This window comes from Pipra filicauda, unplaced genomic scaffold, assembly GCF_003945595.2.
Source record: "Pipra filicauda isolate LSUMZ 115617 unplaced genomic scaffold, ASM394559v2 scaffold330_size805480_pilon, whole genome shotgun sequence".
Lineage (NCBI taxonomy): Eukaryota > Metazoa > Chordata > Aves > Passeriformes > Pipridae > Pipra > Pipra filicauda.
The window spans coordinates 743,509-805,419 of record NW_024104455.1 but is presented as its reverse complement, the minus strand read 5'-3'; the positions used below and the strand labels follow the sequence as shown (position 1 = coordinate 805,419).

At 47.1% G+C, this 61,911-nt stretch overlaps 2 protein-coding genes and 1 long non-coding RNA gene across 7 annotated transcripts; 1 reads left to right on the top strand and 2 right to left on the bottom strand.

Moving 5' to 3' along the window:
* Positions 1-151: 151 nt before the first annotated feature.
* IGSF5 (immunoglobulin superfamily member 5) lies at positions 152-18,042 on the bottom strand (the record flags this gene model as incomplete). Its single annotated transcript, XM_027727771.2, has 7 exons — positions 17,889-18,042; positions 15,367-15,554; positions 8,911-9,231; positions 7,900-8,208; positions 3,759-3,887; positions 3,203-3,227; positions 152-264 (listed from the first exon to the last, which is right to left on the bottom strand). Coding segments are annotated over exons 2-7 (955 nt in total), but the record flags the coding sequence as incomplete, so codon positions are not given.
* Positions 18,043-28,712: 10,670 nt separating this feature from the next.
* B3GALT5 (beta-1,3-galactosyltransferase 5) lies at positions 28,713-41,687 on the bottom strand. Of its 5 annotated transcripts, none has more exons than XM_027727779.2 (3): positions 41,670-41,687; positions 33,224-33,401; positions 28,713-32,792 (listed from the first exon to the last, which is right to left on the bottom strand). In XM_027727779.2, exons 2-3 carry the CDS (start codon positions 33,302-33,304, stop codon positions 31,839-31,841), a joined length of 1,035 nt encoding a protein of 344 aa, XP_027583580.2. In that variant the 5' UTR covers positions 33,305-33,401; positions 41,670-41,687; the 3' UTR covers positions 28,713-31,838. The 5 variants fall into 5 exon arrangements, with proteins under 5 accessions (XP_027583580.2, XP_027583576.2, XP_039239875.1 ...); XM_027727775.2 differs by lacking the exon at positions 41,670-41,687 and adding an exon at positions 41,104-41,543; XM_039383941.1 differs by lacking the exon at positions 41,670-41,687 and adding an exon at positions 41,386-41,543 and having other exon boundaries at positions 33,224-33,617.
* On the top strand, positions 41,283-49,751 carry LOC113991439. The gene is made up of 2 exons (XR_003541909.2): positions 41,283-41,565; positions 48,566-49,751. It is a non-coding gene; the product is annotated as an uncharacterized LOC113991439 (long non-coding RNA).
* The last annotated feature ends 12,160 nt before the right edge of the window (positions 49,752-61,911 follow it).

Below are 61,911 nucleotides of genomic sequence, written 5' to 3'. Positions count from 1 at the left end.
TGTTCTGAAGAGGCCCAGGGCAAAGACAGATCCCTCACTGAGTATTGTGAAATACGTGTGAAGTCTCATAATGTAATTCCTTGATATGTTGTCCAAAAGGCCCATGTTGAGAAGCACTTTGACAACATGTGATTCACCAGCTTAGACTCACCTGGGCTCTGTTCTGTGTTCCACAGTTCCTCTGGAAGGTATCCTGGGTTTTCACTACCATTCCTTTGCCTGTTTTCCAAATCTCCATCTTTTTTCTTCTCAGCTGAAACTTTTCTAGAAACAAAAAAGGTGTGTAATTAGAAAATCACTATGATAGGAGAACTGTTGGGTAGCAGAGTACGGAGGAAAAAGTCTTTTGCTTCCCAAAAAATAGGTGCAAAACACGTCTGGGACTTCCAAGCCACGAGTACAAATCTCGTCCCATGTAAGTATTACCCATGGAATTCTGTTTGGAAAGTTCCCATGAGCTGCAATATCCCAGAAAGCAGGAAAATAACTGAGCAACTTTCAGAGAGTGAAGACTCTGCACCAGTTCATAGGTTTTGTAGGCAATGAATTTTGATCTCTAACTGTGAATTGCAGGATATTCAGCGGCCCAGTAATGGTCACTCAGGACAGCTCATTATTTCGGTGACCTGAGCCTGTCCCCAGCTGCAAAAACAAAGAGTGTTATCTCACACCCCCACAGAGAGCTCCCAAGTGATTCATCTCTACACTCCAAAGTTAATCTTTCACTTTGAAATTTACTTTACAAGTGAAAGGAACTCCCTTGGTTAAATTTACACATCTCTGAATGTACAGAGCTGCACAGAGAGACAATAGTGCTTTTTTACCCCAAACTCTTACTCTAGAAGAAACTACTGATCTGTTCCTGCCACGGACCCCTCTCCTGGATAGACCCAGGTCCACCTTTGCCAAGGTTTCAGATCCACCATGAAAACCCAGGAATTTTTAGGGGGAAGGGGTGACATGCTGTGAGTTTGTGGAAAATGCCACATGAACTTGTCCAAAGAAAGGGGGAGTCAAGGGGGGGATCAACCTTTTCTCCCAAGGAACAAGGGACAGGACAAGAGGAAACGGTCTCAAGCCGTGCCAGGGGAGGGTCAGGTTGGATATCAGGAGACATTTCTTGCTGGAAAGGGTGGTCAGGCCTTGGCAGGGGCTGCCCAGGGAGGTGGTGGAGTCCCCATCCCTGGAGGTGTCCCAGGAAGGCCTGGCCGTGGCACTCAGTGCTCTGGGCTGGGGGACAAGGTGGGGATGGGGCACAGAGGGGACCCCATGATCTTGGAGCTCTTCTCCAACCTAAAGGATCCTGTGATTCTACTTTTTATGTTTAGCAGGAATGGCTTTACTGGCCCACAGATTTTCAGGTGGGTGTTACTGATGCACACAAACCTGATGAACCAGCCACTGACTATTCTAGGGGATAAACATGTCAGATACCACCAAGAAACCTGTCCTGGTTGCTGGAAGACAAAAGCAATTGTTCAGGGCTACCACCCCCACATGTTACATGACACTGTACTGTGTATTTTATCTGATCCTTAGTTCCCAACAAACTCAGTGTCGTAGCCAAATAAAAAAGGAGCTACCAAAAAAAAGAAAAAAGAAAAAAAAAAGTGTGGGAGGTATGGGAAGATATCCAGGCAAGTTAAAAATAAATGTGGGAAATAAAGCAATATATGTTTGGTCTCTCCACTTCTTTGCTACTATAATGGAGCTTCCCAAATCTGGACAATCATCACTCCTTTTTACTGCAGGTAAAAAAAAACAACCACTGGACCTACAAAATCTGTAAGTGATTGTTAATAATCCTGATTTCAGTGTCAACGTTTACACACTTTGTAAAACTTTGTAGAGCTTTTAATTCAGAGTCTCCAAGCCTGAGCTGAGCCTCAGAAAGCCCGAATTCATCCCAGTTTTCTCAACTTCCAAAGTGCAAGCTGCACTTGGCAAAATGATCAAGTCAGCCCCACAAATTAAGAAATCCCATGGAAGTTTACGTGGCATAATAAGCATCATTTCCTTGGGAGAAAACAGTGGGTATCTCATTTCCTTATTTTGTTCCATATCAATAAAGTGCTCTATAAATGGAAATCTGTCAACAGACCTTCACAAAATTTCCCCCCCAAGAGGCTGTTAATGAAACTGGGTATTACTGACGTGCCAGGCAACAGGGGGTGAGGCTTTGGAAACTCATGAAGGGACAGGGAGTTAAAAGCCCCCACAAGTGTAGGCAGGGTATGAATTTACAGCGCTGCCTGGATATAAATAATAATATAAATAACATAAATAACCCCACTGCCACTGCTGTCACAGCCACACTGTGCCAATAAAAAGGATCTTAATGCTGATAGCCATCAGCTATTGATGGCTAAAATTGTCCTGCTCAGTGCAATAATGTACCAGCAGCTTTGTACCCAAGCATGTCTGGCAACAACCTGGTGACGGGTTGATGTTTTTCATTGGGGCACCTTTATTAATTTTTTATAGAATCATAGAATGGTTTGGGTCAGAAGGGACCTTAAAGATTATCCAGTTGCACCCTCTGCCATAGGCAGGGACACATTCCACCACCCCAGGTTGCTCCAAGCCCCTTCCAACCTGGCCTTGGATGAGGGATGAGGGGTCCACAACCTCTCACCATAACCCGTGCAGGGGTCTCACCGCGCTCCCAGCAAAGAATTGTTTCCTAATATCTAACCTAAACCTACCCTCTAAACCCCTCTTTCGCCAGTTTATCCACCCTCAAAAGAGCCGGGCAGACGGTGCGATTTCCCTGCCCATCCATCCATCCCAAGGAGCTCCTCCTCTCCCGTCCCCGGGCTGGCAGTGACATCCTGTGGCGGCGGCGGCAATCGCCCGCCGGGCTGTGCTGGCCAGCCCGGGGCACCCGGCGACCCTCCCCTGCCTTCCCTGGGGGCACAGCCGGCTCTTAGGAATTCGCTTTGCCCATCAGCTTTAGCGGGAGTGCCTCCTCAGCTTGTCGTCTCTGCGCTCGCCGAGTCAGAGATGCGGCGCCGGCGGGATTTTGGTGCTTTTTTTTTCACTTAGGATTCGCAACCTGCTGCTGGTTTTTCGCCCCTAAAGCTGGTCCCCTTTCCTCTGGGATGCTGGGTGGCAGGGCATGGAAACTCCCACATCCCTCTTGCCACCCTGAAAGAGTCCAGTTAACAGGAAAAGTTCCCCCCCCCCCCTTCATCTGACTCACCTGATTTCACTTTGATATGTAGATGCTGAGAAAGAAGAAAAAAAAAGAAGGAATGTTTTTAAAATGCAAGAAATTAAAATATAAACTGTAAGTTCTCTTAGAGCATTCCCTCTGTTCCAGCTACCACGGGAGCATCTCTCCCCCCTGCTTACAAAATTTACAGCCCTGTAGAGCAGCTTACACAGAAACTGGAATCAGGCACACAGCACTGAAGATATTCTTCAACAAAGAACCTCAGCACAGGGACTGAAAGTCTTTGAAAGCTAATGTGCTCCCAAAAAACATGGTCCTCTTGTAGTTAATGTGAAGGGCTGACACTGATTGCTGTGGAGTCAATTTATGAGAGGAACAGGAAGGTGAAATTAAGGAGCATCTAAGGCCAATTTAAGGAGAATTTAAGGAGCATTTTAACCAGGCCAAGGTTAAGAGCAGGATCTGTCCGCTCTCACTTCTGCTTACAGGACTTTGCACAGCACCAGAGCTGACACAACTTGGGGGTTTATATCTGGTCAAAGATACTTTTTAATATAGAGACCAACTGTAAAGTTCCACTCACCTCTCCTCTTCAGGCAGCAGCGAACAACCACCACAATAATAGTGGTCAGAAGAACAATACCAAGGAATGAAAGCACAACTGCAAGTACAATAACCCAGGAGCTTCTGTTGTCTTCACGGTAATAATTTTCTGTTAAATTAAATGGAGAAACATTGTCTTATCAGAGCCTCAAAACACCCTTTGCAGAATATTTACCTTTTCTCTGAGGTGCTTGTTGATTATTAACAAGGAGCCTGTGTTTTCCAAATGACAGACAAATGACAAATTTGTGGGTGCTGCCCAAGAATTTAAAATATTTCCAAATTCAAATTCTTTAGTGCAGTTGTAACTTTTCCCACCAAAATAGGTATTTTGGGTTGTAATTTATTTGAGTAAATTTTGATATGCTGAAACTGCTCTGAAAGCATCCACTTCTCCCCACAGACCACAGCAAGAGTTTTAGGTGACTACTACAGTTGGTGATTTCTAGTCTGGAGATATGATTTTCTAATCAATTCTGCCTTGGGGTTTCTCTCAATGATTTCAACAAGTTTTTGATTTCAAGACATGCTTGGTAGGGCATCTGTCACCCACTTAAAGAGCAGCAAAGAGCAAAACCTGAAGAGGTTTTTTTCTCTACCAGCATTATCCCAATTAACTTGTTCCTTTATCTTTGCTGGAATCTCCAGGGTTAAATGAGGTGATTTAAGGATAACTCAGTGTCTTGCTGGAATCTGTTGCTGTGACCAACCAGGGCTCCTGCATGTTTTAATAATACCTTGGAAAAATAGAATCAGAGAATCACGGGATGGTTTGGGTTGGAAGGGAACTTAAAGATCAAATTCCAGCTCCCTGCCATGGGCAGGGACACCTCCCACTGTCCCAGGTTGCTCAGAGCCCCATCCAGCCTGGCCTTGGACACTCCCTAATTTCTCAGATAGACTGATGAAGAAGGAAGATATGTCAGTTCTGATTGTCACATCATCCTGCCCTTTGGTTTGACCACATATTCCAGAAGCACCTCTATCTGATTCATTTACCCTTTGGAAAGCAGCCCCAAAATAACTTTGACAGTTCTTTAGCTTCCAATCCAAATTCCGGGTGTGAGGCACATCCAAACCTGGCACAGTCCAGTCCATTGCATGTGTTTATGGATGTGTTTTCCTCATTAGAGGTCCCAGGTAATGATTCCATGGCCACCCTTAGCTGACAGCCTCTGGAAAAGGCACCACAGCAAGGAAGGTGACTGGGAGCTCCACAGAGTCAGGGCAATTCCATGTGGGAACAAGGTTTACCTATGGCAGGGAATAAACTAAATCCTTTCTATCTACTTATTTGCCTGGGTGTGTGTTTGGGGTCTGGAGGTTTCAGACTTCAAAAATACAGGACCAGAGCCTCCTACAAAGCTTTAATCTCTGCTAGGAGTCTGCATTCTCCAAAGCTCAGGTCATTATCATTAAGAAATTTGTTCCAGTCTTCTCTAATCCTAATGTTCAATCAGCATGTTTTGGATTTCTTCTGTCAAAAAAAAAGCACTCAGGAACCCTGAAACCAGTAGTAAATCCTGTAGGCTGCCATCAGTTGTGATTAAAAATGGTGATAAACTTGTTAATAATATTTTTATCTAGAAGTACTGAAACAAATACCTGCATTGTGTTATATTTTGCTCCATCGAGCATGCCATGAGGATATCAAGATGATTAAAATACTAAAGACAGCCATTTATCTATAGGGAAAGCTACTCCTTGGTGTGAAGAGAGGAGCTAAACACACCTGCACTGCCCACACCTCCAGGTCTGCCAGCTCAAGGTTTTTCACTCCCTGGCACGTTCAGGTTTTGTGCCAGAGGATTTTTTAGAGCTGAAGGTAGGACAGGGTACAACACAAACGCTCCCAGCACTCCAGCATTTTAGTGTTTCCTCAGTTTGGGAGCATCCAGAAAGAAACTGGAGCTGAGACCAAGCAGGTGGAGGTGGGAGCTGCCAGCTCAGCACAGAAGCAGGGGTGCAAGGGAGGGGCACTGAGGGATCAAACCCCTTTGAGCCCATCAGTAAATCCACACGAGGTTACATGGGGTGTTTAGTGTGGACAAAGCCACTGCCTCATTCCATAGGACCCATCCAGACCTCTGGCTCCTCCCAGAGCTGTCCAAATTTTTAGTTGGACAAAGTATCTGCAGAAAAGGGGATTTTCCCTCTCGCATGTGACCAAGGAGAAACGAGAGACTGGAAAAACCCACACGTGGCTTCCTGGACACTTTGGAGCTTCCTGGATAGCTTAAAAAATCAAAGGAATTCCAGGCTCGTGGAAGATTCTCCATCCTCACCTTCTGCAGGTTAAAGGCCACCTGAATTCAACACTGAGGCCAAGGAGAGCTTGGGCTCAGCCAAGGGACTGCCCTGGATCCCATTTCCCAGTAACAGCTCTGTGAATGCATCACCTGGGATAACTCTGTAGGAGTTCTCAAATTTGGGGCTCAGCCAAACGCCCCTGTGAGCAAAGTAACTCTGGAGGAGGTGTGACTGACACAAAAATGCATCACCTTGTAGGGCAAGACTGACCTAGAGGTGCAGGAAGGTGGGACATTCCCGTCCCAGGAGCTGTCTGGCTATAGAGGGCTCAGATTTTTGGTATTTCTTGTATTGCTTGGGAGGAACATGGAGGAATTCAATTCCTCAGGCTTTTAAGGGAAGGGGGAAATTGTTATTACAGTAGTTTTTGGAAGGATTTCTTAGATGTCTGAAGTTTTCCCAGCAACAGGTAGCTTAGGCTGAGCCTGTATACGAAAAGCTCTGAGATTTTAAGTGTGATATATATATACACATTATATATATTTCTCTGTCAGAAATGCCACGCTTATATTTCATTCTAATCATTTAAAGGCTTCATATTCTCCTACCCTCACAAATTTTGAGTGGCTGCTGCAGCACAGTGATATTTCCAAAGAGAAATGAATGATGGTCCTACGGAGTCACTAATAATACACTAATAGAGCTCCATGACATCTGTTTTTCTGCTCTTCTGATTTACAGTGAGTAGCTATGGAAACTGAGGGTGGATCCCTCACTACTTCACAAATCAGTAGGCAGGGGAATTTATTAATTTCCTCAGGATGGCCCTGTTTTGCTCAGTCAGTAATTAAGATCAATGCGACTACAAAAATCCATATTAAGAGTGGTAAAATGACCTTTTCCGACTGCGTTTCCGAGCAAGTTCTCCTGAAAAAAGGTAATGCTGATAATGACTCACACTGAAAACGAAAGGCACAGTTACTCAATCTCCTCAGGTGTTTATGTGTCAAAATGTCTCCACCAGACCCCTCGTGGATCCACTCTAAGGATGTCTCTGCATGTGCCACGTTCACCCATTGCAGAAGAAGCAGCAGTTCACCAAAAGAAGCTGTCAGCATGATTATAACCTACCTCAGCAAAAATCTTTAGAGTTATCAAAGGTCTTGCTAAGAGTTCTTGAGAGATTTGCATGACATCCAGCCTTAAACCTCCTTCAGTAAAAGCCAATATAAAGCAACTTAATGCACCGTCCAAAAAATTCCACATGTGTTGCTGCAGGACATTTTTTACCTTTCTCTAACATTTGGAAGAGGGCATGCCAGGAAGAGGAAAACAGGTCTAATGGCTCTTTGATCTAAGTAGTCTTTGGGATAATGTCCATAGATATTCCCCATCCCTGGAAGTGTTCAAGGCCAGGTTGGATGGGGCTCTGAGCAACCTGGGATAGTGGAAGGTGTCCCTGCCCATGGCAGGGGCTTGGAATAAGAAAATCTATGGACACTGCTCCTGTGTTTTCCATTTGCACCTGAAGTGCAAGTACTGAATTATTTAAGATCTAAATTCATTAGATGTTTTCTTGGTCAAGGAGCAAAGTCTGGTTTTCCAGTGAATCCATAGGAATCAGTGGCAAATGTACAGCTTTGTTTGCCTTGCTCAGTCCTACACTGGGCTTTGTGGTTCATTAGACTTGTACCAGTGCATTTTATCCTACCCATATATCAGATTTTGGTTACTGGGTCTTAATTCTGTCACCTCTGCACATCCCCTTTGCAAATAAAAGATCTTTTCAAAATGAAGCAAAGTAGAATAAAACACCCAGCTCTGAGTACAGGCAGTGCAGCACAGGCAAAGTACAACAAACACTCGCTTACCTGCAGTGGAGTTGTCAAAAATAAGGGTTACAGTTGCATTCTGAGGTTCAGGGAGTGCTTCTATGTCAGCTAAACAAGTCAGAACCTCAGTGGCTGTTGGAGTCACAGTCAGGATGCTCAGGACATTGTGGAGGCCATCAGATCCTTGACTTTGCTGGTTAACATAACTTGACTTATCAATGAGAGAGTCATTTGTCATCCAGGCAATGTCTGGAGCTGGAGCCCATCCTAAGGCTTCACAAACAATTTCAACTGTTGTGTTCTCTTTTACTGTCAAGGTGCTATTTTTGATGAATAAAGATCCATTAACTGTGGGAGGGAAAAGATGTTTTGTTCCTTCAGAATGTTTTGCTGCATTGCTTTCCTGCTGGTAGCTTTAAATCTTATCTTGCTACCCAGAAATAGCTATGCCTTGAGATATGAAGTGAAAAACGATAATTATTACCACAGATATACCACATTCATGGTAGAAACATGCAGATATTGCAACTGCATGGACATATTGTTCATTATATCTAAAGAACGAGCCTCAGCTTTCAGTACCTTTCCAATAAAAAGCAGGAAATTGCACTTTTTAGCAACTTAACTTAACTTAACTTCCAGCTGACAGACAACATAATGAAATAACAGTGTTTCTCTCTTAAGTTTTAAATATGCTCAGGTCCTATCAGGAAAGGTTTATGGGTGGGTGATGAGATGCTATCACCTCACCAAGCACCTCTTTGACAAACAGGTAGTGCCTGGTGGTTAAATCCTGCTTTCCTGGCTTATTCTGATAAAGAATAAGAGATGTAACAGGAAAAAACAGGGGCAGTTATCACCTTTGTTACTGGTGGTCTGAATGTGACTCTCAAACCTGCTTTGGCAGTAAAATTAAGACGAGGGGGACAGGAGGCCAAGGGTGGGAAATGAGAACATGGACTCCTTCCCAGGGATAGTCTGAGCAATTCCTCAGAGGATTCCCTGGAGTGCAGTGTAACAAAATACCTCTCTGTTGGTGGCCATACACACCTTGGACAGAGAGGAAGGCAAAGTTGTTCTCGCTGGGTTGCTGGATGCTGCACTCGATTTTCCCGGCGTCGCTCAGCTGGGTGTTGTGGATGATGAGCTCTGAGGTAAACTCATCACCACTGGTGTAATTTTGGGAGGTGAAGCGGTCTGTGGTTTCCACGGATCCCTGGGAACTGAGGACAGTGAGGACAGGATTCCCATTGGACAGCCAGATGAGGATTTTCCATCCTGCAGACACGGTGCAGTTAAACCTGGCCTGGGAGCCAGCAAGGACTGTGGCATTAGCAGGGCCTTTTGTGATAGAGTAACAACAGCCAAGACCTGAAAGGAATTAAAAACCAGCCTGTAAACACACGTAAAACACCACCAAAGGTGCTTAGATAGTTTAAAAAAATCTTAACCAGCTCAGAGATGGAGATGTGCAATCTAATCTTTCAGCTCCAGTTTAGATTTTTTTTAAAGATGTATTTAATCTTTTGTCTCTCCTTCTCCCTCTCCAAAATCACCTTTCTCTCTTCAGTAACTCACTGACCACCATTTTATGGAAAGAAGAGGTTGCACTTTTGAATAGGCAGATAAATGAGTTCTCTAAACCTTAAATAATGAAAGGGGTATGTAAGTGGTCCCCATGCCATATCTTGGATTGTCACTGATTTTTTGGGGTTCCACATATATCCTTCTGTGCTCTTTCCTCTATTCCTCATGCAGGTATCACATGCATACTTACCCACCTTCTCAGGCTTCCTGTTAACCAGAGTTGCTGTAACTCACCAGTTTTAATCCCCTAAAAGGCAGTATGAGTTTTGGCCACTGCTTTTCAGAGCTGAAAGCTCCTTTCTAACGAAGGCATTTTGTTTTCCTTTCCTCCTCAGCGGGCCCAGGGCTTCCCACTGCCCTCAGAGGAGTGGAGGTGCAGCTGTTTCCCGGGCAGATGGAGGATTCCCTGGGTGGGGGAAGGCAGGAGCACCTGATCCTGCTGAGCAGAAAGGGAGGGAAGGACGAAGGATGAAGGCTGACACCTTCTTTTTCAAAGCAGCAGCTGGGACTTCAGTCCCTGAAGTCCAACTTTGAGTCTCTCCAAGGATGGACCTTTCACAAGCTCCCTGCAGTCCTGTCAGGGAGCTCTATCTTTTCATCACTTCCTGGGAAACATTCCTGCTGAGGACACACCAGGGCTGCCAGTGGTGCCCTAATGATTCCATCTGTACTCAGCATAACAAAAGCAATTAGATATTATTGTCCATAGCAGTCTAATTAGAACCTCGTGCCTGCAAATTTGGCCTGAGAATAACTGCTCAATTATTTTCCAGGAGAAAGGAAGTCTGGGATGGTCATTCCTCCCCTTCCTAAAAGTATTCAGGACAATGAAGTGATTTTTAAAGGTTTTGCTCACCCCAGGTTTTGCACGCTTTGGGTAGTTTATTCAGTAATGGATTAACTATAAATTATTGAAAAAAACCCATTTTTCATTCAGTAAATTAGTAGGGGGAGAACATGATGTATTGTTTCACACAACAGAGATGTTTGATAGTTGTATAAATGGAACCAGAGCCCAGCCTCAGGTATGACATTGCAACCAGCACCCTGGGCATGGGATCTGTGATCTCATTGCTCCAGTGTCCAGATAATTTTATAATTCCCAGCCCACATTTAACCCAGTCAAAGTACATCTCTATCTAACCAGTGTGTAACTAATCAGATTTGTGCCCAGAATTGTTCTTTAATATAAATAGCTCCTCTCTTTCCTCCCACCCACTGCATGTATTTACAGACCTCTTTTGTTTCGCAAGATTGTACAAACCCAGCTCTCCCTGGTTCTTTGTATGGTTGACTCTGAGTTCTCTCATGTTTACAAAAACCTTTCCAACGTTTTTTCACCTTCCTGGCTTATGTCACCTCTGCCTTGCACCTCAGTCTCCAAAGGATTTCTGTGGGTGAGCGACAAAACATTAAATGAAAAGCAAACTTTACCTAAAGTGATAATTAATAAAGGCAGATAAGATACAGTAAAACGTATTTCTGACCAACTTAAATGGTTCATTTTTTCCAGCAGCATTTATTCAAAGCTTCCTTCAGACTTGTAAAGCTGAACTGAAATATCTTAAGACATGAGACAGCTTGAAGGTGAACTCAGCAATCAAACCTGTGAAAACATCACTTTGCAAACAGCCAACCCAACAAGATGCCTAAAAACCATTTCCTCTCTTTTCTGTTTGTCAATTCCTGAATTTTAGGAATTGGCCACATGCCAGTGGATGGAACCATTTACAGAGCTCTGGGTTTCCTAATGAACGTGCACTGATGAAGTTCACTCCATTTGCCATGTAATGTGTCCCTCTTCCCTGATATTCAACATCCAGTTGCCATGATTTATATTCATCACTCACATTACCAGGGTTGAGACACTCTCCTAAGCTCAAACAAGTCTTTGAATTCACTATTTTTCCTTGACTCATGTTGTAGCCAGACTTCCCAATACTGCTCCCTGCACCTCTATAATGTCTGTAACATATTGGTGTGTTGAGTTTGTTCATTTTTTAGATTTTGTTTGAGGCCTCCCTGCTTGGAAGACTTCAGCTACCACGATGATAGACATAGACATGAACAAACCTCCTTTGAGGGAACACCAAAATGCATTTGGCTGCTCCTGACACAGGAGCTGCAGCACTTACCCACCCTGCTCCTCTTAATGCAAACTGATCCCTGTGCATTTGGAATTCATTTCCATGCCTGTGCAACCACTTTGCTTTTTTAAAGGAGCCATGATAAGCTATGGCTCTGAATAAATGATGTGACTTTCAGGACAATGTTTCCTGTTAATTGATCATTTGCCATGAGATCATGTCTGTGAGTTCCATTATAGCCTCGAAATTTATCCCTAAACAGGAACAATCAGTGACCATTGACTCTAAAAATACACGGTTAATATTGCTTTTGTTTTCTTCAGACATTCAGGACAGCATGGGCAGGTAGGTAGGAGTTATTCCTGCATATATATATCTATATATATATGTAATATAATTCTTTTTTATCAGTCCATAGATGTTGTAGGATCTACATCTTCTTCCTCCAGCCACGTCTGTTGGAGCAATAGATGGTCTTTCCCTGATTGCTGTCCACCAGGGAACAGGTCCATACCCCACATGGGGATCCTTTGGGAGGCAGAAGGACTGAGGAGCAGGACACAGCTCAGCCTTACCTCCATTTAGATCCCAGTAAAGCCCCAGCACGGCCAATAAAGGAGTTTCATGAGCCTTCTCCACCTGCCCCCTAAACATTTTCTGTGATTTTACCTTTGCCTCTTTATCTTCTTGCTTTTATTGTTTATCCTGCAATAGCACGTGGAGCCCTGAGCCAACAGTGTGTTCCATTGTCCAGCCCACACACAAACACTGATAAAGTACCTTGTGGGAGGTCAGAGAGGACATTCATGACAGAAATGGGGTCTAAACTTGGTTCCCAGTGCCTCCAGCCAGGGTTGTGAGTCCTTCTGCTGGACCTTCCTTCTTGCACCAAGGAGAACATTTTAGTGCTGGTTTCATTTACATCCAGCTTTAAAAATGCCCTGCAGATGGTTGCTTTTAAACAAATTAGGGCCTCAGGCTTGATTTTCACTGCACTTTACAGCAATTACATGTTCAGCTCCTCACAGCTGTTTCAGCATCTGCTTCCCCACACACAACCAGCGAGACATCCCACCCAGGCAAACACCACCCCTGCAGCAGGGGAATGTCAGGCTGTCTCCATGATTATCCCAGGCTTTTGAAGAACAAAGCTGAGTGAGGACACCTTCTCTGAGGCACAGCACTAACTGTGTGCAGAGCAGTGGTGAGAATCTGCTTAGATGAAGTACTCATGGGGTCCCAGTTGCTCAGCCCTTCCCGACAGCACACGGGGTAAACACCAGCCCCTTTATGAGCTGTTTGTTCCCTCATCTGTCACACAAATTCACTGTCACATCACCGCAGGTTTTGAGGAAATGAAAATGCATCTTGTTCCCTCATTTGCCAAAGAACAGCCCTTGCCCTTCATCAACAGTGTTTTCTCTTCCACGCTTGAAGTGCCTCCAAAGGACCCCTTTCTCATGCTGAAGTTTTCAACAACAAGGTCATTGAGATGTGCCACCTTCTCCTCCTTCCCTCCTCTCCTCTGCCCACTCTGTCTTCCCTCTTTTGTAAGTGACCTATTTGGATGCAGCACAGTGAAGGACAGGATGGGCTTATCCTTTTGCCAGAATGATTCCCTTTTTTTTTTTTTCAGCCTCATTATCGTATTTCAAAATAATCTCCCCCTTTATACCCATATTGCCCTTCCACAAACGCTGCCTTTTATCCTTCAGTTTTTGTGTCCAGTTTCTCTCTTCCTCCCTTCCCTCACTGCTATTTCTGTTTGAAAATCTACATTTTTTCCTTCTAGAGAGTTTCAAATTCCTTTTCCTTTTCACTTTTTCTTTAGTCTCTTGCTCCCCCCACATGCCTCCCCTGCCTCACTGCTGGCCCACTGCTCCAGCAACAGATCTGTTAAATAAAATAAATAACTAAATAAATAAACAGCTCAGGTTTATTCCAAAACCCAACAGCCCTGCAGCTGAGCTTTTTGAAAACCAAAGTAGGTTAGAGCTTGTCGAAGCCTGCAGAGAAGGACCAGCTTGTTCACTTATGTTAACAAGATTTTTAAATGCTTACAGGATGTTTCTGTCAAGTAATACCAGACTACTGATACTCAGCAACACAGATTTCCACCCACCTGCACCCAAACCTCTCCACAGCCCCCAGGAGTGTCTTCCCCTCTCTTCTCTTACTCACTATTTGACAGCTGTCCCTGTTACAACTTCCCAGTGTCCAAAAATAAGAGATTCAGGGACTTCCCAAGCCAATAATGGAATCTGCACCTATGGGTCTGCACTCTGTGATATTTGTTTCCAGCTTTTTTTCAGCCTGTTTATAATTTGGTGTCCTCCATATCCACTGACCATGAGCTTTACTATTTAATTACACACTGTAAGAAAAAGTTCAGTCTTTGGTTCACCTTAAATCTTCTTTCTGATACTTTTCCTGGTTGCCACTAGTTCTTTTTCTTATGAGAAATTGTGAATAACCATTTCGCCATTCACTTCTGCAGAATTAATTATTTGAATACATTGTTACCATTTATTCTTTATCACAAGGAGAAAAAATATCCCAGTCTAATGAAAGCCTCCTGATCCTCTCCTCTTGGCCCAGAGAAGCTGTGGCTGCCCCATCCCTGGAAGTGTCCAAGGCCAGGTTGGACGGGGCTTGGAGCAACCTGGGCTAGTGGAAGGTGGATGATCTTTAATGCCCCTTCCAACCCAAACCATCCTATTATTCCATGATTCTATACTTTTGACACCTCTGCCTCACTTTATACATTTCTCAGATCTTATATGTCCTTTTTGAAATGGAAAAGCTGACAAAATATCCAGTATCCAAGATATAGTTTTTGTGGATTTATGTAATGCCAGATTTCTTTTTATCTACCTTTCTGAAGGCACTGAGCAGTGAATTTTGTTTCTCTTTTTCGGCAATTTACTCTCCTTCCAATGTATCCACTCTTTTCCCCCACTAGACATCTCAGTTCAGTGATGCTTTGCATTGAATGCTTTCTGTGCCTTTATTGCTTCCTTGGCATCGTGACATTTTCTGGCAAATCTTCCTAGTCCCTTTTTGGATTTGGCTGCCCTATGTAATTCTGCACCACCTGCAAAGTCTGCCACCTCACAGTTCACTCCTCTTCACCAGGTTGTTTAAGAGCTTGTTGAATACCACACATCCCTGTGCAATTCCACTGGGAATTATAAAACACACTGTTTATTCCTGCATTGTGTTTCCTTTCACCAACTATTAAGCCAAGGCAATACCTTCCCTCTCATCCCACTGCTCCTGTCAGAGCCTGTTAAAACCCCAGCTAGGCTATAATTAAAGAAAAAAAATCAGCTTTGTCTTTATTATCCAGCGAGTCACTTTATATTTCCTTTGTCTTTAAAGATTTGCACCAAGACACTTTTAATCTGAACCCACTTGGAAACTCAGGCATGTGAAATGTGACTTGGTGGTAAACCAGCAACATGATGATTTGCACATATTTCTGGAAGCAAAACCAGCTGCTGCTACTGAGTTTTCAACAGATGCCTCCTCAAAAGCTGCAGAAAACAGAAGGAAGAGGAATACAAGGAGAGGGGGAAACTGGAAGAGGGCAATCTACCCATCTCTTCCCTATCCCACACACTGCTCAGTCCTGCTCACTGAACCCCACTCTGAGTCATCAGATCATTCAGGCTTGAAATGCAAACTCAGCTATTTCCCAAATTTAACAATCCCACTCTGGGACTGACTGTCCACTCTGATCTCTCCAGGAACAGCCACTTATATGGCTTTTAATTTATTTCCCACACTTGGCCCACGGGGGCTCATTTCACGGGTTATGGATGTGTCCTACCTGGGAGAGAGGCAGTCAGGATGAGAGGAAGTAAAATGGATCTCTGGAGCCTCTCCATTGGAGCATTCTCTCCTGGTCCCTCAGGCAGAAAGCCACCAGCAGTCAGTGCATCCTTGAGGAGAAGCTGAAGGACAAGGACTTATCAAGTTGCTGCTTTGCGTCCTGGGATCAATGTGACTTTGTGTGACCTGTGATGCCAACAGGGGGAAGAGATTAAATGAGGGAAGGTTTGGAAGGAGAGCAGGATCTTTCCTCAAATAACTGTTTCAATAGGTGGAGAGGAACTCTTTTCAGCAGAGAAACCTCCTCCTACAGACCTCACATCTCTTGTGCCCTTGGTCCCTCCTGGCTGTTACAACACTGCTGCCTCAGGGCTGACTGGGTCGGGGGAGCTCCAGCTTCACCACTGATGTTAATCATGAACAACTGGGAAAAATAACTCTCTGAGCTGCCCAAAACTGTGTGAGAATCTGCCACTGGTGTCCTGGCAGACTAATGAAGCCTGTGCTCCATCACTCGCTGCCATGCAGGGCACCAGCCACTCCCTTGGGGTCAGAGGGGCCCAGACCTCCATCTGTAGGGGTTATTACCCCCCTCTCAGGAAACTGATGTCTCCTGAGCTAGGTATCCTTCAGGAGAGGAGGGATACACCCAAAAATGTTGCTTTGGTGTGTTTCTGTGTGCTTTACTCCAAAACTAGCATTCCTATTCATACATTTCCAGGGAGAGCTCGCTGTCATCATTGATGTGGCAGTCCTGTCACAGAGGGGCCACCCCAGACAGAACGAAGAGCTCCTACCACTCTGGCCTCTCCATCTCACCTGCCTTGGGGCAAGGATGAGAAACATGAAATCTCCTCCCAGCTCCCCAGTCTGAGCACTCAAAAAGGTTGATAGTGCAAAGAAGGTCACCAGAGTTATTTCTCTGAAACTTAGAGTGCCCCTTAAACCCCAGAATAAACCACCAGCAGCTCTCCACTGTGGTCAGAGATAATACACAGAGCCTGGGTGTGAGCCACCACTTTACTTCTGCATTTTCTGCCATTCAGTTTTTGTGATTCACTTGTGAGATATTTTTCTCCTCCCTCTCAAAATATGTGGGAGTTTGACTGTGCTGCTTGGTTTACAAACTTCTCCCCCAGGAAACCAAGTCATGGCACAGAGGATGTGGTTTTGTGGCCAGACCACATTTCTGGGCAGGAAAGTGTTTCTGATTTGGGGGATGTTCTCTGTGGCAGCACATTGTGCAAGGCACAAAATAAGTGTCACCACAGGGACACCCTGAGTTCCCTGCTCAGCTGCAGCACCAGGCTATGCCAGAGCTCCATTCCCTGCTTGGTGCTTTAAGCAAGGGGTCTCTCTGACTTTTCTGCTCAGCCCAGCTGGCATCCTGCTCCACATTTCCCTTTTTACAGTCTTTCAATTCACCTTGAGAGCTTAAGGGGCAGCCCTGTCAACTAAGGAACATTTTAAGCCAAACCCGTGGGTTTATTTCTCCACCTGCTGTTCACGGGCTGGTTTGGGTTTACCCAGTGCATTTCGAAAGGTTTAGGTTTTTTCTCACTTCTCAGGTTTCCCGTGTGGGGAGGGAGGGTCACTGTGCACAGCCTGGAGGGATTCCTCCTGGCTCTGTCACTGGGGTGGCTCTTGGCACGTACACAGATCAGTCAGTAGCTACAAGAGTCAGTATTATCTGTCACACGGAGTGAAACAGCCCAAGTGAAGCAGCAGGAAACAAACACAAAAGCCAGGGCAGGGTCCTTTTCCAGGAAGCTGTGATCCCCAGCAGGATCTACAGGACTGGAGAGAAATCCCCTGGCCAGGGCAGCCTTCATACCTACAAATCCAGCTGCACTGATGCAATCTGAGCTGGGCAAAGTTTTAGTTGTGGTTTGTTTTTTTTTTGTTTGTTTGTTTTTTTGTTTTTGTTTTTGTTTTTGTTTTGTGGCAGAAAAAATGAACCGGAGAGAATCTGACGCCAAAATCCAGGGCAAAATCAGCAAACAGCGTGGGGTGAAGCAGAGCAGGACGGGAAAGGGAGGTATCTCTAACGTTTTGTTTCACTTTGTTTCAAAAAGGGCTTTCAAAGGGCCGGGAAATACTATCTGGTCCTCAGATGAAACAGGATATTTTGGCTGAGGATGAATTAAATGCCTGGGGTTTGTCCCGTGCTGCTTTTCACCCTGCAGGTGCAGGGGGTGACTCGCGTCGCCGGGGCTGCTCTGAGCTGCTCCCTCTCTCATCCACCACGCAGGCAGGGGGATAATGACAACACTAGTGCCCCAGAGGAATGGCAGCTGGATCCAGCCTGGCACAGAGCAGGGCTCGGATGCTTTGGGACGCCCATCCCGAATGCCAGGGAGCAGAGTAGGAGATGGGAGCCACAGAAAGCCTCTGTTCACCCCGCTGCCGCCACCCCCGGGCAGCCTTCCCGCTGGGGCAAGAGCAGGGGAAAGGCTGAAATTATCCTTCATCCTCCAGCTCCTTCTGCTGGGAAGCCAATAAAATTCCTGGAGCGGTTACCTGGATCACATCCCCGGGCGCCGAGAGGTTCTCCCACCGCTTTCCCTTTGGCGACAGGTCCGGCTCAAGCTCCCAAACCAGGAGGTGCTGGAGGAAGTGGAGGCTGGAGGTGTTCAAAGCCGGGATTCCTGGGTTCCCTCACCTGTTGTCCCGGGGAAACTTCCCTCCGGTGTCGGGGTGACTGTCCCCCAGCCCTGGGCCACTCGCCTGTCCCACACTGTCCCCGTGGCACGAAAGGGTGGCCTCTCCCCTTCCCTCCGCCCCAACACGCCCGTCGGTCGCCCTGTTAATGTTTAACCGGTCCCACAGGAGGAAGTGAGGCACGGCCGGTGACACAGGCAGGGAACAAACTTCACGCCGTCCCAGCCGAAGGGATGGGTGGGTGCCAGCGCCCGACCCTGGGCACAGCTTGGCTGGGCTGCGCAGCCAGGACGTGAGGGGGCTGCTCTTCCAGGTGTTCAACCACCCAGGTGAGCTGGTGGCACCAGTTTTCCCGTTGTAATGACACGTGGGGGCGCGAAGATCCTGGCACCGGTTTGGTTTTCCCCCCGTCACGACAACGCAGGTGAGTGTGATGGTGCCTGGCACCGATTTTCCCCCGTTACAATGACACAGGTGAGTGCCAAGGTCCTGGCAGCATTTTTCCCCTGCTGTAATGACACAGGTGAGTGTGAGGGTGCTTGGTGCCAAGGCTGGAGCTCATCCCACTGTTCCAGCCCTGCAGGAGATGCAGTAGAGAACAGAAGGGCCCGTGCCAGCCGTGCCCTCACCACTGTCACCCACGAGGTCCATCAGCAGCCCCTGGCAGGGTGAGGGGATGGGGCAGGGCCAGGGAACATCCAGGGGGAAGTAGCTGAAGGAGGTGGGGCAAGGGATGGGCTGGAGACAAGGCTTTGTACAACTTGTCATGTAAAACTTTCATATGTAAAATTTTACACGGCTCCAAGGGGCCCATCCAGGGGACAAGGCCAGGGCCAGGGACGCAGCAGGCTGTGGCAGAATCACAAAATCACGGGATCACTGAGGTTGGAAAAGCCCTCCCAGCCCATGGAGTCCAACCTGTGCCCGATGCCCACCTTGTCTCCCAGCCCAGAGCACTGAGTGCCACATCCAGTCCTTCCTTGGACAACTCCAGGGGTGGGGACTCCAAACCTCCCTGGGCAGCCCCTGCCAATGCCTGACCACCCTTGCCAGGAAGAAATTCTTCCTGATGTCCAGCTCTTGCAGCCTTCCTCTTCCTCCCAGAGCTGAACTGCATCCTGCCCATTACATCAGTGTAGGTCGGTGAGTTGAACTGATGTGACACACCAGGAGATTTCTGTGATGACTCCATCTGCTGGGAAGCTTAAACAGTAAAGAGGGGACATGCGACTTTCCTGAAATATATTTCCTACTAAGCACAGCAGCAGTTCTAGCAAGCAGAAATTAATGCCACAACGAAAGGTTCAGTTCAACAAAGGGAAATGAAACATTCTGTCTGGGGAATTGTGACCAATTTCCGAAAAGATGTTTCAAAAACTTTGCTCTATTAGAAAAAAAAAAAAGTTACCCTGCCTTGTTAAAAACAATAGTTAGGAAACATCCAGGAAATGTGTTGTTTTTTGGTTTTTTTTTTAACCAGTTACAATTTTTTCTTATTGCTTTCTTGCTTTTACAAACTTCTCCATTTTTAAAGTCTAAAATCCCATTTTCTTGTTCCACCAACAGCCCCGATTTTATAAAAACATTCTTGAAATACCTTCTGTATAGTTATGTCTGAATAAAGGTAGAGGAAGAAAAGGTGTAACATCTAATAAGCAGATTCCACCACTGGTTGCCCAAGCAGGAAACGTGCAGAAGGTTAAAAGAGATTGACTGGATTTTTAGCTTGAATTAGTATAGATAACTCTTCGTAAAAATGCTTTGGAAAGGATAATAGCTGCTTTTAAAACTTTTACAGAACTGCTGAGAAGAGATTGGCTCTGTCATCTTTCTAATTGCTCTTCAGGTAGATTTAAGCTGCTGTTAGATCACCCTTATCCCCTTCTCTGCCAGACTAAAGCCTTGCTCCCTCAGCATCTCCTCACTGGTGCTGTGCTCTAGACCTTTGTCCACTTGATGTCCTGCCACTGGAATTCTCTACATCCAGCTTGTGCTAAAGGGCATAAAACCACACACAGCTTCCCAGATGTGTCTAGTGGAGGGGAATAATGGTTTCTCTGAATTTGCTGGCAATACTTCTGGAATGTGCCCTGGTACCTGGTTTGCAGTGGGAGTGCACTGCTGGCTTGTGTTCACCCCGATGTTCATTTCTCTTCACTGAGGTTTTTCTCTCCCACTGTCACTTAGGTGGGACCACTGCAGCTCATACCTTCAGGTTGTTGCACCTGATGTGCAGAACTTTGTGGTCCTTCTTGCTGGATGTCACAATATTTCTGTTGGCCCAGACCTCAGGCTTGTGAAGGTCCCTTTGGATGTCATGTTACTGCACCTGAGCTGCTGCCTCACCACAGGGACTTCATTGCCATCCCCTCAATGTAGAGTGAATAGAATCATTTAGGTTAGAAAAGACCTCCAAAATCACTGAGAAAAGTTGAAACCCACAGTGGGAACCAGTTGAGTTGTGGCCCAGAGTGTTTATATCCTGCTCTGGATCTGACCCCAGTGGGAATCATCAGGAGAGCACCTGTCACCTCCACCCACACACACCCACTGGCTTGGCTACATCAACTGGAATCTTCCTGGGGCTCAGTGAACAGATTCAAACGTCCTTTGTTTTCCCCAGGGCTGCTCAGGCAACCACCACACGCATTCATATTTTATTAACTATTTATTAGTGCCCTGTCAGCTCCTTCCTTACTTTGACTTGCCTAATGAACCGTGATATCGTGGTGAATGCGACCTTTGGCACTGGTGAGGAAGGGTATGGGATAAGACACCACATGATCAAGTGTCTGAATCCCCAGCTGCTGAGGACAGCCTGCATGCCCAAGGCTATCCATGCCCATGACTGTTCAAAAGATCAGGTCCTAAGTTTGCCACTCTGATTTAAACAGAAAGTCATTTTGTGAATCATCAGCCTGCACACCAGGCAGATTCCTCCCTCCCACTCCAGTTCCTCTAGACACTTCTTTCCAATCCTTCCTTTTTCTTCTGCCTGTAAGTAGGAGGATTTTTACACATTCCCCACCCCCACCCCAACCCTTCCAAACTCCTCTCTGTGTGATGTGTAAACTGCTGGAGCAACCCCCCACATTTTTTGTTCTGGAGTGTGTCAGTCTGGAACATAAATCTACACAGTTTGCTGAGCAATCCCTCACAAGAAGCTCCAAGGGAAATGGACTTCCTGGGAGCCTCCTGTCATTGCCATTGGGGCCATGAGTGCAATTTTTTTATCCCTCGGGGGAGAATTGGACAAATTGTCATGACGGGGGTGGTTTCAAACTGAAAGAGAGTAGGTTTAGATTAGATAATAGGAAAAAAATCTTTACTGTGAGGGTGGTGAGGCCCTGGCACAGGTTGCCCAGAGAAGCTGTGGCTGCCCCATCCCTGGAAGTGTCCAAGGCCAGGCTGGATGGGGCTCTGAGCAGCCAGGGGTAGTGGAAGGTGTCCCTGCCCATGGCAGGAGGGTTGAAAAAAGATAATTTTTAAGGTCCCTTCCAACCCAAACCATTCTATGATTCTGTGATGGAAAATGAACAGCGTTTAAACACCTTCATTCATAAAATCCCCAGGCCCTACAGTTCCATGCTGTACTTTGGCTTATTTATCTGAGTCAAAGGAAGTATAACCACGTGATTTGAGCATTAGAACAGCAGAGAAGGGGCACTTAAAATATTAAAGCTGATTCGAGGCAAGTGCTAGAAACGGGAATAAAATTCTTCATTTCTTCATGAAAATGGGCTTGAAAAGTGGTTTGACCATTACATGGATTTTGAGAAATGGCTCCCTATTAAAAAAAGTACACTTTCTTTTCTCTGATGAAGAGCAGGAGAATTGAAACAGCTGGAAAAGACTAAGTGAGGAGACAAGCTGCCCTTGTGACTGAATTAATTGCCTCTATCTTGATGCCTACAGGATGCTGCTCTCCAGGAGCAAATGAGGCCAAAGAGATGTTAAGCCACAACTTTTCCAACTCTGGCTCTGTTTTTTACCCTCTCTTTCTATGCCATTGCTCCTTTCTTCCACTGTTTGCCAAAATGTTTGGTGATCTGCAAGGCATGTTTCTCACTGAAAACAGATTTTATCAGCATTAGTTGTAGACATCAAAGTGAGACACACAGACCCCTCTTTGTGTCTCACAAATTTTTTAAATCTTTTCACTGATCTCAGTGTAGTCTCACTTTTCCTTAATCAGAAGCCTAAGGAAAAGCTCCAGAAATAACAGGGCTGTGCCATTTCCTCTTTGTGTTTCCTGTGGGAATGTTGGGATGCATTTTCCCCCTTGTTGTTCCCAGGTTGTAGGGTATGAGAGCTCTGGAGACCCTTTTCTGCTTTCAGCATCAAGCACAGCAAACACTCAGTGCAAGCTGGGTCCTTGCCTCTCTATTTTCACTCCAGAGTTGTCTGAAAGACTGGGTTAGACTGGACTTTCTGGTTTAGGCTGCAAAAGTCAGCTGGGACCAATCCCACCAACAAATGATGCTTCCCACTGATTTGAGGAATCTTGTTTTCTCTCTTTCCTAGGAAAGCAAGTAATCTTTGTATTGACCTAAAGATTCATGAAGTGATGCTGCTCTAAATCAAGGCCTGGATAAATTCTCAAAAACCCTATAACACCAATGTAACCAATTTGATTTTTTCTTTTATTTCTTTTTCTTTCTTGCTGATTATTATAAAGCCATAGCTGTGTGAAGAATTGCTGTGAGCCCTTAATGAGGAAATTTTTGGATATAACCTTCCTCCAGACTTTCACACACAGGAGACCACAGGATTAACCACTTTTTCTTTCTTTTTTTTTTTTCCCCCACTACTTTCCTTGCAGTTTTTATTTGACCTGACTAAATCTGCACAACTGGAATGTGGTTCTCCAGTACTTTCCTGCCAGCACTCCTTGTGAACCACATTCCATGTTCCCCCTTTGGCAGGTGTATTTCTCCTCTCCAGCACTGAAATCAGTGGTGAGCTGTAGCTGGTAAAACAAAAATGTCCTAATTCAGGGAATGTAGATGAAGTCCAGGCAACAAGAAGTAATAAAGTTTGTCACAGAATGACAGGAGATGCAGCTTTGGTGCTGTCAGGAGGAGTGTAAATCTGAGAAGGAAATTTTTAGTGCTCTTTAATACATCAGTTCCCCTGGCAACATTTTCTTTAGCTTTAGAAATGCTTTGTCTCTGGTCCAAACAGCTTAATTGCTCTGATTATCTTTCAGTTTATTCCTAAAGAACTTTTCAGTGCATATTAACGTGCCAAGAAAATGTAAACATCATTCTCTCCACTCGTTACGTTTTTTTATTATTGCTTAAGGTCATGTTTTTAGGCTCCCTCCTGAGCTTTACATGCAAAGCCAGATTCTTCCAGGAGTTCAGGCAAAGTGCAAATGTATCCAGAGCTCCTTTAAAACTGGTTGTGTTCAACACCTCTCTGCCAGTGCACAGTAAGTCAGGTGGACACTACCTTGTCCAGGGCTCCAGATCCCACAGGACTGCCCTGGTAAAGCCAGGAAAACTACCATGGGACTATGAAATTATACCCCTATCCTTTCTTTCTTTCTTTCCTGATGATTTTGCAAGGCTGCTAGTTATGAGTAACCTCTGAAAATAGAATATTAATGACTATTCCCAGAGTGACCTGCAGGCAGGATCCAAACTGCCACTGCAGTGATGAGAGAGCAGATTGTCACCATAACAGTAGGTGTTTTACTGGAAGAGCTGTTTCTTTTTTGCATTTTCATGAAATACATCCTTGTGACTGACATCTTACTGCTCCCTTTGGGCATTGTTAAGATCACCAAGTAGAAATGGCAGGATTGTGTTTGTTTTTTTTTAAATCAACGTCTCCTCTGCGCTGTATTTGTGATATCAAGCCTGTGACTGAAAGCTGCCCTTTCACAGTAAGTGAAGTCTCTGTCAGAGATGGTTTCAGATATTCATTTCTCTTTATGTGCAAAAGTAATGGATCACTGCTGTATTTTGGCTTTCTCTTATACAGGAGCAGTAAACTTTATACTGATATTCAGGCTGAGAGAGCTGGAGCTGTTCATTCCGGAGAGGAGAAATCTCCAGGGTCAACTTAGAATCCCTTCCAGTGTCTAAAATGGGCCTACAGGAAAGCTGGAAAGGGACTTTTTACAAGAGGATGCAGTGATAGGACAAGGGGGAATGGCCTTAAAATGAGGGAGGGTCGATTTAGAAAGAAAGAAGTTTTTTGCAATGAGGGGGGTGAAAAACTGCAACAGGTTGCCCAGAGAGGTGGTGGATGCCCCATCCCTAGAAACATTGAAGGCCAGGTGGACAGGGCTCTAAACAACCTGGTGGAGTTGAAAATGTCCCTGCCCATGGCAGAGGGGATTGGATTAAATGACCTTTAAAGCTCCCTTCCAAGCCAAACCATTCTGTGATTTCAGGATTCTCTTTGGTCTTTGCAACCCTTGTACACAAAATAAGATCCTATAAAATCTTAGGGAACTAGTGAGTACTGAAAGATGTCAAGAATACAGTAAAGATTTACATGTTTATAGGGTAAAGTTTGCAGTCCTCTCTTCTTCCCTCTCCCACGCAGCACTTTCTCCAGAAGGCTCAGTTCCAGTGGCCACTGGAGTCAAACCTCCTGCCAGAGTTACACCTGCAGGGCTTGGCCTCAGCATGAGGGGTTGATGTGCCTAAAATGGGCTGAGGGGAGCAAAGAGGGGCATCAAACACCCTCACCCTCAGCACTGAGCTGCTCTTCCTCCACCTCCTCACCTCAGGAGGTGGCACCGCTCACACACCACGTCTCCCTCCCGCTCCCGGCTCAGCTCCCTCTGCTTTTCAATCCCCTGGTTGAACCTTTACCAGCAGAAACACGTGTAAAACCTGCAGGTCCCTTTATGTACTCGAGTCAAACATTTACTTACAGCTGCTGTTTCGGCGCTAATAATTAAATTAAACATGAAGGGAAGAGAGCAGCCTGGAAGATCTACAAGCTGTGGGGGTGTAAATCACACCACATAACTAATTTATGACATTCTGTGCCTGCAGCGGTTTGTAACTGTAATTGTGTAATTGTAGCTGTGATTTCTGAGGAATAGAAAGCTGATTACACTCTATCCCTGCACCCAAAGTCATAAATTAAAAGAGGTCAGGTCAGGTCAGTAGCTGAATGCAAGGAATGTTGTGTGCATGGTTCAGCTGGAGACATTCTAACGAGGCACTTGGATTTATATTTTCCACCCCAGAAAAATAACACATTTCTGAATTTGTGAAACGTCGTCTCTCATCCATTGAAATTGTCCAATTACATTTTTCAGTGAAAATGCACTTGAGTGAACTTTTTAGAAGAACGGCATCAAACCAGGCTTTGAAAGAAAATCTCCGTTTGCTCTGCCAGAACATGTGCAAATTCAAGTGTGTTTTTTCAGGCTGGATCCCCTATGTGCTGTATATATCTCCTAAGTCCTGTGACTCAGATTCTTTCCTCTATCCACTGTGATATTTGTAGATATTTCTAGAAATGCATTGGTGTAATAAAACAATGAAGTTTGGTGCAGTGAATTCCAGCTTGAAACAAAGAAGCACAATACATTACAAAGGTAAGGAAAAAACCGAGATAAAATAAAAGATAAAGGCAGTAAGGGAGAACTCTTCCATTTGTGGGTTTTAGTTCATAACTGCCTGTGTTCAACAGACAATCTGATGGCCTTCAGTTATTTCCCATTCCTCTTTTTAAGTGATAAGGGAACAGCACTGTGCTTCCAGCTCCCAAGGAACATGTCAGGCAGCCTCAGTCAAGCAGTGCTGGCGGTGGTGACACAGCAAAGTCATCTCAGGCTGGACCTTGTTCTTCCAAAAGGTATCAGCTGTGGTTAAATTTAATTTATTTTCTTTGTCCAATTCCATAGATATTCCCTGAGGCATTTTTTGAGAAGGGGAGAAAATTCAGCAGTTTCAGACTCAGATCCAACCAGGCCAGGTGCCAGGTCCTGCCCTTGGGTCACAACAACCCCCTGCAGCTCCAGGGGAAAGTGCCTGGTGGGAAAGGCCCTGGGGGTGCTGGAGACAGGGAATGAACACGAGCCTGGGTGTGCCCAGGGGGAAAAGAGGCCAATGGCACCTGGTTTGGATCAGGAATAGTGTGGGCACAGCCCCAGGGCAGGGACTGTCCCCTGTGCTGGCACTGCTGAGGGACCTCCAGGGCTGTGTCCAGGTCTGGAACCTCATGGAAGAGAGACCTGGAGGGGCTGGAGCGTGTGCAGGGAAGGGAGCGGAGCTGGGAAGGGGCTGGAGCAGCAGGAGGGGCTGAGGGAGCTGGGGGGGCTCAGCCTGGAGAAAAGGAGGCTCGGGGGGGACCCTCAACCAGGCAGGAAGGGAGCTGGGAGTGGGGATGGACAGGAAGCTGAACAGGAGCCAGAGTGTGCCCAGGTGGCCAAGAGGGCCAATGGATCCTGGCCTGGCTCAGGAACAGTGTGGCAGCAGGAGCAGGGAAGTGATTCTTCCCCTGGACTGGTGAGGCCACCCCTGGAGTGCTGTGTCCAGTTCTGGGCCCTCAGCTCAGGAAGGACATGGAGGGGCTGGAGCAGGGCCAGAGGAGAGCAACGAGGCTGGGGAAGGGACTGGAGCACAAGTGCTGTGAGGAGAGGCTGAGGGAGCTGGGGGGGCTCAGCCTGGAGAAGAGGAGGCTCAGGGGAGACCTCCTCACTCTCTGCAACTCCCTGACAGGAGGGGGGAGCCGGGGGGAGTTGGTCTCTTTTCCCAGGCAGAGATCAGTAAGACAAGAGGGCAGGGTCTTAAGCTCTGCCAGGGGAGGTTTAGGTTGGATATTAGGAAGAAATTCCTTACAGGAAGGGTAATCAGGCATTGGAATGGGCTGCCCAGGGGAATGGTGGATTCTCTGTCCCTGGAGGTTTTTAAGATGAGACTGGATGTGGCATCAGTGCCATGGGCTGGGAACCACAGTGGTAGTGGATCAATGGTTGGACTTGATGATCTCAGAGGTCCCTTCCAACCCAGCTGATTCTATGATTCTGTGATTCTGGCTCTGCAACTCCCTGACAGGAGTGGGGAGCTGGGGGGTGTCGGTCTCTTCTCTCAGACAACAAGTGATGGGATGAAATGTCATCAGTTTGAGCCAGGGAAGGTTTACGCTGGATCTTAGGAAGAATTTCTTCATGGGAAGGGTTGTCAAGCATTGGGACAGGCTTGCCAGGGAAAGGGTGGAGCCACCATCCCTGGAGGGATTTAAAAGCCATGTAGATGTGGCACTTGGGGACATGGTTCAGTGATGGCCTAGTGGTTGGACTCAATGATCTTAAAGGTCTTTTCCAACTTAAATGATTCCAAGATTCTATTAATTTTGATTGGAAAAAGAGCAAGCCCTTAATTAACTTGACCACATCCCGAAATATTAATACAGTCACAACCAGAAAGATAAGTGAACACACAAAACTGTGGTAACAAAATACTTTACTAAAATATCATTCACGGAATATCTCAACATTCCCATCTTCTATACCAATAATGAAAACATTCTCACATGTTTTACGTCAACATCACACAGTGACCTGCACAAATCCAAGAGGAGCAGCATTCCTGGCAGGTCCAGTGCAGCCCTTGTGTTCTGTTCAGCTCTGACAGAAGGCAAAAGTTTCATTACAAAAATCTCCCCTGTGTTCCCAGAAGTGCCTGGCAGGGTTGTACCTCCTGGGTAAGGCTGAACCAGAGGAGCTGAGAGACCAAATCTTTCCTGCACATTTTGGACAATGCTACTCTAAACTGATGAAAGTTGTGGGGAAAAAAAACCAGTCAAACATTAATTTTTCTGTATTCAAAAAATGATCTTGGAAGAAATAGAGTGTGTTGAGATACACAATTTTAACCAACTCTGTGTCAGCTCTGTTATTCTTCACTCCTCTCCATTTAAATGAGAAGCAATGGAGTAACTTTTAGCTGACCTTTTCATAGCTATTCATAAAAAAATGATGTAATGATCTTCTGACCCAGAAAGCATAAAAATGTTAGGGGAGGGCTCTGCTTTCACAGACAAACTGCCCCCAAATAGCCTAAATTCTTTTATTAGCCCATACAAAATTTAAAAAACAAGCCTATGTACACTGCAGTATTGTGTTTACAGTTCTAGTTATATTTCTGTTCACTTTGTGATGGTATTTCATAGGAAAATACATAAAATTTAGCAAAAGGCCACTAATACTGTTTTGATTGTGTTAAAATTCATGATCTGAGGCCTAAGCTGCAAAAGCTAATTTCATAAAGTCACTAGCTCAGTGGTTTTGTTTAAATAAATGAATTTGCCTTACATGCAATCATTTACTTTTCTTAAATCACCTTTTCCAGCAGGTCTAATTATTGTTAATTTAACATATTCTTATTTAAAGCAACCCAGGGAGCTGGGGGGGTTTACTCTGGAGAAAAAGAGGCTCAGGGGGTTGTGACAAGGTGGGGATTGGTCTTTTCTCCCAGGTAACAAGTGACAGGACAAGAGGAAACGGCCTCAAGTTGCAGCAGGGGAGGTTCAGCTTGGACTTTAGGAAAAATTTTTTCACAAGAAGGGTGTTCAAACCATGACACAGTGCTTGAAACTACACACTGGAACAGGCTGCCCAAGGAAGTGGTGGAATCACTGTCCCTGGAGGTGTTCAGAAAAAAAGTGTAGATGTGGTGCTAAGGGACATGGTTTAGGGGTGGACCTGGCAGTCTTGGGTTGATGGTTGGACTGGATGATCTTGGAGATCTTTTCCAACCTAAACAATTCTATGATTCTACGAATAACAGAATCAATTTCTAATTGACGTGAGCACAGAGAAAATCAGACGTGGAGAAAAATTCCGTGCAGCAACCAAAATCAGTTCTGAACCAGCCAGTTCTCAACCAAATTCAGCTGGGAAGCTGCTTTGCAAGGAGAGGAACAGGCTCCCTGAATCCATAACATTTCAACCTGAACTCATTTGCTCCCCAGCAGAGATTTAAGCAAAATGCTTATGGATAGGCCATCAGAGGCTTAGCAACATATAATCAGTGGAAACAGGATCCAGAATGGGATGGTTTCTTAGAGCATTCCTGAGGACCTTATTCCTCAGCAGAGCAGCTGAATTTCATAGAATCACAGAACGGTTTGGGTTGGAAGGGACCATAAAAATCACCTACTTCCAGCCCCCTGCTGTGGGCAGGGACATCTTGCACTTGAATTTAACCCCAAAGATGTAGTGGTAGAGTCTGCAGAAGTGATTAAGAGAGAATAGCACCATCTTCCCAGTTAGTGGCTGTATCCAAGTAACTGGGAACACTCCTGAACTAAAGTAAAAGCCACAGCCAAGAGGTCAAGCAGAACTTGGCCCTCAGGGGTAACTTTTTTTATGCTGATACAAAGCCCCAAACTGCTCGGGTGGGACATATCTTAGTGCCACTAACAAGCAGCCACAGTCCAGGGAAACAACCCAACATTCTGGCTCCTGAAGGGAAACCTAAACCTCTCCCACAGCCTCAGCCTGAGGGAAGAGCAGAAGCTGCAGGAGCCACAAAAGCTCTTGGATGTCAACACCCCGTGGAGGTGAACAGCTCAACACACCCAAATGCAAATGGAGACAAAGATCCCTGGGATTGCACAGCTGGACTGGTCCTGCCAGCTGGGACAAAGCTGGCACCAGGCACAGAGCTGGAAGTGAGACCTACAAGCAACTGCAGGATTATTATATTATTATTATTATTATTATTATTATTATTATTATTTATCATTATTTTATTATCTGAGAGCAAGAAGAGGCCAAGATGACATCGGGCTGATTATGCTGTCCCAGCTCACAGATCCTCCATCCCACAAGACAGGGAGTTAGGAAAGACCAGGAAGCATTCCTTTTGCTCACCATTTTTCCATAAATTAAAGGAATAGCCAGCCTGCACCTTGGGCACAAGGGCAGTGAATGGCAAAAGGCATTTCTGCAGGTTACATGGAAAGAACAGGCATTAAAAAGCCTGACTCATCTCACCAGCAGCAAAAGTATTCAGAAAATAGCTGAATTTTAAATAAAACTGAGCTGTTTAAATATTTCATTTATTTTAATAAAATAGTTAAAGTTTAATAAAGAAGATTAAAATGAAGAAGGTTATTCTTCTGCCAAACAAATAAATATATTTTTTTCATCATCAGTGGTCAAAAATCAGTGCATGAGCTCAGGTTACTCCACAGCAGAAGAAAATAAATAATATATTATTACTGTTACTAAACACTTTTCAGATTGGGGCATATTCCTGCTGAAAATATTTGTCCTGCTCTTCAGACACAGGCAAGTAAAAAGAGACACCTGAACAGTCCAACACCCATAAAAATAAAAAGAAACAATAAAAATAAAGTAATAAAATCTCTTTCCCTGTCTTTCCTACTGCTCCCTCGTGTGGGTGTGTGGGGATGAGCCTTTCTAGTTGTCAAATCTCCTCAGCTCCCAGACCACTTTCCCCTTGGGAACAGCTCCACTTTTACTGCTCCCTGAAAAAAAAAAAAAAAAAACATTTCACACATATTACAGGCATTTGCTACTTCTTTGCTGATAAAACTGACCTTTCCTGTGTGAGAAAGAAAATCAAAAGAGGAGCATAAGGCAGGATTTAGGAACTCCTTTCTCCCTCCTCACAGCCCAAAAGTATTTTTCGCATCTTCTACTGTAAAGACTCAATTCTTTGCCTCTGGAATCTACAAACATCCCAGAGATTTCATGATCTTTGCTTGGGAATGAAAGGAGAAATAGGGCTCCCAGCCTGAGGGATCACTTGAGCACATTATCCCTCTGGGTCTTGTTTAAAAGACAAAAATCCTCCCATCTTCTCTCTCACGCACCCAGTTTCTCACAGCAAAAAAATGTCTAAATCACCCTAAGTGACTCTAGTTTAGTCTTGGGAAACCATTTACAGAAGCTTTCAGGCAACCAAAGTGAGCCACAAATATAAAAGATGTCTCTGGGGTCTGTTTTAATCAAAGACACCCTCCACTGGCTCCACCACAGGTATTTTCAGCAGGAGACACATCCAAGGGAGCAGATGAAGCAGCTTTACACGTTCACCAGGTGACCTGCAGTCCCCAAGGTTGTCCCAAGAGCATTGCATGGGAAAATTCTTCCATCTCTGCAAAAAAAAACCTGTGTGGAGACTGAAGGAGGGATCTGTGCCAGGATGCAGCTCTGCCCACACAGAGCCCGCTGCAAGGGCAGGGCTGTGGTTCCCTCTGCCAGGAGAGGAGCATCCTGACAGCTCCAAATACCATTCCTTAAATACCTGCACAGATGGGTGCAGGAATCTATCAGGGGCCACCAGGAGGATGGTGCAAATTTTAGTCTCTGAACAAAAAGTGCTTTGACTTAAGTTTGTCACTGCAGGAACGTTCCCAGTCCTTTAGCAGCAGGATTTGGAGGGCAGGGCTGCAGGCCTGGATCTTCCAGAAAATAATAATTGTGTAGAGAAGGGACGCAATGGAGTGAATGGGAGAGAAAGGGATTTGCTTGTTCTTAGGCAGAAATTGAGAATTTCTTCCTGGAAAGGGTGGCCAGGCCTTGGAAGGGGCTGCCCAGGGATGTGGTGGAGTCCCCATCTCTAGAGGTGTTCAAGGAATGACTGGATGTGGCACTCAGTACAATGGTTTAGTTCATAAGGTCCAAGGGGGGACTTGATGATCTTGGAGGTCTCTTCCAACCTTAATAACTCTATGATTAAAATAACCATTTAAAAAGTCTCTAGCGTGCTGGACCTGGAGTTAATTGGGAGTTTTGCTGGGGTCAAGAGCAGCCCTGTAAAAGCAAAGGATTTCAGTGTGTTAATTCTGGCAGGGAAGGTGCTAGAGCACCTCTCCACGGTTTTCTGTCACCAAGTGGTTCCAGTAGCTCAGCTGCTCGGGTGGTTCCACTTCGTGGCACATCACGATTTTCTTAAAGCGGGAAACGGAGAACCTGATCCTTTCTGGAAAAAATGTCTGCTCTGAATGGAGCTCCTCCAGCCTAATTTTTAGTTTGGCAAGGCACAGTCCTATGAACACATCCTCCAGCTTAATGAAGGAAACGCTCTCAGAAACATGATAGATCTGAGTGGCAACATCACTGGATAAAACATATCCAGTCCCGGAACAGAAGGGTGGGTAGGTCTTTCCTGGATACTCTTCCCTACTCACATACCACTTGCTCCCTCTTCTTCTTATGGGGTACTCATGCAGTTTTAAAAAGCCTGTGAAGAACCCAGTGGCCTTCTCCTTCCTTAGAAGCAGCTCAGTGAGGTAAAAAACGTTGACAAACACGTCTGTGTCGGTTTTCATCACGAAGCTGGACTGGGAACAAAACCTGTGAACCCACTCCATTCCCATCATGGTCTTCAAAGTCAGGTTGTAATAAGTGTCTGTGAAGTTCTTTTGGATGATGTCCCTGTACTTTTGGCCCTCAGCAGCGATGTCAGCCTGCTGGCTGGGATCCACAGTACTTCCCAGGAGGAAATACGTCACCAGGCGCTTCCCGGCGACCGTCCTCTCCTTGCCCCACGTCTGCCGGATGGCCATCCTGGCATCCAGGTGCTGGCACGAGGATGCCACAAGCAGGACGAGGAAAGGAGGGTTCTTGTGGCAGTCTATGTCTGGGAGCTGGGAGAAGTTTCCTTCTATCCTCCTGAAAGGCTCTGTGGGGAACAGGTAACCTTGGCTGTTCTCACAGAACACGCAGAACTCGGTCCAGTTGTAAAAAAACCAGAAGCTGCCACAGCTGAGCCCGAGGAGGCAAAAAAACAGCCTGAACTTTCTGAAGTCCATCTGAAAGAAGCAGGAAAGAACAGCACATTAATAAAAACAATATCTAGTTCCTTTCAGTAATAACTGTCTCCTTTCAGTGCTGTGCACCAAACCCCCTGCATAGGGATTCAAAGCCAGGGCATCTCTAATTGGAAGCTGCCTGTTTCAGGGCAGTCAACCACACTCATTTCTCCTCATGCCATCCCCACAAGATGTTCTGCTGGCCATCAAATTCACACTCCTGTTTACTTTGGTCTTCCCCCTAAGCCACTGTATCCTCAGAAATCCACACAAGCACATCCAGGTTACCTTGGCTGATGCTTCAAACCTCCTCCCCATTTTCGGCGTCTCACAAACCATGATTTAGACCCACCGAGCCCGAGTGGAGAAGCAGCAGATATGTGTCCATGTCAGGTGACAGAGAATAACAACAAGAGGGTTTTTTTAAATACCATGGTTCTCCATTTGTGCCTGTGTCCCAGAGCCAGCAGGTGTCCCAGGGGCAGACCCAACCAGGCTCCTCCCATCCTCATCTTCCTTGTGTCCTGTGGGGCTCTTGCATCAACCCAGAAACTACTCCTGATCTTTGTGCTGGAGGTGCCATGAATCACATCTTTGAAGCTGGGTCAGCTGCTCAGAAAAAGGAAAGAAAAAAACCAGCAGTGGGTCACATTGTTTGGATGGTTCAGCTTGTGCAGAGTTTAAGTGACTCACTAGGGCATGCTGAGGTGAGAAGGGGGCTGTTCTGTCCTCCTCTCCTTTTACATGAAAGAGATCCAAACAATAACAGTGTTCACTCATTTATCCTTGTAAACAGATTCATGTGCTGCACATCAGGTTACGAACCTAAATTTTCAGAGAGAGAAAAGTTATCAAAGCAAACCCAAAAAGGTCACGGTGACAAAAATATTGCACATCTCCATAAATTAACCTGGTGTGAAGAGTTTAATGCATCAGTTACTCACCCCAGTAACCCACAGGCCCACCAACCACTATTTCAGAGCAGCAGGATGGGGCCATTTCCACCTTCCCCCTTCTTAAAGAATTGTACCTGTCTTCCCATCTGAAAACACAAGTTCACAATCCCTAGAGCTGTAGATTTCATGGAAATTTGATCACTGCCTTCTGACCAGGAGTGTTCTGTGTAGACTCCCCCAAATCACATCTGTGCCCTCCTTCTGCCTATCCATAAGCATTTTGCTTAAATCTCTGCTGAGGAGCAAACGAGTTCAGGTTGAAATGTTATGGATTCAGGGAGCCTGTTCCTCTCCTTGCAAAGCAGCTTCCCAACTGAATTTGAACCAATCTCTGCTCTAGAGGTCATTTTGAACAACATCCAGTTGTTTTGCATCAAACCAAATCTTTCTGGTTTTATAGGAAGTCCTTTTGCAAGATGTTATACTTGATTTTTCTCTCTGATGTGAGCCAGAAATCACATATTTTAATTGTCTCAAAGCTTTTTACATCTCCATTTTGTTCCAACCGCAAAATGTTTTACGAAGGGCACCGCCAAAAAAAATTACCTGTTTCGTGTCCTAGAGGCTTTGCTAAAACTGAACTGGTGGGGTGTTTCATGGCCCTGTGCAGATCCAAAAGTGGTTTGCATGGAACCCTGGGGTGCAAACAGTGGGGGCCACCAGAGTCTGCAGCCCAGAGCTCCTCTGGCACGCGCATGAAACGAACACATGAAAAAAAGGCTCTGCTCTCATGACACCCCAGTTTTGCTTCATCCAGCTCTGAGGCCTCCAGTGCAAGAAGGACGTGGACCTGTTGGAGCGAGTCAGAGGAGGCCACGGAGATTCTCAGAGGGATGGAGCCTCTCTGCTGCAGAGACAGGCTGGGCTTGTTCAGTCTGGAGGAGAAAAAAGAGTCTGTGGACACCTTAGAGCCCTTTCCAGTATCTAAAGAAGTTCCAAGAAAGCTGGAGAGGGACTCTGGACAAGCACATGGAGTGACAGGATAAGGGGCAATGGCCTCAAGCTGAAGGAGAGCAGGTTTAGAGAATCACAGAGTCACAGAATCCTTAAGGTTGGGAAAGACCTCCAAGATCAACAAGTCCAACCATTTCCCCAGCACTGCCAAGGCCACCACTAACCCATGTCCTCAAGTGCCACATCTACATGTCTGTTAAATCCCTCCGGGGATGGGTACTCCACAACTGCCCTGGGCAGCTGTGCCAGGACTGGACAACCTTTTAGGTGAAGAAAGTTTTGCTGATATTCAACCTTAAACTCCCCTGGCTCAACTTGATGCTATTTTTCTCTCATCCTGTCATTTCTTTCCTGGGAACTTTCCTCCTCCTTCATCTCATCTTTCCATCCTCCTCCTCCTCTTTTGTCTACAGCAGGATTGCATTTTTGCTTTTCTCTTACAATGCTTTGAGGAGGTAACAGTCTTGTAAAATAAGTTTATGCAATAGTTCATACAATAGAGCTAAAAATGTAAGAGGAGTTCTTACAAAACTCTGAAGAAGAAAACTCACTGAATTCCTACAAAGCAACCTGGACAAAGTGAGATCCTACTGGATTAAACTGCCACTGGTTTCCTTGCCTCCTTTTAAAATATATATTTTCTTAAGTTTTCTTAATCTCTAATTTATTTTTTTTCTCCAAAGTACTGAAAAAGTAGGAAAATGCTCTCTGTTCATTAATGTTTACATTTCAGTGACCTGTATTAATGCTCATCTATGAACTTTAAAAGGGACTATGAGATTTGATAGAGAACAACATGTAAGTACATTCCGACCTGTAGACAGACAAGGCTTTTCTCCTCTGAATAACCAAAGGATTCTGGAGCTGGGGTTGACATTCTAAGCATCTTTTCTGATTGAATAGGTAGAATAATAAAAGGTCCAAGAAAACAATTTAAAAGTGTGGGGCTACAGGTTTGTCAAAAAATTATTCTTCACAAATTAGGCATCAGATTTTTTATGTGGAACAAAACCTGCTGCACTAAAGGTACAAAACCTTTTACTGTTGGACGTGACAAATATAAACCAGGTTTGACACCTTCCAATCTCTTTTCCTCTCACCCCCTGCTCCCTAAAGCCAGGCCAGAGCACAATTCTGGGAAGGTAACAAAGCTTTTCTGTGTGCAGCTGAGCCAGCCCAGGGCATTCCATCAGTCCCTCAGAATCCCCAGCATTCCCATGCTTTTCCTACCTCCAGCCACAGCGAGGGTCAAACTTGCACCTCGGCTTTGGGAAGTGAATTTTGCACCTCAAAACACACCAGATATGAGGAGGAAATTCTTCCCTGTGAGGGTGGTCAGGCCCTGGCACAGGTTTCCCAGAGAAGTTGTGGCTGCCCCTGGATCCCTGGAAGTGTCCAAGGCCAGGTTGGACAGGGGTTGGAGCAACCTAGGCTAGTGGAAGGTGTCCCTGCCCATGGCAGGGGGTGGAATTGGATGGTCTTTAAGGTCCCTTCCAACCCAAACCATTCTTGTGGTTCTATGAAGAAGGTAGTCAAGGTCTGTGATCCAAATCAGTCAAACCACAGCCCTCTCTACTTTGGAAGTTCCCATTTCCATGAGTGGCACGAACTTCCCCCTGAGTTCTGCCAAGTTGAGCAGGTCAGCTCTGGGGTCTCTCTGCTCACACCACCGACCCTCGTGGAACTCTTTCATGTTTCACAGCGATAAGGCCGTGGTAAATCCTGTGACAAAGCCTTGTTATTCCACCAAAATTAATCTGACACCTCCTTTAGGCCTGTTAATGAGTGTAATTATCTGAACAGCACCAAGAGATCAAGACTGTCTGCCACAGAGTTCAGGAAAAGCAATCTGGCCTGAGGCAGAGGGAGGTAAGTAGGTCTAGAGTCCCCCGGGGAAACAGATTTAAAATATCAATTAAAAGAAATGCAGTTTTCTTAACTTTTCTGGGGCAAAGCTCCAGTTGTGCCACTGAGTCCAGTGGAGGGTTGGTGTTGTCTTTGCACTGAGGTGTCACACGTCAGGGGACGACCCAAACCACAAATGACCAAAGTGCTTTTGGGCATCTGCAAAGAGTCCCCACTTTGTAAAGAGGCTCAAGCAGCTGTGACAAGGAAGACCCAAAAGCAGAGGCACAACTGAAGTGCCTAAACTGGACTTACAACCCCAAATACTGCACAGTTAAAGTCAGTGGTTTTATTCCCATTTTCCTTTCCCAATCATGGAAAGTAACATGTGCCCTGGTGTAAGTACTAGTAATAGCTGCTAACTCCAGATTTTCCTTGGAATAAAGCCCCTAAATTGCTTTCTCATAAGCTCAGCAGGACACAAGAAGGGATTAAGCACACACAGATAATAAGAAAATGTCAAGTGCAGTGGGAAACATTTCTCTTTTCCTACATGCAAGTGTTTCAGAGGAGCAGGGGCCAGCTTGGAGCTCTCAAAGATGATGTCTCTGGCAAGGCAGTGGGTTCAGCAGTGGCTGGGTCACCGTTTTTATGGGAAAATGCTGCTTTTCAGAGGGAGGTTTTCACAGCAAAGTGTATTAGCGGTGTCCTCGCCCAAATTGTCGAGGTTGGCAGGAAAGGAGGGTGGAAACCCAAAAAGGGTACAGGACAAGGGAAGAACTTTTACTGCTGCCCTTACTGTCAGACTATGGAAAACCTTTTCCCCTCTGATACCTCTCACCAACCTCTCCTTGTCAGCCCATCAGCAAGACAAAGCAAGATATTGTTCCTCTGCTTCCATCACTTGAGTTGCTGAACATGTTATTTACAGACAAATCCTCTCCCTGGTTGTTTTTTTTCCCTTTCTTTTTTTCCCTTTTTTTTTTCCTTTTTTTTTCCGTGGTCTTGATTATTTTTTAGGGTTTTTTTGTCATTTTATTTTTACAGTGCTGCTGCAGTGAGGGTTTAGCTTTCCCAGTTTCTCCCCAGGCTTGCCTTGGTGGTGTGTGTGTGGAGAGAGGGGCTTTTCATGCTTAAAATAAACCTCTGGCTCTCCAGAAGGGCCACAATATTTTATGGCCAGGGAGCTGTCACAGACCCAGAGCAGGAGTTCCCATTTCCAAACTCTAAGCCATCAATTAGACAACAAATAGAAAAGGAGAATTACTGTTATGGATTTTCAAATCCTACTACGTTGCCTGGCTTATGTTCTGTCATTATGTTACTAATACCCATTTAGCTGATTGACCCTGTGACTCCAACAGCAGATTGAATCTTCTCTGTAAAACGTTGGCCTGGTTTTATTTACCTTTTTCGGTTTTAATAAGGCAAGAATAAAAGATGATTAAAAGAAAAAAGATGAAGAGTAGAAACGAGTAAAGTTTTGAAAGAGTAGAAACGAGTCAAGTTTTGAATTTTCCAGAGAAAAAAATATTAGAGTGGTACGTTAAATTCTAGATTAATATTAAACCCAGTGAAATACCATGCATATATAAATTATGAGATATATACAGATATGTGCACACCACTGTATTCTTAGCAGTATGGGCAATGCAGCCTGAAGACTGGTACAGTTATAATAAGAAGGAAAGAAACATTTTTTTGCAGCAATCAAAGAAAAAAACATGGTCCAAAAAAGAGACATTATAATATAAATTGGTTAAAATTCAGTAAACCGAGTAAGAGTCCCTGGAAGTTTCAACTCCATGCCCTTCCATCATGAGACAGTTTTCAGAGGAGCCACCTGACCTGCTGTTACTCCTTAACCTTACCCCCTCAAAGGTAAGTTCCTACTGTTTCCTCCTGTGAATCATGTTTTCTGTGCCACAGATGGTGGTGTGCTGGTGGTTAACCACAGCCCCAGCATATTGTATAAACACAACCTCAGCAGGGCAACCCTCCCAGAGCCCAGGCACAGGCACAGGAGCAGCTTTGCAGGCAGCAACCACCCATTAATGAGGTGCATCTTTATTCTCACCAGGAAAGAATAAATGTCTGCAGGTCTCATCAGCTCAGACACCGAAGTGTCACCTCAAGGTGTGGAGATTCCCATTCCTAAATGGATGCAACGCCACGAGGCCTCTGGGTTCTGCCTCTGAGACAACCCAGGTGGCTGATGCCTAAAGGAGAATAAAGATCATGGCAAGAGGGAAGGTTTGGTGGCACAGGGATCTTTTGAACCAGAGGATGCATCTTCCTCTCTATTAAAAAAATCATCATTAGCTCTTAATGTACCTTGAACTCACCCACCCAACCATGACCAGCTTGTAACAGTTGTTTTTGGAAAAGCCAAAAAGCATCCTCAGACCAAAATGCAATTTTGCCCTCAAAACCAGCCAAAAAAAAGTTTGGCAGGAGGTGTAGCTGCTCTGGTAATGTCACGGGAAAGAAGTGCTGCATCTGAGGAGTAAAAAAGAAATGTATTTCCAAGGACTTTAGCCAAGTCAGGAAAGCTTACTTCTATTTTAAAACATCAATTGGCTTTCCCAAGCTGCCTGGAAAATTCTCTGGATGAATCCTGGCCCTAAAACACCCACCCAAATGTCAGTTTGGGTAGTAGTTAATAAGGTCAGAGCCCTTTTCTCCAGGATGGAGAAAGATGCTGCAGAGTTCAAACCATCAATGTGGAGACACTGTACGGGACAACCATCACAGTCCAACCCCAGTGCAGATGCTTTTTGACCTTTTTGGGAGCATATTTAAACAGTTTTAACTTAATCCACTTCCACAGGTGATCCAAACCCAGCTGGCAGGCAGCCAGCAAAGGGCATCCTCCCTCACAGGCAGAGAAAGCAGCAGCACCCCTGGGGCACTCCCTCCTTGTTCTCCCAGAAGGACCTTTCCTCATCTCGGTAGTAATTTTTTCTAAACATTCAGTCTAAAAGCTTTCTCCTCCTGTCTCTATCCTTCCTTCACCTGATGTGAACCAAACATCCCTTTCTGGACTTGTCTTCAATGCTAATAGACCCTCTTCTTCTAATGCTCCCTCTATTTCTATGGTACCCCCATTTTCCCTTTGTTGCTGATGCTGATGGGCATATTTAACTTATTTGAGAATTGCCTCATGAATCAGCAATTTTCCTCCAATTACTATTCTACTTGCTATATTCCAGATTCTACTTGCTCTAACTCCAGATCTCACCACAGATAAACAATTGTCCACAAAAGGATGAATCAGAGCAACCTGACCCCACATAAACCCGTGTGGTTCATTGTGCTGAACAGGAATAAAATCCCACTCACACCCACCCTCTCATCTTTATAAAAAAAGCAACCAGGAAATTTCTTCTTTAGGCTCTTGCTGTCAATGCCAGGACTCCAAAAGTCCAGTTATTCTGAGTTTATAGAAGCACCATTCTTCAAAAATTGTACCCATGTGCCAGTGTCCCCAAAAGAAGTTATTTCTTGCACCCTCGTTTACAAGTAGCACTGCATGTTGTTTGTCTCATCTTAATGGGAAAGAGAACAAAATTCCCTGAAAATAGTATTTCAGATAGAATGAGAATCTCACTCTTCTCCCTTGGAAACAGACTCAAGATACATGAAGTAAGAGAGCACTGCAGAGAAGTGATAACTATACAGATTGTACAAAAAAAATCCCCATTCAAAATGGGGAAAATTAGCAATAAAGATATTCCAATGTCACTTTTAAACCTTTGAGTGCTGCTCAGCCCTGCTGTAGGATGAGGACCTGTTAGGATCTTCCCTTTCAGATGGTTTTTTTCCCCCATTTTAAGGTGTGGGAGCACCTTCATGGAGCAGGTGAGCCCAGTGCTCTTCTGTGCCTTTTCGTTTCATGCTGCCTCTTGGCACAATCAGTTTTAGGTGTTTGGAACTTTACACTCTGCTGTCCATGTAACAGTTGAATTAAGTCTTTGCATTTATGTGCCTGTTAAAGAAACAATCTGGTACTTTTGGATGAAAATGTTCCCGGGCACCACAGGGCTCTCGCTCAGGGCAGAGAGAGCCTGGGACAGCCATCCAGGGTCCCCTCATTGCTCCAGCCCTGTGCCAAAGGCTGACTGGGAGGGACAGTGCCCAGCTCCTCATTTGATTAACGGGGCTAAGGCAGAAAGCAAAGGAACAGAAATCCAACTGTATGTCCCTCCTGCTGGCAAATCCTTTCTCGATGACTCCTCGGCTTTAAAAGTGCTGATCAAACACAGCAATCTTGGCAGGATCAGGCCCAGTGGCTGCTTTTTTAATTACTTACCTGTACCTCGTGGATCTTCCTCCTTTGGAGCATTTTATCCAAGCTCTCAGCAGGACAGCAAGGACAACGTTTGCCCTGTACTTGTCCCGACTGATCCTGGGCTTTACGTGGGGCTGCCAAAACGTTTTCCCCATGTAAAACATACGATAAATCTGGATTATTTTTACTTACTCGTACCTTCTCACCATCAAATCGTTCTACCCCTCGTGCCAATCATCACGATGCCCCTCATTGCCCGTCTTACCAGGGGATGAACTTTGCACACACTGCTCGGCTCGGGAGAGGGACGTCCCTGGATAGGGAACTCTGGACTTGGATCCCGATCTTCCAAGCAGTGTTACACCTGCTACCCCTTCTTATCTCACTCCCAACCCTCCTTTTCTCTCTCCCAACACATCCGCGGCGCTGGGCGTGTTTTGCAAAGTGGATGAGTCTGGTCCAGGGGCGCGTCCGTGGATGAGCGGGATCGCCTGTCCCGGGTCCTACCTGGAGCCGGAGTTACGGGAAGGAAGAGGCACCTCCTCACCTCGGGCTCCTGCAGCGCATCCCCCGGGCTCTGGCCGTGCAGCGGGAGGGCGATGGGCTCCTCCTCCCACCGGGATCGCCGGCTACAGCCCGTGAGGTGTCCCCCGGTGCCCCATCCCGAGCGAGGGGTCCATCGCCGGCGGTGCCTCCCGAGCCGGGAGCGAAGGAAGGCGGCGATGCGGTAACCTGAACTCCCCGCCTGCCTCTTCCCTCTCTCCCTCCCCCCTCCCTCTCTCCCTCCCTCCCTCTCCCTGCTTCCCTCCCTCTCTCCCGTAGGTAACAGACCGGCGGTCCCGCTGCGGCTCCATCGGCGGGGAAGGGAGGGTCAGGAGTTCGCTGCCCACGGTTTTATTTTGGATATTTGGGATGGGAGGGGGGGGGAAGGCAGCGGCCTGGGAGGCGCGGAGCTGGGAAGCGTGTCAGGGCAGCGCCAGCCCTTCCCAGCGCTGGGAAAGTTCGGCCCCGCGCTCCCAATTACCGGCGGTCCCGCCTGGATTTGCACAGTGGGAGAGAAACCCCCCTCTCTGCTAAAAAGCCGGCACTGAGGCGCCCTCGGAGCGGCCGACGGGATTTTCCCTGATGAGGAATGACAACCCGGCGAAAAGGGCGGACGGGAGCAAACACTGCAAACCCCTCGGCCCCCACACATTCCCCCTCTCCTTGGATCCCTGTGTTTGCTTAACCCCTGCCCCTGCGCTGTTTGGGCTCGGCACAGCCCTCAGCCCCGGGATTAGTCAAGCCTTTGCTTTAGGGCTGGTCCAAGTCCGGGAAAGACCTCCGATCCATTTCCACGACCACTTCCAATACTTCTTGGAGCAAGAAGCCTCTTGAGGAGAGGCTGAGGGAGCTGGGGCTGTTCAGCCTGGAGAAGAGGAGGCTCAGGGGAGACCTCCTCACTCTCTACAACTCCCTGACAGGAGGTCGTAGCCGGGGGGGGTTGGTCTCTTTTCCCAGGCAACCATCAGCAAGACAAGAGGGCTCGGTCTCAAGTTCTGCCAGGGCAGGTTTAGGTTAGATATTAGAAAGAATTTCTTTGCAGAGAGGGTGCTCAGCCATTGGAATGGGCTGCCCAGGGAAGTGGTGGATTCTCCGTCCCTGGAGATTTTTAAAAAGAGACTGGATGTGGCATCAGTGCCATGGTCTGGGAGCCACAGCGGGGTTGGATCAAGGGTTGGACTTGATGATCTCGGAGGTCCCTTCCAACCCAGCTGATTCTATGATTCTATGATTCTATGAAGTGGGGAATTGCAGCACTTTCACCTTTGTGCACACGCAAACTGTCCCCCGTGACAGCAACAGTGACACTTTCACACGGCAACAATTATTGCAGCAAATGGCTTCGGGGAAAATACGTTTCTCTTCCAAGGGCTGCAAGCTCGAGCTGAAAAGATCACTTCCCAAATAAGTGTTATGGATAAAACAGCCCATTTCGTGTCGAAATACCCACTGACAATTCGGGGGAGCTTGAATTTCTAGCAAGGAATATTCCCTTGGATTTGTCGTTGTCATTTTTGAAACAAGTTGTTTCAGCACAGGGCGAAAAAAACCCCAAACAAACAAAAAAACCCCAAACAAACAAAAAACCCACAAAACCCAACCAAACAAAACCCCAAAACAAAACAACAACAAAAAAAAAAAACAAACAAACAAAAAAACCCACAACAAGAGACAAGTCAATCACTGGGAGCTGCTGGCAGCTCCCTTTCTCCTCCCCCTGCACTCCAAGGCTGGAGATGGATACATGTAGTTAAGGAGACACAAAAAAAGCTGTTTGCTTGTTGTACTTTGCAGGAGAAATACAAGTGAGAAGAGAGGTGCAGATCCACTTCCAGGTTTGCTGCAGAGAGAACTGCTCCAAAAAGCTTGTGGGGTTGTCTTTTATTTTTATTATTTTTATTATTTTTATTATTTTTATTATTTTTATTATTTTTATTATTATTACTCTAAAAAACATGCCCAGGTAGCTTTAGTTTCCTCTAGTGAGGAAGCATTAGCTAAGGCACCTCAAGTGCCTGTGCCTCCCTCTGGGTGCATGACTCTCTTTTGTGCTCTGAGTTCCTAAAAAAACCTTTCCTTTAATTTTGGGAAACTGCTAAAACTTTCTTTGTCAGAGTCTGACCTACAAAGTCCAACAGGTACCGGTCATACAAAAGCTTCTGCAAGCAAATTACCTGTTCTCCACCTGGAAAAGGGATATTTTCCCATGGAAAATGTGAAAACAACAGAGGGCTGGGGCTCTTGCCTCTGACCACATCACATTGTTCACTGGCTGCCATCAGGGCAGACCTAAAATGAGAATCATACAATGGTTTGGGTTGGAAGGGACCTTAAAGATCATCCAGTTCCAACCCCCTGCCATGGGCAGGGACACCTTCCACTAGACCAGGTTGCTCCAAGCCCCCTCCAACCTGGCCTTGGACACTTCCAGGGATCCAGGGGCAGCCACAGCTTCTCTGGGCAACCTATGCCAGGGCCTCACCACCCTCACAGTGAACAATTTCTCCTTTGCCAGGGCCTCACCATCCTCACAGTGAACAATTTCTCCTTTGCCAGGGCCTCACCATCCTCACAGTGAACAATTTCTCCTTCATATCTAATCTAACCCTTCCCTTCTTCAGCTTAAGGCCATTCCCCCTTGTGCTATCACTCCAGGCCCTTGGGAGAAGTCCCTCTCCAGCTCTCTTGTAACCCATTTAGGTACTTGAAGGGGCTCAAAGGTCTCCCTGAAGCCTCTTTTACCCCCAGCTCCCTCAGCCTGCTTTCACAGGAGAGATGCTCCATCCCTCTGATCACCTTCATGGCCTCCCCTGGACTCACTCCCACAGCTCCACATCCTTCCAGTGTTGAGGACCCCACAGCTGGAGGCAGCACTGCAGCTAGGGTCTCACCAGAGCACAGCAGAGGGGCAGAATCCATTGCCAATCCCTATTAAAGCCTGTTTCCAGCCCCTCCAGCCAGGCCAGGGGCAGGTTCCTGCTCCCAGCTTGCTCTGTGAGTTTTAGCACTTTGATTCTCCAGGGCTTTTACCCTGCCCAGCTGCCAGCAGGGCCAGGGAGACTTGAGGGCATTCAGTCCCTGGCAGGACCTCACGCTGCAAAGCACACACTGAGCTGGGAGATTACACAGGGCAATGTCTGGGAGGGGCACGAGGGAGGAAAATAAACTCTGGGATATCTTTATGCTGGGGGAAAAAAAAAAAAAAGGCAAAACCAAGCACAATCTACTTCTCTAAGCCTCTGATGCAGGATTGTGTTTGCTGTGTGAGTCCACCCCTACACCAGCAAAGCATTTAAGCAGAGTAATGTACATATATGCCTGTATTTCATTAGCAGTAAATTTAAGCCAACATATGTCTACGTGAAGTCAGGCCTCAAAGAGTGAGTCAGGGCCTAAATCAGTGTTGTAATTGAACTAAAATAATCTAAGCCTGCTCTAAATGCACATAGCTTTAACCTGTCACATCAAATGAAAATTATGTACTTTAACTGTAATCTTCCTGTTCCCTTAGTCATCAAAAGAGGCCAGATCAAATTTGAAAAAAAAGAGACCATGGATGCTGCTCAGCTGCTGAGGAGGAGGTGGGGCTCATGGAGCAGGATACTGACAGAATCACAGGATCATTTAGGTTGGAAAAGCCCTCACAGCCCATGGAGCCCACCCTGTGCCCCATCCCCACCTTGTCCCCCAGCCCAGAGCACTGAGTGCCACGGCCAGGCCTTCCTTGGACACCTCCAGGGATGGGGACTCCAAACCTCCCTGGGCAGCCCCTGCCAAGGCCTGACCACCCTTTCCAGCAAGAAATTCCTCCTCCTGTCCAACCTGAGCCTCCCCTGGCACAGCTGGAGGCTGTTCCCTCTCCTCCTGTCCCTTGCTCCCCGGCAGCAGAATCCAACCCCCCCTGGCTCCCCCCTCCTGTCAGGGACTTGCAGAGCCAGAAGGTCCCCCTGAGCCTCCTTTTCTCCAGGCTGAGCCCCCCCAGCTCCCTCAGCTCCTCATAGGACTTAAAACTCTACTTGAACCAAGCCATATTTCTGCCTTCCAAGCTGGACTCCCCCCCAGACTCAGGCACCCCCATCCAGGTCGCTCCTTCCTTCTTCAAGGAGAAAACCAGCAGCTTGAAACTCTGGCTGCATTGGTGGCTCTGTATTGTCTCTGATCCCTGGTGGCTCTATATTGTCACCTCCTCTGGCATCTGCTTGGACTTGGCCTTGCTAAGGGACAGTTAATATTTCGAGCACGAGGGAGGCAGAGATAAGGTCAGGCTGCAAACACCCCTCTCAGGATGCCATTGCTTGGTTGGGGTTTGGGTTTGCTGTGGTTTGTTTGGTACCACTGTGAGAAATGTGCAGGGGAGCTCTGTCCTTGGGCTCCTCTGAACACTTGTGCTGATAAGACAGGGCAGGAGGCAGAGCAGCTCTTGCAGCTGAAGAGGGTCAGTGATCTACAGGCAGCTGTACTCAGGGTAGGTATGGGATGTTTGAGCAGCTTCCTTACCTCACTGCATTGGAAGTTTCAAGTTTAATCCCGTATTAAATTGAATTTTCACAAAGAACTTTTTGAGAGTTTTCTGCAGAGAATCCACACAGGTTTATTTCAGGCAGGAGGAGGAGTTTTGTTGAAATAACTGCCCTTCAATGGGCACAGTTTACGATATAAAGGCACTGACAGAAGTGCAGGTTAAACCAATATGAGGAAAATTGTTACCAATAAAATCTGCTTGTAAGGCAGCAAAATGGTTTCTACCCTCAGATTTACAGTATTATAATTCTAGACATGCAAAAGTGATGATTGTTGCCCAGAGAAGCTGTGGCTTCCTCATACCTGGAAGTGTCCAAGGCCAGGTTGGAGGTGCCTCTGAGCACCCAGGTCTAGTGGAAGGTGTCCCTGCCCATGGCAAGGGGTGGCATTGGATGATCTTTAAGGTCCCTTCCAACCCAAAGCATTCCATGACTCTAAAACCACACTTTTGGCAAACAAATTGCTAAATTAGACACACCAGGTACCCCACGACACCTGAAGCTTGATTTATATAACAGCACCCCTGCCAGGGGGAGGGTTGGAATTGTGCTCACATAATTAGATCAAAATATGTGAAGTTCTACAACAACTTGTGCCAACAAGGCTTAAATTCCTCTCAGCATCAGCAGTTAATGAAGTAAGTGGGCAGCCAGTGCTGAGTGCCCTTCCCCACAGCTGCCTCCTGTGATCAATGCTCCTGGGGCTGCCTCTCGTCCTCCTTTAATCCCTCGGAGCAAGGAAGGGTTTTTCATGCTGGCAGAATCATGTCCAGGCAGGTTTCGAATATCTCCAGAGAAGGAGACTCCACAGCCTCTCTGGGGAGCCTCTTCCAGTGCTTTGCCACCCTCACAGTGAAGTTTTCCTTCGTATTCCCATGGAACTTCCCGCGTTGCAGCTTTTGCCCATTCCCCCTTGTCCTGTCACTGGGCACCACTGAAAAGTTTGGCCCCATCCTTTTGGCACCTGCCCTGGGGGTATTTGTGTGCATTGATAAGGTCACAGAATCAGAGAATGACTTGGGTTGGAAGGGACTTCAAAGATCATCCAAGTCCAACCCCCTGCCATGGGCAGGGACACCTTCCACTAGCCCAGGTTGCTCCAACCTGGCCTTGGACACTTCCAGGGATCCAGGGGCAGACAGATCTTCTCTGGGCAACCTCTTCACCCTCACAGGGAAGGAATGTTTCTTCTAATATTCTTTCTGAAGATGCCAAAGCCATCTCAGCACCACAAGAGCAAGATGAACCCTGGCTCCACGTGGATTTTATCCCTCCCTGCCCTCCAAGGGTGGACTCAGGGCTGGCACCACAGTGCTGTGGTTTCAGCCATGGTCATCCCCATACCCACCAGCCTCAGGACTGGCCAGGGCTCAAAGGTTTGGCCCCAACAGTGACCTAGAGCTCACCCTGAGTCCCCCCTGGCTTGGCTGAGGGATCTGAGCCTGTTACACCCCATTTTCTGGGCTGTTTTCCAGGGCCTGGGTCCTGTTAACTCTTCCCATCACTTCCACGTCCTTCCTTGAGCAGAGCACCCTGGACAAAAGCATCCCACTGGTGCTCTCAAGTGCCACTGAACCCTCCCACATCCCTCCTGTTGCATCTGGGGATTAGGTTTGGAGCCATTTAGGCTTTAACTGAGACCTGTGGCTTATTTAAATAAATAGTGCAGGCTCTGAAATGCTGGGGACATCAGGAAGGTGCAGCACAGCCTCTTGTGCCCCCTCACTGCCTGTGGCGTTTTGGACCTCTCCTGGAAGGAGCATTTGGCACATCCTTGTGAGGAGGGGTCTGGAGGGACAGGGGTTGGACACAACTGGGGGTCACCATGTCTGCCCTTGGAAACAGTGACCCCTGAGCCCCCCAGAAGTGTCCTCTCTCACAGCAGGCCCTGGGCACGGCCTCAGGACAGTGATGATAATCAAATCACATGCTCCATGGAATCTGCCTGCAGGAATAAGGAAAGCAGGGCTTTTTTTGGCCCCTACCCACTGCACAATTAACTGGAAGTATGTGGAGGCTTTTTGTGTGTTTGTGTCTCTTTGCCTTGTCTCCCATTTTGAAGGAAAAGGAAAAGAGAAAATAAGAAAAAGAGGAAGAAAAAGAGAAGAAAAAGAGGAAGAAAAAGAGAAAGAAAAAGAAAAAGAAAAAGAAAAAGAAAAAGAGGAAGAGGAAGAAAAAGAAAAGAAAAAGAAAAATAAAAAGAAAAAGAAAAAGAGGAAGAAAAAGAAAAAGAAAAAGAAAAGAAGAAGAGAAAGAGACAGAGAAAGAAAAAGGAAAAAGAAAAAAAAAAGAAAACTAATAAGAAATAGAAAACTTAAAAGAAACAGAAAAGGGAAAAGAAAGACAAACCACTGTGCCACAATGAGTGCACAGCCATGAAGTGTGTGTCCCACTCACTTGCCCTCATTTCCCTCCTGGGAGGGATTTTTCCACCCAGCCCATGGCCTGGGGCAGGGAATGGCTGAGGCAGGCACAGAGGACTGACTTTCATGCTGCCCCAGGGGTTGTGGCTCAGCTTCCTGCCTTCCAGCCCCAACCTCAGCGATCCCACCCCGAGCCTCTCATCATCCCCCTCTGGCACAAGAATCCAAACAGGGGCTCCCGGGGCACATCAGCTCACGGAAAGGTGGATTCCTAACACGTGTCTTTCTCCTCCCTTCCCAGCGCCGTGTTGTTTTGTCCCTGTCAGCAGTGAGGGGCCATGAAAAGCCCAGGGGATGGGCAGGAGTCCCCATGGAGCTGTGCAGGACAGGAGGATGGAACCTGGACATCGGGATGCTGGTTGTAGGCTCAGCTTGGAGCAGGGGCTGCCTGGGACTCCTCACTGGGGGTGGAGAATCTGCAGCCTCCCCACGGGGACAGAACTCACCTCTCCTCACCTCCTGAGGGAAGGACAACACCCAGACAAGGATGTGATTCCCAGGAAACAATGATTGAGACCCAGGTTTGACAGAACTCCCACTCCTTCCCTTCCAGCCTCATCTGTCTGCAAGTGTTTTCCCAGCACTGATTGATCTGAGCACAGTTATTTGGTGCAGAGTTGGAGATGAAGGTTTTGATGGAGCTTGATTGAATTGCCAAAAACCTGTTCGCTCAGTTATGGCTCTGACAAATGGATCCATCTGAGCTGCTGAGTTTAATGTGCTTTTTTTATTAAAATTTAGTACCAGTGTGTTCCTGTTCTGGGCCAGCAAGAGAGTGAAAGCCAAGGGGAAGGTGTCCAAACAGCATAATTTTGTTCTGGTTCAAAACAAGGGCTTGTCAAGAGGAAAGCTGAAGGTCATTTGGGTTAAAAACAAATTTTAAAAAAAAATAAAAGGATTGTGTTCTCGTCTTTTTGTCTCTTCTCTGCATTTTGAAGAAACACCAGTATTTCTCAGAGGGCAAATAGTTCCTGAAACGTTTCCAACTTGTTTCTAGAACACTTGCAGGGTGCTTTTCCTCAAAGCATCACCAAAGGAGAGATCTGGAGTCACCTACTCAGGTTTACCAGCAAGGATTAAGCCCAGGGGCCACTCTGCATGGCCAGTGAGGACCAGGGCAAGGGATGGGGATGTGATGCCCAATGTGGCTGCACCCCATGGTATAAAATGGGATGCAAAGGAAATGTGGTGCTCCATTACCTTCCAAGAGTTTGGAAATGCAAAAAAGTTCTCCTCAACAGACATGAAATAGGGGTTTTTGACATCATTCCTCTTTTCCACTTGGTTTCAAGATGAATTCCAAGGAGAATTTCACAAAAGAAAAAGAAAGGCCATTCATTGAACATTTATTTCTTAAAAACCTGCAGCTGATCTGTAATGTATTGCCATGTCGGCATCTGAAATAAAATTATAACAATTTTACACTATTTTTTTTAAGGAAAGCTTGTTTATCAACACAGTCCTCCATCCACCTGCCTGCAGCCATGCTCTACTACATTATTTTCTGTTCCTTCAGAGTATTGTTTGCAATGACTTTGTAAACTGAGTAAAACCACTGGCTCCGCAAATATTTATCAATGCCCTTTAAATATTTATACACTAAAAAATGTCCTTTTTTTTCATGTTGGGATTTTGAGAGAGCTTTTTTTTTCAGGAGAATGTCCATCTTCCCTATGGTATATCAGGTGCTTAAGCCACTTGAAATCTCCTACATGATCAGCTCCCAAGTTTTTTGGTTGTTGCTGAGAGTTTGTCTGGCATGTAAGGCAGGGAAAATATGGATGAGGAGCCAGCCTGTGGAGCAAGGGGTGTGAGGCAGATCCAACAGAACCTCTGGGGGCTGCAGCATTGAAACCCCTGGTGCCAACAGGTGCCCTTGGTGTGTCCTCCACCTGCTGTTAAAACACAGAATCCCAGAATCATTTAGGTTGGAAAAGCTCATCAAGTCCACCCTGTGCCCACCTTGTCCCCCAGCCCAGAGCACTGAGTGCCACGGCCAGGCCTTCCTGGGACACCTCCAGGGCTGGGCACTCCAAACCTCCCTGGGCAGCCCCTGCCAAGGCCTGACCACCCTTTCTAGCAGGAAATTCCTCCTCCTGGCCAACCTGAGCCTCCCCTGGCACAGCTGGAGGCCGTTCCCTCTCCTCCTGTCCCTTGTTCCCTGGGAGCAGAGCCCGACCCCCCCCGGCTGCCCCCTCCTGTCAGGGGGTTGCAGAGCCAGAAGGTCCCCCCTGAGCCTCCTTTTCTCCAGGCTGAGCCCCCCCAGCTCCCTCAGCCCCTCCTGCTGCTCCAGCCCCTTCCCAGCTCCGTTCCCTTCCCTGCACACACTCCAGCCCCTCCAGGTCTCTCTTCCATGAGGGCCCAGAACTGGACTCGGCATTCAAGGAGCTCTTTGCTTCCTTTGGGGAAGTTCGGAGCAGGTGTCTTCACTGGAGGTGGTCAGGATTTGCAATAAGTGTCCCAGGGAGGTGGTGGGGTCACCATCTCTGGAACTGTTCCAAGGGCATCTGGATGTGGCCCTTGGAGATGTGATTTAGGGGTGACTGTGTTAGTTCTGGGTTGAGGGTGGGACCGGATGATGTTGAAGGTCTCTTTCAACATTGGTGATTCTGTGATTTTGTGAAAAGGATATTTAAAAGAACCCCAACAAATTTGCAGATATTAAAACTGGTTCCACTTATAAGCATTTTACCTTATCTCCAGTTTACATCCCTCCTCTCAACCCCTCCCTTTTTCCAAGAGAACAAACCCCTGATCCATCCCAGATCAGGGAGTGCTGTGCTCACCCAGACACGGGGGTGTCAGCACCCCCACAGGCTCCTCTTTAGTGTGAGTCAGGCCAGGAAAAGTGGCTGCCCAGAGGTTCAAAGCTCATTAATCTTTCATACAGGGCAGTAAAACGCAGATGAGCAGCAGATGTACCTGCTCTTGTTTCCTCTCACCCACTAAATCAACCCCCTGCTTCTTGGCATTGTCAGTATCAGGATTCAAACATAAAACCACCAAATCTTTAAGCAATCAAAGTTTTCCACTTAAAATACATGTTAGGCAGCAAACTTTCATGTGTTATAGCCAGCCACAAAGCCAAGATAGTCAGGATAAGGGCTCAGGGCAACCCCAGTGAGGTTTGGGATCAGGGTACAGCCACCAGGCCAACAGACAGTCAAATCTCAGAGATAATTTCTCTCTAAATGATGGTACCATGGCAAGCACAGATCAGCTGCTTTATGATTCAGGCAGAAACAAAAGCAGACACAGTCATTCACCAGTGCTGGGCTCAGCTTTGCATCCAGAAGCACAAAGACTTACCTGGGGGTGGTGGGCAGGGCAGGGCAGCTCCTTCAGACTGGCTCAGAGCAGCCAGTGGGCTTAGGGAATCCCAGATTCCCCAGGGATGGTCCTCTGTCCTTGCTGAGCTGCAGAAGTGCAATCGGGCTGGATTTGGCAGCTCTCACAGCCAGCTCTGCTCCCCCAGATCTCCCAGAGGGGTGTGGAAATACCCCACAAACTAAACCTCTCCTACTCTTTTTTGGTCAGAAGTTCCTATTTTGGCATCATCCTGCCACAGAGGGTTTCTCTGAGCCCTTGTACACAAAGACAGACAGGAAACAGTTCCTTTAAAAAAATTTCAGGCCAAATTTGAGGAGGTCATTGAGCTTTGCTTTTGTGAAACTTTTCTTTTTTTTAATCAAACTTCTTAAGTGATGCCTTATACAAAAAGCTCATCCAACTCACAGAAAAAACCTGCTGGAGTAATTATTTTTGCCCATAAAGCAACTGTTGGGGTTTTTTATCTTCTCTGAGTTATGTCATTGAGAGACAAAAGCCTCCCCACTTCCTTGGGATCATCTTTTGCAGACAATTTCTTCTGCCATGACACCTTCATCACCACCTAACTGGTGTGCCAGTGAGGTTGGGGTTTTAATGTGTTAACAAGTATGGTGTCTTACCAAACCTCTGCCTTTACTCATCTCACTGAGTCAGGGAGAGTTTACACAGCTCACAAGTGATTTTCCAGTAGCAGAGTATGAGGTATTAGGAACTGATCCCCTCAGTGGCAGCATCTGGTGAGGGCTCAGTGGGCTCAGGGAGTGTAACCCATCCCTGCCACCTTCCAGGTCATGGAAGAGCAAATGGCCGTGACCCCCTGGCCCCATCCTGAAAAAGCTGTTTGCTCTGCAAAGGCTTAATCAAACATAAGGGACAAGTCACTGCTCCAGGGTGAAGCATCTGTCTGATCAGTCACCTCTTTGTGTCGTGGTACACTGGTGGAGAAACACAAAATCATAGAATTGCAGAATGGTTTGGGTTGGAAAGAACCTTAAAGATCACCCAGTTCCAACTGCCTGCCATGGGCAGGGACACCTTCCACCAGACCAGGTTGCTCCAAGCCCCATCCAACCTGGCCTTGGACACTTCCAGGGATCCAGGGGCAGCCACAGCTTCTCTGGGCAACCTGGGCCAGGGACTCACCACCCTCACAGGGAACAATTCCTTCCCAATATCCCATCTAACCCTGCTCTCTGTCAATTCAAAGCCATTCCCACTTGTCCTGTCACTCCAGGCCCTTGCAAATAGTCTCTTTCCATCTTTCTTGTCAGCTCCTTCAGGTCCTGGAAGGCCACATTCAGGTCACTCCAAAGCTTCTCTTCTCCAGGCTGAACAATCCCAGCTCTCCCAGCCTTTCCTCCCAGCAGAGCTGCTCCATCCTTCTGATCCTCTTGGTGCCTGCTCTGGACTCTCTCCAGCAGCTCCATGTCCTTCCTGTGCTGATTCCCCAGGGCTGGAGCAGCTCTGCAGGGGGGTCTCACCTGTGGGGGCAGAGGGGCAGAATCCCCCCTCACCTCTGCCCACACTGTGGAATCAGCCCAGCACACGGATACCATTTTGCCTTCTGAGCTCCAAGTGCACACGATCAAGTCATATATTGCCAGCACAGTTCCAAAGCTGCTTCCTTCCATACACACATGTGACAGCACAGAACTCCAACAGGTGACACAGGAGCTGTTTTCCTTCCCATTCCACCCCGTGAGTGGGTAAAATGGACTAAAATTATCATAAAACCTTGGTTTACAGCAGGTGCCAAGGACTTTTTGCTGGTGAGCAGAGGATGGCTTTACACTGGGAGAGGCACTCGCTGTTTTGGTGCAGGAGGCTGGGAGAGGGACATGGCAACTATCACCCCTGGAGCTGTTTCTTCCCCTCCTGGGACAGGATTTTGGGTCCAGGCACTGCCCCACGGGGTGATGGGACCCAGCCAGGGTCCCCAAGAAGCACTTGCTGAGTTTCTGCCGTCGGCTCCGTGTCTGGTTTGGAAACAAAAAATACAGCCTGACAGGCCACCCTTTAGGAGTCCCTGACCTTCATCCATGGCATGTTGCTAAGTCCTGCTGCCAGCTTTTGGGACTGGGACTCACCCCGTGGATGACTGTGGGGTGGACTTGTCTGTAACCCAAAGAGGCTCTGTCACCTCCCAGGGGATTATCCCGGCGCGTATCCGCTGGCGCCGCCGGGATCGAGTGTCTGCCAGGCTCTTGTGATGCTTCAGGAGCAGCAGACAAGACTCCAACAGGCACCCTGAAGACACCATGCACCAAAATACCTGTGTTTTCATCATGAGTCACTTAGAGAAGAGGTTGGTGCTGGTATTAGGAATAGTAACAGTCAGGGAATGGTCACTACAGGTAAAAAACAGACTGGTAAGAACAGGAGTGCAGAATACTTTGCTAAGGACATACAGCACTGGTTGAGCTCACTCTCTTCAGGTGCCTCTAATACACTACAAGCATTCCCATGTCCTGTATATCCAGTATGTGCTGTCTCTCCTTGCTTTATTTTCCATGTACTGTACGATGTCTGGTGGGCATCCGCTGAAGGGCCATTATTTCCCCTTCCTCTGGACTGAGTTCCTTCTCCAGCTTTATGTTTTCTCTAGTCCTGAGTATGAAACAACTTTCATTATCCACTATTTTTGTGAATCTCAAATTTGGAAATCTGGAAATCTTGCTGCACTACCCCAAACAAGGCCCTGTTGCTTCCTCTCATAACCTGGACAGTGCAAGACCTGAATAACTGCAACAGCTTTTCCCTGATCTCTCCTTTTTGATCAGGAGTCAAACACTGCACAGTACCTGCTCCAAAGGAGGTGCCAGGGCAGTGCATTGCCATGTGACTTGGTATTCCCTTTGCTTCTGAAAATAACTCCTTAGCACATCCACTCATCAGAGCCATGGCTGCATCACATTACAGCTCCCCATGGTTTGGAGACAAAACCTTTCCTCCTCCTGTGCACACCAGCCTTTCCTCCTCCTGTGCCAGTCCTAGGGGGAAAGAATCCCAGTTTCTAGCAGAAATTCTTATTCCCTCCAAAGCACACAATGCTGGGACTCCATACCACCAGATTTTATCTGACATCTGTACTTTGGGATCTGTCACTTCTTTCTGGGACGCTTTTTGCTCTGTGCTGGCAATGCTCCTCAACTCCTTGCCAGTTCAAACTTCAAACACATCCTGTGCTGGGGCTGCTGGTTAAACACAGTCCCCAGGACCCAGCCTTGGAGGTCTTCCCTGCCCTGGGCACGTCCCTGCTGATCCCCTTCCCCTCTCCCAGTGCTGGGGATCAGGTGGAGGTGCCCATCTGGGTGATACATCACCCCCCTGCCACAGTCAGCACAGCTGGGTGACTCCACACCCAGATTTTGGCCACCCAAGCCTCTAAGGTCCTCCAAGAGCTGCTTCCTCATTTGTCTCTGGATGAGCCACAGTGGCAACTGCCCTGAAACCAGCCCAGGGCTCACCAGAAGCTGAATGTAATTTTCTTTTTGTCATTTATGTGATTAAGAGCACACGGATGCCAGCACCTGGCCCACTTGAGTGGGATGCAACCGATATTAATCATTAAATCCAGCAATACTCTAACGTTTATGGAAAAGCACTGGAGCCCACAGAAAGCCAAAATTCCTGCTCCATCACTGACTGCTGGGAATCACTGCAGTGATGTACTGAAACTGTGATCTCCCTGGCCAGAGGGATCCTGGAAGAGAAGGCACCTGTTCTCTTTATTTCTTTGGAACCTGTTGTGGAGGGGAATCTCTTTTGTTAAAATAAAATATTAAAAGAAAAGTAAGGAAAGGAGGGTGGAGGGTAAGGGAGGAGAGAGGAGTGGAGGGGAAGGGAATGGAGGGGAGGGGAAAGTGGAGTGGGTTTCTGTGGTTGGGTTTTGGTAGTGGGGGGGGGCTACAAGGGTGGCTTCTGTTAGAACCTGCCAGAAGCTTCCCCTGTCCCATGGAGCCAATGCCAGCCAGCTCCAGGACGGAATTCCTGCTGCTGACCAAGGCCAAGCCAATCAGGAGTGACAGTAACACCTCTGGGATAACATATTTAAGAACAGAAGGTTATTGCACAAAAAGAATTCCAGCCAGGGAAGAGTGGAGTGGGAACATGGGAACAGCAGACACCAAGGTCAGTGCAGAAGGAGGGGCAGGAGGTGCTCCAGGTGCTGGAGTTGAGGCCCTGCAGCCCGTGGGGGACCATCGGGGTGCAGAGACCCCCCCTACAGCCCTTGGAGGAGCCCATGCTGGAGCAGGTGGATGCATGAAGGAGGCTGTGACCCGTGGGAGGCCCAGGATGGAGCAGGGTCCTGCCAGAGACCTGCAGCCCCTGGAGAGGGAAGCCCAGGCTGGAGCAGGTTTTTCCCGGGTAGGACTTGTGGCCCCTGTGGGGGACCCACATCGGTACAGCTCATTCCTGAAGGACTGACCCCATGGAGGAGTGACCCACGGGACAGCAGGTTGGGAAGAGCTGCTGCCCGAGGGATGGACTCACACCAGAGAGGTCCATCAAGGACTGTCTCCTGTGGGAAGGACCCCACGGGAGCAGGGGAAGGGCTCCAACTCCTCTCCCTGAGCAGCAGCAGAAACAACAACTGACTGCAACCCCCATTCCCGTCCCCCTGCACCGCTGGGGGGGAGGATGGAGAACGTGGAAGGAAGGGGGGGGGAAGATATTTTTAAGGCTGTTTTATTTCTCACTCTTTGGCTCTTATCCTGTTTGTAATAAATTAGCAAGGCAGTTCTCGCAGGCAGGGCAGGCAGGAGGGGCACAGCCACCTCCCAGGAAGAGGTAGAGAGACTAAGAAGTATTAGGGAAAGTGAAAGGGAAATAGACTGGTGGAGTCACAGCCTTTCACCCCCAAAAGAAGTCCAGCAGGAGATGGTGAAGCCCTGCCCCTCCTGCTGTCAGGCACTTGGAGCAAAACAAGTGGATCGGGGGGAATGGAAACAGGTCCTTGATCGGAGAAGGAAAGGAATCCCCTCCCGACGCCCATCACCTCCCTGGGTGCCCTTAAAGAACAGGTATGAGGCCCTGGACCCAGAGAATCAGGTAGAGGACAGTCAGGAGGAAGATCTGTCTGAAGGGTCTCCCGGTTGCACCCTGTCTACCAGATGGGTTACAACCACAGCTATAAAGAAAACAAGAAGGGCAGTGTTGGATCAAGGGTTGGACTTGATGGTCTCAGAGGTCCTTTCCAATCTGGTTGATTCTATGAAATTTAAATACTATCCCCACTTTGAGTCTGTTTTGCCTGTGAAGGGAATCAGTAACTGACCTCTCCCAGCTGTTATCTCAACTCATGAATCCTTAACTGGTTTCTTTTCTCTCCTCTGTCCAGTTGCAGAGGGGAGAGAGAGAGTGGCTTTAGTGGGTACTTGGCATCTGGCCAGGGTCAACCCACTACAGTCTTTTTGGTGGCCTGTACGGGGAAATCATGAGGATTTTGAGATAAGGAGGGTAGCTGGGAGAGGTAATGGGCAAAACAAGTACTGAACAATGTTAGAGAACAAAGTGATCGTGGGGAATTTTTGCTGTAATTGTGGTAGGAAACCATCGGAGGTGGAAAGTTGCTGTGTGGAGTCCCACACGACGGGTCATCGAAGCTGCTGAAGGAGAGGGCGAGTCAAGCCAGTTTGCAGAAGTGAAAGCCATCCAACTAGCCCTAAAGATTACTGAACGAGAAAGTGGCCTGTGCTATACCTCTGTACTGACTCCTGGATGGTGGCTAATGCCCTGTGGGGGTGGCTACAGCCCATTTGGGCTGCTGCACTGTGGCAGGACATCGCTGCACATGTGGAAAACATGACTCTGAAGGTGCGTCATGTCGATGCTCACATGCCCAAAGGTCGTGCCACTGAAGAACATCAGAACAGTGAGCAGGTGGATAAGGCTGCTGAGACTGGAATAGCCCAGGTAGACTTGGACTGGGAGCAGAAGGGTGAGCCATTTATAGCCCATGAAACATCAGGACATCTAGGAAGAGATGCGACGTGCAGATGGGCTCGTGATCGAGGGGTGGACCTGACCATGGAGGCCATCACACAGGTCATTCAGGAATGTGAAACATGTGCAGCAATTAAGCGAGCCATGCGAGTAAAATCTCCTTGGAATACAGGTTGGTGGCTGGATTTCCAATGTGGTGAGGCCTGGCACATTGATTCCATTGGACCATTGCTGTGAACGTTCCAGGGCAAGAGCTACAGACTCACCATGGTGGAGGCAATGACTGGCTGGCTGGAAACATCCTGTAAACCAGGCCACTGCTCAAAACACCATTTTAGGCCTTGAGAGGCACATTCAGTGGCAACGTGGGACTCCAGAGAGAATTGAATCAGATAATGGGACTCACTTTCAGAATAATCTAATACATTCTTGGGCAAAGAAACATGGCATCGAGTGGATCTACCATATCCCTTATCACCCACAAGCCTCTGGGAAGATTGAGAGTTACAATGGACTGTTGAAAAGCATGTTAAGAGCATTAGGTAATGGGACATGGAAGCATTGGGAGGCAGATTTAGCTGAGGCTACTTGGCTAGTCAACACTAGGGGATCTGCCAATCACCCTGGTCCTGCCCAAACAAAACCCCTACACGCTGTGGGAGGGGATAAAGTCCCAGTACTACACATGGGGAAGTGGCTGGGGAAGTCAGTGTGGGTTTCTGCTCATATGAGAAAAGGCAAACCCATCCGTGGGATTGTCTTTGCTCAGGGACCAGGGTGTACCTGGTGGGTAATGAGGGAAGATGGGGAAACTCAGTGTGTGCCTCAAGGAGATTTAGCCTTGGGGGAAAGATGATCTGTGTTCTGAGCTGTGTGTTGCAGGAAGTAAAGTCACAGGACAATGAAGAGCGAATTCTGCGAGGAGCAAGGACGGTGTGACAGTGACCCCAGCTGGGCTGGTGATGGTGCCCAGCTATCAATTACTGCTCCTGTCCTGAGCACCCGTCCCAACAGAATGGAGCCCAGGACCTGGAGGGCTGGAAGAAGGCCATTAAACGAGATCTATGCTAGTGTGGGAGATAATCAGATGTGGGATCTGAGTATGACATAAATGGTATGGAATAAGGGGTGGAGATTGTGTTGGGTCTGGCTGAGCTGCAGTTCATTTCCCCACAGCAGCCCTCCCAGTGCTGTGCTTGGCACTGGCAGCTGGAAGGGTGTTGATAACACACCGGTGTTTTGGCCACTGCTGAGCACAGCACCAACACTGGGACATTCCTTCCTCAGCTGAGGGCAAGAGCCTGGGAGGGGACCCAAGCAGGCTAGCTGAGCCCAACTGACCAAAGGGATGTTCCAGACCATGGAGGTCAGCTCAGCTGTAAAAGCTGAGGCACAGAGCAGGAGGGGGGCATTCATTGTCTCCATTGGCTGCCTGCAGAGGAACAGTCACACCTACCCAAGCCCTGCTCCTCGGGAGTGTCCAACCATGGCTGCTCATGGGAAGTAGAGAACAAACCCCGCTGTCTTTGGCTTATGCGCGGGCAAGATTCTCTTTAATGTTTTGCTTTAAATAATCTGCCTTGTCCCAACCCACGAGGTGGGTTTTTCCACCTTATTCTCTCCCCTGTCCTGCTGGGAAGAGGAGTCATAGAGTGGCTGGGTGGGCACCTGGAGTCCAGCCAAGTCAACCCAGCACAGAAGGGAAGGGAAGGAAAGGGAAGGGAAAGCGAGGCATGGGAAGGCAAGGGAAGAGAAGGCAAGGGAAACTCACAGGATGTGGGGAAGGGGAATACAGTCTGGGCAGCAGGAAGGCAGGCAGGTCATGTGCTTGTTGCTGCCTGGCAAACTCTAGGACAATTTACTCAGGGTAATGGGATTGTGAAGGCTGAGGCCGGCAATAGCAGGGTCTGTCCCTTTTTCTCTGGGAGCAGAGCCCGACCCCCCCGGCTCCCCCCTCCTGTCAGGGGGTTGCAGAGCCAGAAGGTCCCCCCTGAGCCTCCTTTTCTCCAGGCTGAGCCCCCCCAGCTCCCTCAGCCCCTCCTGCTGCTCCAGCCCCTTCCCAGCTCCGTTCCCTTCCCTGTACACGCTCCAGCCCCTCAATGTCTTTCCTGTTTTGAGGGGCCCAAAACTGAACACGGTACAAAAAATGAAACTAAAAAAAGCTCTTCTAGGTTCTTGCATTGTTTTCTGCCTCCAGGCTTCTTTTTCTGGGGCTACATTTTCCTGAGGCATTGCACTGCTGAAAAAGTAGAGATGCAAACAGCTTTTTTCCACACCTCTCAGCAAAATCCCAGCTAGTGGTAGGAAGGCACTCTGTGTGACATCCTTCCCTACACACATTGAGAAGGAGCCTCTGCAGTTTCAGAAATAGGCTCTAAACTTTTTCAATGAAGGAGGAAATGCAGTTAAATTCTGTTCTGCTTCAAAATGTCACAGAATCCCAGAATCATCGAGGCTGGAAAAGACCTTCAGGATCATCCAGTCCCACCCTCACCCAGCACCACCAGAATCACCCCTAATCCATGTTCCCGAGGGCCACATCCAGGTGCCTCTTGAACCCTTACAGAGATGGTGACTTCACCACCTCCCTGGGACACTTAATCCAATGCCTGACCACTGTTGCAAGGAAAAAGAAATTTCAGTATTTAATCTAAGCAGCCCCTGGAGCAACTTAAGGATGTTTCTTCTCATCCTTTCACTGGAAAATATATTGTGTAGTAAACGTGTTGCTTAGTAAATGTGTAAGTTGTGTGAATCTGACTTTGGTCAAACAACTACAAACATTTACATATTTTGGAGGACAGCTTGTGACACAGGTGGGTGTAGAGAAATGCTTGTTAAACTCTCAGAGAATGGAGAGACACAGATGATATTTTCTGAGAGGAATCCCCAAAGAGGCTTTTCTTGCAAGTGCAATTCTGATCTAGTCCAGTGAGCAACAATGAGGGAAAGGTGACCACTTTCTCAGCCTTAGTAGGAGAGTTGGGTGGGACATCAGTGAAGATATAATGTGAAGGAGAAGGTGGGTTTGATAGCTGTCAGATATCAACATGATGGGGAAAAAAAGAAGTTATCATTTTTCGAGTGGAATGGGCCACTCAGAAGCAAACAACCTCATCAAAGGAAGAAGGTGCAGTTACACTTTCATATTCCAATCAGTGCATTCACGCTTTGATTTCATTCCCGCAAGTATTTCTCACTTTCACAGGAAAAGTAAGGTGCAAGGAAGTTAACTGGGTAATCCGTGGTCAAAAATGGGTTTGGATGAACTGGTGTCAAAACTCAGCTTCTCTTAAACGTGGTGATAGAGTTATCCCTCCCAGATCAAACATCCTGAAACAGAAATGTATTGTGCCCAGAAGAAGCTGTGGCCACTAAAGCAGTTCCAGGTGTTCTCAGGGATTCATCCTTTGTCTCTTTGAGATAAGGACTCTACAATTCCTTCCTCTTTTTATCCCTGGAGGTGTTTAGCACACGTGTAGAGGTGGCTCTTCAGGACAGGGTTTACAGGTGGGATTGGCAGTGTTTGCAGTTGGACTCAGTGATCCTAAGGGTCTTTTCCAAGCTAAATGATCCAAAATATTCAGTGACAGGACATCATTGCCACGTGCAAGCCCATGGCTGGCGTGTTCTGAAGTGGGGGAATGTACAGCAGCTCCTCCACATCTAACCTGGACTCTGCTGCCCTTGATTTGTGGTGGTGGCTGTGTCATCTCAACTCTGCACCTTGAGCAACCAGTGAGTTACTTTCCCAGGAGCTAAATTAATGAGCTAAACTCATTAAGATGAGTCTCAGCTGAGATTTGTTGCTCCCCCTCTGTGCTTTCTGCTTGGTAATGACAGGAACAACAAGCATCCCTCAGGATATTTGACATCAAACCTAAAACTTCCAATCTGCTTTCTGAACAAATTGCCAGCTTGAATTTTCAGCTTCCAAGATCGTTTGTCAAGCGTATTTCCAGCCTCCTGAAGCCATCAAAGGGTGCAGATAAACAGATTTATCTCCTTTAACGCTGATATTCTCACACTAAGCAGAAGACTATGAGCAAGTTTTATTACTTGGAAGGTGGGTGAAGAGATGTGGTGGCTGAAAGGTGGCCAGAAACACTTGGCAGGGGGCTGGTGCTGCCCTGGCAAAGCTACTGAACACTTTAATTTCTCTCCAATGAATTTCACTTCAAGTTTTCTTAGGAGAAAACCTCTTACACAATGTGTTGGCTCCAAGGTGCTCTCATCCAAGGGACAGCATAGCCTAGTTGCCTTCTGGACCTGCTATTCCAAACCCTTTACTCTCAGCAAGACAATGAAACT

What these genes read in the sequence shown, in the direction of transcription:
- B3GALT5 (XM_027727779.2), bottom strand. Translation starts at nt 33,304, where the DNA reads ATGAGGATGGGAGGAGCCTGGTTGGGTCTGCCCCTGGGACACCTGCTG. An exon ending in GGCACAAATGGAGAACCATG is followed by an intron (nt 32,793 to 33,223) that starts GTATTTAAAAAA and finishes TGCTTCTTTCAG; the next exon opens with ATGGACTTCAGAAAGTTCAG.